Consider the following 71,460-nt stretch of genomic DNA (forward strand, 5'->3'; position numbering starts at 1 on the left):
CTTTCACGATAGGGATACGACTGCGCTTGGTTTGCTTAACCTCGCGATCCATAATCTCAACAGGCTTCTCAACGAAATGCATAGATTCATCAACTTGAACTTCATCAAGTGGAACGTGAAGGTTCTCGTCGGCTAAACACTTCTTGAGATTGGATACATGGAACGTTGGATGCACATTACTGAGCGCGGGCGGCATGTCAAGTCTGTAGGCAACTTTTCCCACACGCGCGAGAATCTTGAATGGACCAACATAACGAGGAGCAAGCTTACCTTTCTTCCCAAAGCGGACAACACCCTTCCAAGGCGACACTTTGAGGAGAACAAGATCACCAACTTGAAATTCGAGAGGCTTCCGCCTACGATCTGCGTAACTCTTCTGTCGGCTTCTAGCAGTCAGCAGATGATCACGGATCTTGGCGATTTTATCGGTTGTCTCTTGAACAAGTTCGGGTCCTGTGATTTGAGTTTCACCCACTTCGCTCCAACAGATCGGGGAGCGGCACTTACGACCGTAGAGTGCTTCAAATGGGGCCATACCGATACTGGAATGATAGCTGTTATTATAAGAGAACTCGATCAAAGGTAGGTGCGAATCCCAATTACCTCCAAAATCAAGAACACAAGATCGGAGCATATCCTCAAGAGTTTGAATAGTTCGCTCAGACTGACCGTCAGTCTGAGGATGATATGCCGTACTCATGTCCAAGCGATTTCCTAGCGCAGATTGGAGAGATTTCCAAAAGCGAGATATAAAACGGCCATCGCGATCGGATATGATGCTCAAAGGAGTACCATGGCGGCAGACAATTTCCTTGACATAAAGCTGCGCGAGATGCTCAACACGGTAGTTTTCACGAATGGGCAGAAAGTGAGCAGATTTAGTCAAACGATCCACTATTACCCAAATGCTATCATGTTTGCTTGCTGTCAAAGGTAACTTGGTAATAAAGTCCATCGCTACACATTCCCATTTCCACGTAGGAATTTCTGGTTGTTCGAGCAAACCAGATGGGCGTTGGTGTTCAGCTTTCACTTTAGAACAAGTCAGGCATTTAGCTACGAACACAGCAATATCCTTTTTCATACCGGGCCACCAATAAGTTATGCGCAAATCCTTGTACATCTTATCAGCGCCAGGATGAATAGAATACCGAGATTTGTGCGCTTCACTCAGGATATCAGCGCGAAGATTCTCATCAAAGGGAATCCAGATGCGATTGAGATAGCAAAGAATTCCACCCAGATTAGGGACAAAGAGTGCTTCCGCGCCACACGCTAACTCGGCGCGAAGGTTACCATTACTGATGGATGCGCGCTGCGCGTCACGAATACGCGATTCAAGGTTGCTTTGAATCGGCGCGAAGTGAAGCTGGGTACGCGGCAAGATACAGTTAAGTTGGCAGGGTTTTCGGCTGAGCGCATCGGCTACCACATTAGCCTTACCAGGATGATACCGGATCTCACAATCGTAATCGCTGATGAGTTCGTTCCATCGGCGTTGCCTCATGTTAAGTTCCTTTTGATCAAAGATATGCTGAAGGCTTTTATGGTCAGTGTAAAGGATACACTTAGTACCATAAAGGTAGTGTCTCCAGATCTTCAAGGCAAAAACAACTGCACCAAGCTCGAGGTCGTGAGTTGTATAATTCTTTTCATGAACCTTAAGTTGCCTTGATGCGTAAGCGATAACCTTGCCTCGTTGCATAAGAACACAACCGAGACCTTGGTTGGAGGCATCGCAGTACACGACAAAATCATCATTACCCTCAGGTAGCGCAAGAACAGGAGCTTCACACAACAATCGCTTGAGCGTCAAAAAGGCTTCTTCTTGCTTCGAGCCCCAAATATACGGTTTACCTTTGTGCGTTAAAGCTGTTAAAGGCAAAGCGATCTTCGAGAAGTTTGAAATGAATCGCCGGTAGTAACCAGCTAAGCCCAGAAAGGAACGGATCTCAGAAGGAGAGGATGGCGTAATCCAGTTCTTGATTGCTTCAATTTTGGATGGGTCGACATGAATACCCATCTTGTTTACAACATGACCAAGAAACTGTACTTCATCCGACCAAAATTCACACTTGGAGAGCTTGGCAAAGAGCTGCTCAGCTTTAAGCTTTTGCAACACCAATCGGAGATGTTGCTCATGCTCGGCCTTGGTCTTAGATTACACCAGAACATCATCGATAAACACAATCACGAATTTATCCAAGAAAGGCCTACACACCCGATTCATTAGATCCATGAAAACGGCGGGTGCGTTGGTTAGACCGAAGGACATGACCAAGAATTCAAAGTGGCCATAACGAGTTCGAAAAGCAGTCTTCGGAACATCTTCATCGCGGATGCGCAACTGGTGATAACCAGAGCGGAGATCAATCTTTGAGAAACAAGAGGCACCTTGGAGTTGATCAAAGAGGTCGTCAATACGCGGTAAGGGATACCGGTTCTTAATGGTGAGTTTGTTCAACTCGCGGTAATCAATACACATGCGAAACGATCCATCTTTCTTTTTAACGAACAACACCGGAGCACCCCAGGGCGAAGAGCTAGGGCGAATGAATCCTTTAGCAGTCAACTCTTGAAGTTGGCTGGCCAATTCTTGCATCTCAGCGGGCGCAAGACGGTAAGGAGATTTAGCTACGGGGGAAGCACCAGGGACAAGATCAATACGAAACTCGACTTCACGAGCGGGAGGGATACCAGGAAGATCATCAGGAAAAACTTCAGGGAAATCACGCACGACGGGGATATCGCGAAGCTTCTTCTCTTCAGCAGGTTTAACCACATGGGCTAGAAATGCAATACACTTCTTCCGCATGAGTCTTTGGGCTTCGGCGCAAGACATGAGTTTAAGACCACTGGAGGGTTTTTCGCCGTAGATATGAAGATCACCATCTTCACGAGGAATGCGAATCATCTTCTTGGCGCAAATAACTTCGGCGCGATTATGCGAGAGCCAGTCCATACCAATGATAACATCAAAGCTTCCAAGAGGCATAGGGATGAGGTCGATCAGAAAATCGTTTTCGTTAAGGTTAAGCATACAATCCTTAATCACTGAGTTAATTAAAATAATTTCACCATTAGCCAATTCAACCGAAAAATCTTCTTTTAAGTTATCGCGCGGTCGCGCAAGCTTCTGCTCAAACGCGCGAGAGATAAAACTTCGATCGGCGCCAGTATCAAAAAGTATAGAAGCATAAAATCCGTTAAGTAAAAATGTACCATTAACTACGTCATTATTCGCTTGCGCTTGGTGCGCGGTTATGTTAAAAGCTCGTCCACGCGTCACTTGGTTCGAAATCTGGTTCACCGGATTCGCTTGCGTAATCTGAACTTGTAGCCTTGGGCATGCGTTCCGGAAATGACTGGGATCACCGCAGTTAAAGCACGATCTGGGTCGTGGGTTTTGGTAGATTGATTGTGGGTTCTGCGGGTAGACTGGTGGTGTTGGCGCAATTGGATTGGCGAGAAGGACTCTACAGTTTTCAGCAGTGTGACCAGTACGGCCACATCGGTTACAAAGTCGACACGGGGTTTGGGTTGGGTGGTGAAATCTACAGGTTGGGCAAAAGGGATGGTTTCCTGTGTATGGTTTCTTAGTTGGCGGGGCAGGGAGTGCTGGATTGGTTAAGGCATAGTTGTGGACTATAGGAGGTGTTGGGTAGGCTGACAGAGGGTTAGGCGCGTAAACTGGGGGTTGGTAGATGGGTTGCTGGACAATGGGCGTGTTGGTAAGCGCATAGGCCTTGCGCCTGCGCTTGAGGTTGTTACGGTTTGAGGGTTCTGGTTTGGTTTCTGTTGGTTCAGGGGCAGTTTTGGTAGGTTTGGTCTTCTCAGTTCCCCGCAGGAACAGGGTTCCTGCTCTGACATGGCTGTCGCTGAGCACAGCGGCCAACTCAATGGCGTCAGAGAGGGTAACTGGGTTTCTGGCCCATACAGAATTTTGAATTTCCATGGGGAGACCCCCAAGGAATTTCTCGATTGCTCGGCGTGAAGGGGTAACAAGGTGAGGGACCAGTAAGCTTAGCTCGTGGAAGCGCGTCGCGTACTCGCGCGCTTCTCCACTGTATTGCTTAAGATTCCAAAATTCCTCCTCCAGGCGCTTAACTTCGTTGGGAGGGCAGAATTCTCGCGTAAGAATTTCCTTGAATTCCTCCCATGTCATGCTAGAAGCAGCCTCTGCGCCACGCGCATGAGCTACTCCATTCCACCATGTAAGCGCTCTGGATTCCAGGACACTGGAAGCATATAGGGTTCGTCTGTCTGAGGGGCATTGGGTGTGAAGGAAAGTGTTTTCTATTTTCTCAAGCCACTGGAGCATCACGGTGGCTCCTTCAAGACCTGTGAACTTTGGAGGGTTACCCGCATTAAATGACTTAATGTTATAACTGGAGGTATTAGCATTGTTTTGGTTTAAGGCTTGGGCTATTGCGGCGGCCATTTCCTGGGAACGTTGCTGTCTACGCATGCGCGAGGCTTCCCTTCTCTGAAATCGGCGAGATAGCGGAGGCATTCTATAAAAATTTTAATTTTAGTTAATATCTTGGTTTTATCGCAAAGTTTTAATCTTATAAAGCTTGGTTTCGCAGAGTTAGATACTATCAAAAGTTAAAGTAGATTAAATGACCCTAAATGCAGACTTAATAAAGGTAACAAATTCGAATCAGAAATCGACAATTCATGTATCACCATGACTTTCCGAATTCTCAATTTAAAATATACGAGCAAACGAGTATTGGAGATTGACGATTCATGTATCACCATGACTTTTCAATCTTCAATATAAAACATACAAGAAAATGAGTATTGGAGGTTGACAATTCATGTATCACCATGACTTTTCAAGTCTCCAACCTCAGAACATAATCGTAAATGGAAATTGAAAATCAACTATTCATGTATCACCATGACTTTTCGGATTTTCAAATCCAACAAACGAATATGTAAGAAAAATCAATAAAAATCGAAATTCAACAAAAATCGAAATATCGCGAAATAAAACATAAAATCATATACTGCGTAAGCGCGAGCATATTCATAAATAACGAGTAATTAACAATAAGCGCGCAAACATGAGATTTCTCTCATGCGCGAGAGGGGACTCTTAGGTATTCTAGGCCGTTACGTCTAACCACCTATCCTAAAGTCAACGAGCTCTGATACCAATCTGTAACACCCCGACCAAAGGCGGATTATACATCGGGGCGCCACATATTGTTTCATTACTCGCGACACTATTGGTGTCAATATTTATTAATACACATTTTATCGCGCATGCGCAGCGGGGAAAATAAAGAACATAAATCAAACATAAATCAATATATTATAAATTATAACATTCAAACAACATTAACTTGTCTTGATACATTTTAATTCTAGGTCCAAAAGTAAAAACGTCCTACGTGTCCACAAGCTCCAAAACAGCTACTGCAAACCTGAACATGTGTTAAAATAAACGTCAAACACTTGCGTTTTGGTGAGAAATCAAGTTTAATACAATACATAGATAACAATAAAATCTGCGCGCAACATGTGTATGTCTGGTTTTCAACAAGGGTGTAATCTGATCGGGACCAACTCTAAGAGACAAGACTGCCAGTGCTCACAATTGAGCTCACAAACAAGACTAACTGTGCATGTGTATACAAAAGAGAAAATCATAAACGATAGTTCTCCCGTGTTCATCTAATGGTACCATGAAAACTGCGGAATAGACCGACAAGACGGTTAATGATCCACACATACAAATAAACAGCCAAGTCTACGTCCTCAACACATGGGATACTGCGCGACTAAAGTTCATAAACAAGTTTAAGACTCTAAGTTTGTATGAACACATGAACATCCCAAAACATTTAAAAGCAAAAAGGGATTAGGTACGAGATTACTCACTTGATAAACGATGCGGTGTAAGATAAAGCAAGAACCAACTTTAAACAAGCACAAGTTAACCTATAAATAAGATTATTGTTTTAATGATTTGTTTTAAGTCTTGATTATAAGTTAGCATAATTAATAAGTAAATTATTATATATAATATATATATATTACCGGAAAAGCAGGGCAGAACAGGGAGGAAGACGGAGGCAGAGAGGAAGACGGCAGAGAGAGCAAGGAGCAAGAGAACAGGAGAGATTAAGTGTTTGTGTGTGATGTGTTATGAAAATATTATTATTATTTATAGGAAAATCCTAGGAGACATAATCCCTAGAAGAGGGGAAAAGATCTCAAAAAGTAAAAGAAAAGATATCAACGGTAAAAAGTTCTGAAAAGTAAAGATATCAAAAGATATGACAGCTGCAGGGGGCAAGATAAAGCTGACAGGGAACAGTAAAAAGCATGGGCGGGTCAGATAAAGGTACTGGTCAAGCATGGCAAAAGCAGATCTCAAAAGATAATGTCAGTCACTTTTTCTGCCAACCAATGGGGTTGGTGCGCATGCTGCGCCGAAAGTAACTTTTCAGACAAAGCAGATTAGGTCAACAGCTCAAAAGATAAGACAACTCAAAAGCAAACGGCTAGATTAAACAGAAGAAAACTCAAGGGTTCAGCGCGAGAAGGCTGACACAGAAGGTCAAGAGAGCGCGAGCGCGAAGGCAGACAGAACTAACCTTAACGCGTCGCGGAAAGAACTACATTTCTAAGCGTGCCGCGGGAAGAATCACATTTCTTAGCGCGCCGCGGGAGGAACTAAAATTCCTAGCGCGCCGCGGGAAGAACTATAATTCTTCGCGCGTCGAGGGATGAACTACGATTCTTAGCGCGCTGCGAGAAGAACTACAAATCCTTAGCGCGTCGCGGGAAGAACTTCCGTCCTTCGCGCGCTGCGAGAAGAATTACAATTCTTAACGCGCTGCGAGAAGAGTTCGTCTCGCGTATCGCTGAAACAGGTGGTCTTTACGCAGGATTCCTTGTAAGGGAGTCTGGCGCGTGGAGCTGCGCAGACAACCTTAGGCGGGAAGGAACAAAGGACAAGCAAAGAGTTAGAAGAAAAGAGGGAAACAAGGCGTAAGGGCGGGACGGCGACAAGAGGGAAAAGAAGGCGGAAAGAGAGGAGGAGAGGGACGGGACGGCGGAAAGAAAGAGAGAGAAAGAGGCGGGAAGGAAAACATTATTATTATTAAAAGTAAAGTAAAATATAAGTATAAATAAATATTAAATCATAAAAGAAAGAGATCGGGTCAGAGAAACGGGTACCTGGGTCGGGTCGGATCGGGGCAGATGTCACAATAATCATCAAACCTTATTATTGAGTTAATTATCTTAGACATAGAATTGGTAATTGTGGTGTCCGGGTTGATTTGTGTCAACAATTCGATTAGGGTATCGTTTGTCATCATAAATCAAACCATAGGACTAGTAATTATTATAAAACCAAAGACTAAAGAATCTGTGATTGACGTATGGAACACATAACCCGAACCTAGAATGAATGCTTTTTAATTAATATTGTTTACAAAGCTTTTAAGTAATAATTAGTTTTAATTAATATTTTTTTAAAAACAAACCGCTTAACATCGTCTGTCCGCCTTAGTTAATTAATTAATTTAGTCATATTAAATTAGCACTTTCCTTGAGTCCGTGTGAAGACGACTTTACTTACCCGTACTTATTATAGGTATTTAAGTCTTAAAAATTGATTGTTTGAGTAGACCGCGACAGCCTACGTCACTATGCAAGAAATATTTTAGTACATTCATCTCAAAAAAAGGTTCACTCTTTATTTGAAATGTTCAAACAGTAATAGTTTTATCCCTCAATTTTCAATTTCTACAAATCATAGTTGAATACGAATAGTCGAATATGAACTTGATTTAACATAATCAATCTCGAAAATCAGAACCAGTCGAAATTGGTCAAAGTTGGTCAAATTTTGGTAAAAATAGTTAAAATCTTTGAAGTATTAATATCCGGTTTCGATTCGGTTAACCTGGTTACAATTTGCACCGCTAGTGCGATAATCGTTGGTCTATCTTAACTAAAAGGTAATTTAGTCATTTTTCACAAACTTAACAGACTTTTAATGAATTAGTGCTATAACCCAAACTTATTATAAAATGAAAACCAAATAACCCAAACATGCACGCAACATTTTAAGTTCGACTCTAACCGATAATTGTATTATTTGTGTTGTTAACTCTAAAAGATAGCGTCGATAACCTTGTCATAGGGGGCCATCAGCCGTGTAAAAACATGGCGTGCCGAATATATCAATATATGTCGTGAGCTAGGAAAAAAAGAGGGCTTATTAAGCACAACTATATAATATAGATGATAAATCATACAATGTATTCAACAGCGGAACCAAAGGAGGATCAAAAGGGTCCATTGATTCTCTCGTCACTGGAATTTATTAAAATTTTATACATGAAATTAAGATTTTTCTATACAAAAACATAATTAGACCCTCTAGATGTAGCCATTAAATAAAATATATAAAATGAATTAAACACCACGGAATGTTTTGATTGTGAAGGTTCTTAAATGGATAAGGTGGTCTCACTAAACATATCAAAGTTGAGTACTCTTTTGGTATATTTGATAACTAAACTAACCCAACAAGTAAAGGTAAAAGGAGAATAAACAAAAGCAAAAGGTATCCAAGCAAGCAAGAAACACGCACAACCATTTATTTAATAATTAATATCTAAACACACTCTATTAGTGTACTAACAGATTTATACCTATGACTAAACAAGCTTAATTAATACCATTAGTGAAAAGATATAATATCAAATACATCAAAGTGAATAATTTAATTCATGTTTTAATCAGGAACCACCTATTACTTCTTCGATGGTTCTTGTCATAGACTTGATGGTTATTATATCTATAATGCATGGATCACTTAGTGACACACTACTCCATGACATCGAAAGGTAACTACATCTAGTATAAATAGAGATGGCGGCGACGACGATGATTTAAGTTCATTTTTTCTTTCGCTATACTCACATTATTTCTGATAACAAATTATTAATCATTCTCACTCACATAATTATTCTCGTATCTGAAGTTGCCCACATCGAGGATAACAATGGTTTGATTTGCAGTGATTCAACTCGCTAGAGGTGTTAAGATCCATACACGTGAAATATCTATACAAAACTAATTTGTGATGGGAATTTGATTTTTTAACAATTAATATACAAAGGAAATTAATAAAAATAATGAAATGTAACTAAGCTAGAATAAATGATGGAAAAAGAGGAAAAGTAAAGTCTAATGGTTCCAAAAAACCAAAGTGAAGTTTAGATGAAGCTATACAAGCAAGGTACAAGATTCATTCTATCTTTATTCCAAAAATTGGTGTATATACATACCATCTTCTTATACTTCATAAAACCACAACTCAAAATCTCATTGTTCTAACAGCTAATTAATCATTGATCTCATTCAATGGCTGCCATGCGAACCCGCCCTACACGAGGTGAATGACACATGTTCTCCTCCTCGGACGACAATGCCATGATGAAAAACATACTTGCCACACACGCTCCCGATGGCACCTATTTTGATGTCAAACCACTTCTTCAAATCATCGAGGATATCACGCATAGAGCCAATCCAGACACAAGCCATCATGTAAGTAGACGTGGTTTGTACTTGACTTATTCATCTTATTATCGATCCTAACTTTTTGTTTGTAGGGTACTCAACCGGAAATAGACGCGATAGTTGAGAGTGTGATTTATAGCGACGTTAGTGAGATGCTTGAAGCCATGGCACTCACGATTAATAAGGTTTCATGCGAGGTAAACATTAAATATATTTACAAGATAAATGGTTATATAGGTATAATATACTGCCAATAATATGTTGAGAACTGCATGTAGATTTCTTGCAAATGCATTGGAGGTGGCGACGCACATGCGACCACCATGGGGATTTTCCACATGCTTTCCCACTACGGGTGGGATGTAAAAGCAATTATTACACTAGCGGCTTTTATGGTGAACTATGGTGAGTTTTGGTTGGTGGTTCAGCTTTGCGCTTCGAATCCACTGGCTAAGTCCCTAGCCCACCTCAAGCAAATGCATGATGTGCTCGAGCGGGGTGAGGCTCTTAAACCAAGGTTTGAGGCCGTCACTAACCTCATCAAAGCCATGCTTGAACTGACTCATTGCATTGTTCGATTTAAGGATAGTTGTTGGGGAAAACGTGATTTAAGGATCTCCCCGAGCAGTACATTAGCCCGGAGACTCCTGAACTCGTGACAGCCACCGCTCATATTCCTACTGCAGTTTACTGGATCATTCGAAGCATTGTCGCATGTGCTTCCATTCTCATTAACCTAATTGGAATGGGACATGAGTATGTTTTTCGATCTCATTTTGTTTCCTTTCTATAGAACTATACAACATCACTAGTAGAAAACTAGATAATTGCGACAAAAGTAACAACCAAAAAATAGTCGCAAAAATTAGTGACTAATTTCAACCAAAATCACAGTGGTAACAAAAATAAAGATTTAATGATACAGTCGCAAAACAGTCACAAATTTTGCGACATCCCATTCTCAGCCAAGTGATAATAAAAAAGTGAAAATTAACTTTAAAAATACCTATCACAACTATAAGTAGTCGCGACGCTGTCGAAAAATGAAAAGAATAAGTTAACATTAAAGACGACCACATAATGAAAAAATTTATGACATCTTTAACATAAGTATGTATCATGTCATATTGTTTCACTACTATATAAAACTGGTCATTTGCGACCAAATATTTTTGGCTATCATTTCGGTCGCAAAATAGTTACAAAACGCCAATTATACGATCAAAAGACAATACAAATGGCCAGTTTTGTAGCAGTTTCCCCTTTAAATTCTCAAGAACCAAACCATATACCTTTAAAATAGGCATATCACGACGACCACAGAAGCTTGGGAGCTATCAAGTTTGGCTCACAAGATCAGCAACATTCATGATCACCTTAAGCATCAGTTGGATCTATGCAATCACCATATTAGTAAGATCAAAAATGTTGCATTAGATGTCTGCTTCAGTTAATCACTATATTTTAAAACTAATATTAATGATTAGATGAGAAGAAGCAGATTGAAGCGTACCTAATGATTCTCCGCGTCATGGAGACTCCACATCTCAATTACACAAAGCCTCTCAAGCATTTGATTTACCTGAAAGATGATCAACTACCATTGTACGAAAGCAGTACAAAGAATCGGGTACGTGTTCATTATTCATTGTTCATACATCAGCTTTATTAAAGAAAATTAGTTTTAGAGACTAATAGTTTGATCAAAATTGAATCTTGCTGCGAGATTAAGTTAGCATCGATATACTAAAGAAGAAGATCGTACTGCTTCTCATATCGGACCTTGACTTGCCAGCAGATGAGCTATCAGTTCTTGACCAGATGTATCGGGAGGCAAAGTTACACCCGGAAAGAGCTGAGAGCCAGTATGAGGTGGTCTGGGTCCCAGTTGTGCCCAATCATAGGGCAACACCGTGGACCCAGGAAAACCAAAGCAAATTTGAGGCGTTAAGAAACATGATGCCATGGTATTCAGTGTTTCACCCCTCGTTACTTGATCCAGCGGCGATCAAGTACATTAAGGAGGTGTGGCACTTTAACCATAAACCGTTGCTCGTGGTGATGGATCCTCAGGGGAGGATCGTCAACACCAACGCACTACACATGATGTGGATATGGGGAAGCGTGGCTTTCCCCTTCACTAGCATGAGGGAAGAAGCCCTTTGGCGTGAGGAAACTTGGAGGATTGAGTTGCTTGCCGATTCCATCGAGCAAAATATTTTCACTTGGGTACGTTAGTGTAACTCGCATTTTATTTTGATCGTAACAACATAAATACTTTTGTTTTACGGGTTTAAAGTTATGCTCTACGTGAACCCACATTTTTATTTTGATCTTATCAACAGGAGTACGTACATTTTTATTTTATGAGTTTAGTGTTTAAGGTTCAGGATCTGCTTTTTATAAAGTAAAGTAATTTCTTTTTTGTGACAGGTTACTGAAGGAAAGTACATTTGTTTGTACGGAGGGGAGGATTTGGATTGGATACAAAGATTTACCACAACCGCACAAGAAGTGGCCCGTAGGGCTGGAATCAAGCTCGAGATGTTGTATGTGGGGAAAAGCAACCCGAGGGAGAAAGTGAGGAAAAACAACGATATAAACCGAGCTAACAATCTTAGCCATGTGCTCCCGGACCTAACTCTAATATGGTTCTTTTGGGTTCGACTCGAGAGCATGTTGCACTCAAAACTCCAACATGGGAAATCATTTGAGGAAGACCCAATTCTACGTGAAATTAACGTGATGCTTACATATGATGGAAACGATCAGGGTTGGGCCGTGATATGTCGTGGGTCGAATGATTGGATGAGAAGGTCGGATGGTATCACGGTTTTAACGAGTTTGACCAAGTATAGTGAGTGGCAGGACGAGGCACAAAACCAGGGTTTTCTACCGGCCTTAAACAAGCATCTTGAGGCAAATAGACCACCACATCATTGCAACCGTCTAATCCTGCCTGGAACCACTGGGAATGCGCCGGAGAGAGTTGTTTGCGCTGAATGCGGGCGGTCAATGGAGAGGTTTTTCTTGTACCGATGCTGCACTGACTAATTATAACTATATTATGCTTCTTGATTTACATATTAAAGAGACTGGGACATGTGAGTGTATTGTGTTATAATTTAGTCGTTTGCTGCTTATTTGTAATACATATTGTTATTAATGAAGTTGTGGTTGATTTTATAATAATATCATACCCTTTATTTCCAACAGCCCTTATAGATCAATAGTAAGTCGTAATTTTCACAATGATACTTCAATGTAGTAGTCCAATTAAGACGCTCTGCTATTCTGCCCCATCCTGACTGAGGAAGAGTAAAACTATATAACTAACAAGGACACGTTATTTCTTTCAAATGTATTCTATAAATTATCTGGAGTTTAGGCGTTTAACATATATATATATATATATATATATATTTACATTAGAATGGTGTAAATAGTAAATCATGTTTGATTGTGTTCTACACAAAAGCATTTTTCTGTAACAAGAACATTGTGAAGCTTAATTAGTTGTGCGAGAACAAGAACAATGGTTACTGTTGTAATGTACAAAAGAAACAAAAACATTGATCTATAGTTGTTTTCAAGAATATGTTTCTTTTGTCCAACAAACATAGTTACTTCTGCTCGATCAATCACTTCATTATTTAAAAACTAATATCTAAAAACACTATTATCGTATTTAGAGATTTATACCTACGACAAACAAAAACTTGATTATATTATTAAACTACTAATGAAGCGATAAGATACTTTGATTCATATTTTAGTCGGGGAGCGTCTATGACTGATTCCATGTTCATTGTCTTGACTCAATGCTTATACCTATAATCATGGACGACTTAGCGATCCACTACTCCATGACAACGAAAGGAAACTACATCTAGTATAAATAAGGGATAAGGATTTCAAGCCAACCAAGTTAACCCTTTTTTTTCAAATTGACCCGTTTCAACCCTAACATGTTCTTACTCATGACCTGACATGTCCAACCTGACCCGTTTGCCAGTCCTATTATCTAGTATTCACTATTAGTTTGTTATAAAGTACGTGCAAACCAATGTATTACAGCCAAAGCTAAAACATGTTTGCTTCGCTGTTTAACTCGACCTTGCGGATCTTTTGCACCATGAGACTTTAATATTTCTTCATTAGGCCAAATGTACGTTGTTGGTTTCCCGCTTTCAATGTCCCAATGAACAACATAACCAACCGTCTTTAGAAGCAGAAAATCCTCTAGATTCATCCTCTGATAAAATCACAGTCGTTACAGATTGTCGATGTTTTACTACAAGTTGAAATTCTTCTGTTGCTTTTGGTTTTTGAAGGCTAAAAGTATACAGATCCATAAAAACTTGTATGTGTGTGTATATAAATATATACATATATATATAATTTTGAAAAAAAACATACATATAAACAAGCCCCCACTCCTAAGCTACTCAAACTTTGATGAATAAAAAGCTCGAAGCAAGCAGAGCTTGTTTCTAAAATAAAGCCCGTTTACTTATCATGCCTGAGCTCAAAAATTGTATGAGAAGCTCATTTAGCCTCGTTGAGCCTTAATAAGCCTTGTGTATTTTTTAAGTTTAACCTCCTTTTTGCACTTTTATGTATTAATTTCACAGTGCACAGTTGACCTCGAGCCGAGCCAAGACAAGCTTTAGCTCATTTAAGGTACTACACGAGCTCCAGCCCATCTTAGTAAGATCATTGAAGTTTTTTCTCAAGAGATATAAATATAATTAAAATCGTACATAAATTATTTAATCATAATAAACAACCCCTGCCCAAGCTTTAAAGAAAGCTTGAGGTGAATGGCCGTCGGGTTTGAGCAGCTTGTTTTTGGATTTGAAGTTTTACGATTCATTGTCATTAACAGAAGGAGGTTGGATTGGAGTTAGCACATGCCAGTTGGTAGGTGTTGGGTTTCGCAGGTGAAGAAACACTAAGTGAACCCTGGGCAGATTATAGATAATCTGGGGGTTAAGTAATGTTTCCCACGAGGATGAGGTCCAGCAGAGAAGGTTGTTCTTCAGGGGACCTGCAAAACAGACACCGTAAGCTCGTCACTGAGAAGGGGGGGGGGTTCCTCCTTGTGACCACCCTCCGGCGTGAGAATCAGACTAGATTGCTCTGAATATAAGTGTATATTAAGAGATTGCTAGATAAGATTGAGATATCAGATGATGTCCTTACCATTCCAAGGTGTTGGAGTATTTATAGCCGAAGGTAGGTTTCCTAGAAGGTACAGCCGGCTGAATAGTATTCCTGTTCTACCAACAGTGGACTACGCGCAGGCCATGCTGGTTGGTGGATAGGCTACGGCCAACAGTAACAAGGTCGGCTGTACACTGTTCCTTTACTGCCGGCTACGCACTGTTCCACCAACTGTAGGCTGCGCACGTCCCATTGTAAGGGTTGGTGAGTAGGCAGCGGCTAATAGTGACAAACAGTACTAGAGGGTGCTCCTCCTCGTACTGTTGTCGGTGAGCTGTCACCCTGTGATTGGTTCACGGGCTGTTCTGGTCAAATCGTCTTCTGCCCATACCTTAGTAGGTATAGTACAAAAGATCTTCCAGAAGCATACGGACTGGCTCATTTAGGCGGGAGAATTCCCGCCTTGCTCATTCCTTCATGTGACTACTGAAGTAGCTAGTGCCTTGTGCGTGTAGCCTTGCTGTTAGTGCGGGTAGCCTTCCCTGATGGCTTGTATCCGCAACTGCGGGAACAGGCGGGGTACTTCACCATTGGGAGGCTTTCCCTGTGGGTACAGCTGGCGTACTGCGTGTAAGGTTCTTTGAGCATGGTGGGTCCTGCGGGAGCAGTTGGTTGTTGCGCAGACGTCCCTGTTCAAGGTGAGTCTTGCGGGTCCAACTGGGCTCTGCTGGGACCTACCTCTTCAAGTCCCCCCAGTCCAATGTTCTTCTCATGAATTATTAATAAGTGAGGTGAACTTTTGGACTTAGCAAGGGGTTTTGAAAAGGGTTTAGTTTTTAGGTTTTCCGTGGTGATTCTTCCCGCGGTTTTCCTGATGTCACGCAGAAATTCCCGACTTTTCTGCTTGATCTTTGGGTATGAAGCGGGTAGGTTTGTAACCTCCTCGCAAGTCAGGAGCGTTGAGTCCCACTTGTGTGGATTCTCCATGGGGTTTTGGTAGTTTTCAACATACTGATCAACTATGCTAAAACCACCAATTCCATCTTGGAGTTTCAAACAATATAGTTCTCGACGTTCCCGTTACGCGGGGATGTTATTCCCGTTTCCGCAGGCATGGCCCAGAAGATCCTTCTTGGTTTGAATTCCCTGTAGAGTGCTAAGTATGTGAAGGGTTTTGCCTTGATACTGTACCCGCACTCGTCTTATGGTTACTTTACTTCCAAGGTATTCCTGGCGTCAATTCCCTGCGGGTGCTAAGTATGTGAAGGGTTTTGCCTTGACACTGTACCCGCACCCGTCTTATGGTTACTTGTTTGCCAAGGTAAGGGGTATTTTCCCGCTTACTTTTGAATCTTTTTGAATTTTGAAATTCGAAGAGTTGGTGAAAGGATAAGAACAGTCCAAACCTCTGAAACGTCGTGCGACGGTTTCTTCTGACTGTGTCAGGACGTGCAGGAAGTTATGGTAACGTGACAGTACCTGGTCATTCCAGTCGCTTTTTCAGGCGCGTGGGCCCGTTTTTTCGGGCGCGTGGCCGCGAAATTAATGGTATGCGTCCTTTCAACAGCTGTTGCCAGCTTGCTTTTTGCCACGTGTCATAGTTTCATTGCACTTAGAGTATTTATAGCCGAAGGTAGGTTTCCTAGAAGGTACAGCCGGCTGAATAGTATTCCTGTTCTACCAACAGTGGACTACGCGCAGGCCATGCTGGTTGGTGGATAGGCTACGGCCAACAGTAACAAGGTCGGCTGTACACTGTTCCTTTACTGCCGGCTACGCACTGTTCCACCAACTGTAGGCTGCGCACGTCCCATTGTAAGGGTTGGTGAGTAGGCATCGGCTAATAGTGACAAACAGTACTAGAGGGTGCTCCTCCTCGTACTGTTGTGGAAAGGGATCTTCAGAATCAAGCTTCAGGACCACTTCCACTTGGACCCGCTCCATCAGTAGAGCGTGGTGGTTCAAGGAAGGCTTTAAGAATAGCTAGCCCATCATCAGCAGCAGCGACTTCGTTCACCTTCCCCACCACCGGATGCGGGAAGGCGGCATACTGGTTCACTGCTTGGTCGTAAATAGCTTCAGTATCCACATCATACAAAGGGAAGTTGGAAGGCGGGATGCCTTTCTCAACGAACCCTAGACCAAGCAGGAAGCCGGCCTTTTCCCCATCCTCATGAGAAGCGTTGAGGGCTGCGCTCATAGCATCGTCATAAGACGTCTCTGAGAAGACCCGATGCACAACCTACAAAGAAAAAATACAAGTATCAGAACCTTTTTTATTTACAAAGAAAAGCGTGAAGACATGAAGCTAAACATACATGAGACAACGCTTCTCGAAGAAGCCATTCCTTGGCAACCAGAGCTTCTTGGAGGGCTGCTTGAGCTTCGTTACGGGCGCGTTCGGCTTCACTCTTGTTGAGGTTGGCAAGCAACACATCTTTAGCCGCAGCCTCTTCGACGCCCTTTAGCTTACGCTCGGTATGGTCAAGCACCCCCCTCTGGTCCAGGATTTCTTGAAGCTTCTTAGCGTCCTCCATCGCCAAGGCATCATGAGCCTGCTGGAGAGCCTCTAATTTGGCTTTAAGCTCTTCATTCTCCAGGCGTAGAGGCTCAGCAACAGCTTCAGCCTTGGTGGCCCTTTCAGTCGCGTTCCTAGCAGTCTCATTGGCCAGCCGAAGCTGTTCATTAACAGCTTGGGCAGCCTTGGAGCGAGCCTCAAGACGGGCCTGAACCGCAACTTCAAGGGCCTTGAACGCCTTCTCCTTCTCCGCCGCCGCGGCGGAAAGCCTCCTATTCTCCTCCCGGACAGCCCGCGCCTGAGCTACTTCCTGAAGGCGAGCTGCCTTTAACTTGTCGTTTTCACGACAAAGCAGCTCGACGCGCGGCTGCATCCGGGCCAGGAGAACCCGAAGCTCATTGCTTAGCCTACCCTCCTGGTAGCTAGCCATGGCTTCCCTCAACGCACCACTGGGAGCAGCGTGACGAGCCCACTCCACGCACTCCACAGGTGTGCGAAGGGTTGTTCCTCGGCGAATGTTCCATCGTGGAACATACACTTCATTGGAATCCGACACTGCAAAAAACAAAGAGCAGTTAGGAAAAGAGGGTTTCTACGTCTGTTAGGATACGGCTGACATAATAGATTGGCATCTGGATGCCTTTTCGCTCTACTAGCAGGACTGCCCCGGTTGCTCTATCTGTTGTGGAAAGGTATAGGATTAACTCCTCTCCCGCTTTTGGTGCTGTGAGCGTTGGGAGTTCGATCAAGCGTGACCGAATCTCCTGAAAAGCTGCTTCCGCTTCTGGTGTCCAGCGGAAGTGCGTTTTCTTTAAACAGTTTCTCAACGTTGACACGAAGGGAAACGACTTATTCGCGTGGTTTGCCAAAAAGCGATTAAGTGCCACTAGTCGTCCATTCAGTGTCTGAGCCTGTTTGATGGTAGTAGGTGATTCCATTTTGATAATGGCTTCGACCTTTTCAGGGTTCGCTCTGAAGCCATCTTTAGTGACGATGACCCCCAAGAACTTCCCTTCTTCCATTCCAAAGGCACACTTGCTCGGGTTGAGCTTCATGTTTATCTTCCTGAGCGTGTTGAACGTCTCTTCGATGTCTTTCAACATCGCTTCTGGGTCAGGGCTTTTGATGACCAAGTCATCCATGTAGACTTCCAAGTTCCTCCCAATTTGGGCATGAAACTGGTTGTCCATCAGGCGTTGGTATGTGGACCCGGCATTCTTAAGTCCGAATGGCATCATTTGGTAACAAAATGTGCCATCGGGCGTCCGAAAAGCGGTTTTGTCCTGATCATCAACGGCCATGTGGATTTGATGGTACCCCTTATACGCGTCCAGGAAGCATTTAAGGCGGAACGGTGCCAACGAGTCCACCTTAAGATCAATTTCGGGTAACGGATAACAATCTTTGGGGCATGCTTTGTTCAAGTCTTTGAAATCTATGCACATGCGCCATTGTTTGTTATTCTTCAGTACCATAACGGGATTTGCAACCCAAGTTTGATATCTACTAACGCGTACGATGCCTGCGTCAAGGAGTTCCTTGACTTGGGTTCTACACGCGTTAATTTGTTCTGGCCCCATTACTCTGCGCTTTTGTACGATCGGCGTAACAGCCGGATCGCATTTGAGCTTATGCTCTGCCTTACTTCGGGGTACACCAGTCATGTCAGCTGGTGTCCACGCGAAGATGTCAGCGTTTTTTTGTAATAAGCGCTTGAGTAAGGTGCGTGTGGGATCAACAATTGTTGGGCCAATGGAGACGGCCTGGTCAGGGTACTTGCCGTTGAAGGCCCATCTTTCTGGTTCGGTGATGGTTGGTTTAGCCATCTTTGGTTTGGGTTTAGATGAGACAGATGCGATGCATACCTGGGGAATGCGGGTGATCATCGCTACACCCTCAGCTGTTGGCCATCCCATCATGCCGTGGACTGAGGATACCACGGCGTTGAATCTTGCCATCCCGTCTCTCCCGAAGAGAATGTCGTATGTGTGGTGTGGCTTCCTCATCACGACAAAGTCCACATCTTCTGTGCGGGAGTGTTTCCCATCCGTAAGAGTGACGGGGAAAGATAGGATACCCAGGGGGGTGTTTGTGCTGCCATCAAACCCTTCCATCGAGGCGCAGATCGTTTCCAGGCGTTCCTTGTCTTCGTCATCTAGCTTGTCGAAGAACTGCCTGTACATCACCGTTGACGAGGCGCCGTTGTCAGCAAGAGTGCGAGAAGTGATGTAGTGCCCTAGCTGGCTTTTGATGACGATAGGGCCTTCTTTGCTGGGTCCTCCTGGCACTCGCGGGAAGCGCACCTCAGCTTCCTTCCACGCACATGGTTCTGGCGTTCGCCTTTTTCTTCCTCTGATCTTACCATGGACCATGTTGATGCTGATGTCCACGGGCTTTCGTCCGTTGCCTCGGTACCGGTTGTCGTTCCTTCCTCCCTTCTTGATTGATGCCACCAGGTGTGCCAGTCTTCCATCCTTGACGAATGCTTCAACAATATCCTTCAAGGATGTACACTCTTCTGTACCATGACCTTTTGTCCCGTGGAAGTCACAGGATTTGCTCTGATCCGCATTAGGTCGCTGTCGGATCATTGGAGCTTTTGGCCATGGTAGCTTTTCAGTGGCAAATATCTCCGTGACGCTTTTGGTGAGTGGCGTCCACCGGTGCTTTTGGCTTGAAGGGTGTGTGTGATTTCTTCCGCCAACAAGAGGGTGAGAGCTGGATGAGGTGTCAAAGTTTACCCTTGACTGCCAGATACCTAGCTTCCTCTTTTTGTTCTGCCGGGCGATCCGAACATTGTTCTCTCTTGTCCTCTGCGTGTAGAGGTGTGTACTCTGGGGAAGATCCCTTCCCAGTTGCTTCTCCGTCTCGGCAAAGCGCTTGGCCGCCGTCATGATGGCATCCCATGTTGATGGCATGCCATCCTTACCCGTTAATGTGCGGATAAGCTCTGGGTATTCGGCGCCTTGGATGAAAGCGGCGCGAACAAGATCTTCACTTATGTTGCCGAGACTTAGCTTTTTGGAGTTGAAGGGGGTGATGAAGTCTAGTAAAGATTCATCCTCCTCTCTAACGCAGTTGAGGATCGTCCACTGTTCTTCAGTATATTTCCTCTGTTGGCTGAAGTGTTGGCTGAACTTGTTCTGAAAGTCCGCCCAGTCATATATGTGGTGGACCGGTAAACGATCGAACCATGCCCTGGCCGCTCCAACCAGAGTCATCTGGAACATATAACACCACGTGGGTTCCGTCCAGTTACTGACGGTTGCCCCCGCAATGAATCTGTTCAATTGGTCGTCTGGGTCGGATAGACCATCATAAGTGCCAATGTTGGACATTTGTTTGGCACTTCTCGGGGCGATTGCTTCCGCAATGTCCCTTGCGAACTTTGACTTTCCTGCATTTGTAGCAGTTGGCCTAAAGGTTTTGGAGAAGTCACGCGGGTTTCTCTCCGCATTCGTTGGTTTAAAAGCTTCCCCAAAATTCCTTTTCGGCTGGAAGTCCGTTTCCTTACGCTTCCCTTTCGCCTTATGGCGAGGGTTTGCGTCAGTATCGGATTCTTCCCTCTCGTCGTCTGAGTACTCGCACTCGCTGTTCATATTGAGATGTTGGCGAGTACTGCCGAATTCGTCAGCCTGTTGAACTGAACGCAAGCGTTCATCCAATTCAGCTTGGAACTCTCTCTGACGTGCTTCGGCCCACTCCTTCACTTGATCTAGTGTTTGGCGAGGGACCCTCGTTCGTTTTTCCAACTGGGCATCAGTGAACCCCAGTGGAATATTTACTGCACTTGCCCCGGCTTGGGTAGTCGGGGTAGTGTTCGTAAGATTTGTATAACCGCCGGTGTTCCCCCCAGTTGCTGGGGTTGTGGTTACCGGGGTTTCTTGGTCGGTTACTGGCCTTGGGACCGGAGTAACGTTAACCATTTCTTCAGAAATTTTGAAAAACCTAAATTAGTTCTAGCTTTTATGCACGGATGGCGCCAATGAAGAAACACTAAGTGAACCCTGGGCAGATTATAGATAATCTGGGGGTTAAGTAATGTTTCCCACGAGGATGAGGTCCAGCAGAGAAGGTTGTTCTTCAGGGGACCTGCAAAACAGACACCGTAAGCTCGTCACTGAGAAGGGGGGGGGTTCCTCCTTGTGACCACCCTCCGGCGTGAGAATCAGACTAGATTGCTCTGAATATAAGTGTATATTAAGAGATTGCTAGATAAGATTGAGATATCAGATGATGTCCTTACCATTCCAAGGTGTTGGAGTATTTATAGCCGAAGGTAGGTTTCCTAGAAGGTACAGCCGGCTGAATAGTATTCCTGTTCTACCAACAGTGGACTACGCGCAGGCCATGCTGGTTGGTGGATAGGCTACGGCCAACAGTAACAAGGTCGGCTGTACACTGTTCCTTTACTGCCGGCTACGCACTGTTCCACCAACTGTAGGCTGCGCACGTTCCATTGTAAGGGTTGGTGAGTAGGCATCGGCTAATAGTGACAAACAGTACTAGAGGGTGCTCCTCCTCGTACTGTTGTCGGTGAGCTGTCACCCTGTGATTGGTTCACGGGCTGTTCTGGTCAAATCGTCTTCTGCCCATACCTTAGTAGGTATAGTACAAAAGATCTTCCAGAAGCATACGGACTGGCTCATTTAGGCGGGAGAATTCCCGCCTTGCTCATTCCTTCATGTGACTACTGAAGTAGCTAGTGCCTTGTGCGTGTAGCCTTGCTGTTAGTGCGGGTAGCCTTCCCTGATGGCTTGTATCCGCAACTGCGGGAACAGGCGGGGTACTTCACCATTGGGAGGCTTTCCCTGTGGGTACAGCTGGCGTACTGCGCGTAAGGTTCTTTGAGCATGGTGGGTCCTGCGGGAGCAGTTGGTCGTTGCGCAGACGTCCCTGTTCAAGGTGAGTCTTGCGGGTCCAACTGGGCTCTGCTGGGACCTACCTCTTCAGCAGGCCTTTTGGTGTAGGCTTGGTTTATTATATGAAGTCAAAAGAAGAGACGGGTGCGGACGGCCGTGCCCAAGCCCAGCCCAGTTTTAGATTTCTTGCTTAATAATTTACTAACCCTAGTTCAATATCTATATAAACGACATCATATACTTGTAATCATTGTCACTCAAAAAAAATACCTAGTTGCCACCCGTGGACGTAGGTCGGTTTAGACCGAACCACGTTAAATCCTCGTGTTCGTTTATTGCTTTCGCGTGTGTGTTCAGTTTCGTGTGTGCGTTTAATCCAAAAAAGGTAACAATTGTTATTATTCTTACTCATACATACTTATTCTCAAATCATAAGTTGGTCACGTCGAGGATAAGAATGGTTTGATTTGCAGTGATTCAACTCGCTAGAAATATCAGGATCCATACCCGTGAAGTATCTATCCAGAACTGATCTGTGACGAGAATTTGATTTTTAATTTGACAGTTAATATAAAAAAGAAAATTAATAAAATGAAATTTGAATAAGCTAGAATAAATGATAGAAAAAGAGGAAAAGTAAAGTCTAATGGCTCAAAAAAAAAAAAAACAAAGTGAAGTTTAGATGAAGGTATACAAGCAAGGTACAAGATTCATTCCCTCTTTATTACAAAGATTGGTATATATATAGCATCTTCTTATACTTCATAAAACCACAACTCAAAATCTAATTGTTCTAACAGCTTATAAATCATTGATCTCAATCAATGGCTGCCATGCGAACCCGCCCTACACGAGGTGACCGACACATGTTCTCCTCCTTGGACGACAATGCCGTGATGAAAAACATACTTGCCACACACGCTCCCGATGGCGCCTATTTTGATGTCAAACCGCTTCTTCAAATCATCGAAGACATCACACATAGAGCCAATCTAGACAAAAGCCATCATGCATGCTTTTTTTTTTTTTGGTACTTGGTTTATTAAATCATCCTAACATAGAATATTATTTTTTTAATTTGTAGGGTACTCAAGCGGAAACGGATGCCATAGTTGAGAGTGTGTCTTATAACGACGTTAGGGAGATGCTTGAAGCCATGGCATTCACGACTAATAAGGTTTCAAGTGAGATAAATGTCAAATATATTTATAAGTTACATGGTTACAAACTTATAATATATTATACATATATAGAGCAAGTACGTGTTTTATAATCAATAATATGCTGAGAACCATGTGTAGGTTTCCTGCACGGGCATTGGAAGTGGATATGCGCATGCAACCACCACAGGGATATTCCTCATGCTTTGCCACTACGAGTGGGATGTAAAAGCAATTATTACACTAGCGTCTTTTAAGGAGAACTACGGTGAGTTATGGTTGGTGGTTCAGTTGTGTGTTTCGAATCCACTGACTAAGTCCGAAGCCCACCTCAAGCAAATCCATGATGTACTCGAGCAGGGTGAGGCTCTCAAACCAAGGTTTGAGACCGGCACTAACCTCTTCAAAGCCATGCTTGACTTGACTCATTGCATTATTCAATTTAAGGATCTCCCCAAGCAATATATTAGCCCGGATACTCCTGAACTCGATACGGCCACCACTCATATTCCTACCGCCGTTTACTGGATCATCCGAAGCATCGTCGCGTGTGCTTCCATTCTCATTAATCTAATCGGAACAGTACATGAGTATGTCTTCAACTCATTTTTCTTTTTTCTATTTTACATTCTCTAGAACTATACAATATCACTGGTAGAAAACTAGACATCTGCGATCAAAATTTACAAACATAAAAAGGGTCACAAAATTAGCTAGTGCTCGCAAAATTCAAGTTCAAGCACAATCAAGTTGCAAAACGATCACAAATTTTGCGATTACCCATTCTTGGTCAAGAGACCATAAGAAGTTAATCAAAATTTAACTTTTTTTAAAATCACCGCTCAAAAATGGGCTATAAAGACGGTTGCATCACTATTGAAGAAATGACGTGAATGATAAATTAAAATTAAAGCAAGATCACATACTGAAAAATAAATACATAATGACATTTGTTAACATGAGTAATTGAGTATGTATCATCTAACATTGTTTCACTATGATTAAACTGGTAATTTCCGACCAGATAGTTTTCAAGTGTTATTTCAGTCGCAAATCGGTCACAAAGGCTAATTTTACGATCAAAAGACGGTCACAAATGCCCATTTTTTAGTAATTTAATTTCCCTTACAAATTCTCAAGAACCATAAATACTGCTTTTTAACTTAGGCATGTCACGGCGACCACGGAAGCTTGGGAGCTGTCAAGTTTGGCTCTCAAGATCAGCAACATTCATGATCACCTCAAGCATCAATTGGATCTATGCAATCACCATATCAGTAAGATCAAAAAATGTTAAATTAATATGTTATGTAAGATAATCACAATGATTACAATGTATTTTTTATTAGGATTATCTCCATAACAATATAATAATCTATTTCTAAGACAATATAACAATATCAAAGAATATCATCATGTGATATTATTTCAATATCTATTATACCCTCGCAGTCGAAGAGGGAAGAGACCAGATGCTTTGACTGGCACAAAAGTCTTCAAAGAGTGTCCGCGGTAGACCTTTGGTGAAGATGTCGTCCACTTTATACCGTGAAGAAACATGCATTAGATGAACTTGTCCGCGTTGTACCTACTCACGAACAAAATGAATGTCCAGTTCAGTAAGTTTGGTTCTCTAGTGTTGAACTGGGTTGCTGGCAAGATAGATCGCACTCACGTTGTCAAAATAGACAAGAGTGGCACGTGAGAGAGGGATGTGAAGTTCAAGAAGAAGGATGCGGAGCTAACATATTTCGGCCACAATATTCGCAATGCCGCGATACTCAGCTTCTGCACTTGAACGGGAGAGAGTGTTCTGCCTCTTCAATGACCAAGAAATGAGTACACCAAAATAAACATAGTACCCGGAAGTGGAGTGTCGAGTGTCGGGACAACCCGCCCACTCATCATTTGTGTAAGCAAGTAAAGATGAAGAGGATGAGGGTCCGAGTGTAAGCCCATAGTCGTAGGTTCCCTGAAGGTATCTCAGTATACGCCTCAATGCATCCCAACGATCTGATCGTGGGGCGAGCATGTACATACAAACTTGTTGTACTGCGTAAGTAATATTGGGACGTGTGAATGTCAAATATTGTAACGCACCTGCCAGACTATGATATAGAGTTGAGTCCGTGAAGACAGAGCCTGAGGTTGCACTTAGGTAGTATTTGGTATGAAAGAATGGAGGGTGGAATGGAATGAATTATTCCAATTGAATGAATTAAAATATGTTTGGTTGTCATGTGGTAATAGAATGAGTTATTCTTCAAGGAATAGAACTCCTTCCAATTATAGGATTTCACTCCTTTAAGAATTTTAAGAACGAGGTAGCGTTTGGTGTGCATGAATGATAGGAGGAATGGAATGATTCATTACGTATGAATGAAAAAAGTGGTGTTTTGTTGCTCAATGGAATGAAATCATCCATTACACATGGAATCCTATTCCATCAAAAACATTCCTTGCTACTCCCCTTCTTTTTTTTTCATTCTATTCCTCCTTCACCTACTTTCTCAGCAATACCATCACCACCTAACAACAACTACCACTACCATCGCCATCACCGACACCTTCCCGCCACCATCGCCATCACCACCGCCTCCGCCACCACCACCTTACCATCAGCGCAACCACCGCCACCGCCATCGTCGTTGTAACCACCGAAAATATTGTCACTGCTGCCGCCTGACCATCACCGCCACCCTACCATCGCCATCACTACCAATGCTACCACCGCCACTCCCACCACCACCGTCGCCACTACCACCACCATTTTCGTTGCCGGAGCTAACACCACCACCATCGCCATTGCGATTTTTTTTTTTGTAAAAAAAATATTTTGAGATATGAGTGTTTTTATTATTTCTATTTCAATCATATAATTTTTTAGGATACCAAACAACATAAAGTAATAATTCATTTCATTATATGGGTTAACCACACAAGACAAATAAATGGAATGATCCATTTCATTCCTTCTTCCATTCCATTCCTTCTTCCATTCCATTCTCCCTTCATTCCATTACCTTCAACCAAACATATCCTGAGTATTTTTTTTTCATTCCTTCAAGGAATGAAAATGCCCCAATAATAATAATAATAATAATAATAACAATAATAATAATAGTAATAATAAATAAATAATAATTGTTATTATTATTATTGTTATATTGCCATTATTATTATAACAATAATAATAATAACAATAACAATAATAATAGTAATAATAAATATTATTGTTATTGTTATTATTATTATTATTATTGATTTGTATATAATAATATAATTATTATTATATTAGAATTATTATTATATTTAAATTTTGGTGAGTTAACATTTCCCACCGTGCATGCTTGGTTCAATGTTTTTATGATTATTTTTATTCGATTAATTAATCTCGTTGTAACGCGCGGGTTTTAAAAACTAGTTATTATGAATATTCATATTATTAATTATTATAATTATTATTTTCTGCTACTAATAATAATTAGTAAATAATAATAATAAATATTATTAGTTTATTATTATTAGTAAATAATAATATTATTATTAACAATAATAATATTTACTACTAATAATAATAAAGTGAAGAATCATTTCATTCCTATATGATAACCAAACATGACAATGGAATGTAATGATTCATTTTATTTCTTTGTTAATTCCATTACCACGTCCATTCCATTCTCTTATCCAATCTATTGCCCATACCAAACAGACTCTTAGTTTATTTGGAGTATCAACCTGAGTGGTGACCGGTTTACATGATCCCATACCCACGCGCTTTATTATGTCCTTGATATAGATCTTCTGGGAGAGAAACATGATGTTACCGATTCTTTTAACTGAGATGCCTAAGATCTTTCATGGCAAATTCGATAGCGAGACCTTGCATTAGAGTTCAACGAAGCCTCGCGGAGGAGGTAACCAGAAGTATGCCATTAACATAAAGTAAAAGGTAAGCGGTTTGATTGTCGTTGTGAAATGTGAAAAGAGATGTGTCACACCGGCTTTGTGTAAACCCCAAGGTGAGGTCGTAGTCAGTGAACCGTTGATACCATCTGCGTGGAGATTACTTGAGCCCGTAAAGGGAATTTTTAAGGGAGCATACATGATTCGGAAAGTGTTTATCTCAAAATCCCACTGGTTGATACGGACGGTTTCATTCAACTTGCCATGTAAGAATGCGTTAGATACATCTAGTTGATGTGCCAACTATGATTTAGAAAGAGCGATAGATAAGACCGTCCGAATGGTAGTTGGTTTTGCCATGGGACTAAATGTCTCCCCACAGTCCACACCCACCTGTTTTAACCGACCATCACAACGAGTCGTGCCTTGAACCTTTCTAAGCTGCCATCTGCATGTAATTTATGTTTAAAAGGCTACATGCTACGTAGTAGCCAGTAGGTGGCCCAAAGTTGGGAGTTAGTGGTGGGCCAGGGTGTTTAGGGATGGGGTCTGAGCTGATGGATTTTGATTAGGATCGGGATGGACATAAGACCATAGGTACGGGTGTGGTGGAGTGGACAAAAAATCATAGGAAGGAGCGGGGATGGTTTGATTGGCATAGGGAAAGATGGTCTCATAAAAAATGGCGTGACGGGAGATTATGAGTTGGTATGTTTTAAGGTTTAGACATTTATAGCCCTTGTGGTTGGTGGGGTAGCCAAGAAAGACACACGGAGTGGACCGGTTGTTGAGTTTGTTTATAGTGGTTGAAGGGACTAAAGGATAACATAGACAAATGAAGACACGTGAATGTTCGTGACATGGTGATCTATTGTAAAGAAGATGAGTTGGGTTTTTAAGATCCGGCATTTTACTAGGTAAAATGTTGAGTACGTATGCGGCCATGTCAAGGGCATGGTGTCAATAGGTGGGTGGTAGGGACACATGAGTTAAAACAGTACAAATAATATGTTGATAGAGCGAATTTTATGTTCTGCTTTGTCATTTTGTGATGAAGTGTATGGACACGAGAGGAGAGGCGAAAAATCATGCCATTGGTATCACAAGATTGATTAAATGAGTTGTTAACGTATTCGGTTCCATTATCACATTGTAAGGTTCTTATTTTACACTCGAATTGAGTTTCAGTTAATTTGTAAAAGTTACAAAATATTGAAAAAACTTGTGATTTTTTGGCTAATGGATATGTCGAAAAAAATTGGTGCGATCATCTACAAACAAGATATAGTAAAGATGCTTAACGATACTCTATACAGGAGAGGTTCATAGATCGCTATGTATTATATCGAAAGGAAAGGATGTATAATTACTAGACTCATGAAATGGTAATCTAGTACTTTTGCCAAACACAAATGAGGAACAAATGCTTTTATTAATAGGTTTATAATTAATATCACAATAACGTCTAAGAGAATTCAATAAATTGTTGCCCGGGTGACCAAGACGGTTATGCCAAAGTTCTTGTGAGACAGCAGCAAAAGTTGTTGGTGATTTTAGCCCAAAGATTATTGATGGTATGAGAGGATAGAGATCACCGTTGTTGCACCGGAGGATAGGGATCTGAATCTTGTAATCCTTGACAAGAAAACCAAATGGGTCAAACTCTATAGAAATCCAATTATCGATAACTAATCGACAGTCGGAAATAAGATTTTTTTATTAATTTTGGTGCATAAAGGACATTATTTAATTTAAGGGGAGGGAAGGGTGCGGGCAAGGTTTGATGGGCATAACCGGTTACCAGAATTGTCGTGCCATCACCAACAATAATATTTTGTAAAATGCAATTATTAAAAAAGACCGGGGAGAGTTGGTCATGTGCGAGGTTGCGCTAGTGCCCATATGCTGCATGATGAGCTTGCTCAGAGCAATGGGCCTCGGCCCAAGAATGCCATTACCCATTTGACTAGTGTTACCAGGCCTTAGATAAGTGGGATATGGAGATGGTGGGCTTGGTCATTGCTGATTATTGAACCATTGATGTTGTGGCAGGCCAGCCCATGGCAATTGAGAGTTGAAGAATTGGGCAAGGTATTCATTGGGGCAAGTACTTTCAATTCTTGAAAATATGCGCTGGGAAATTTTCAGGATGAATGTTTGAAAGCTTGTTGTTGAGGTGTATAGCCTGGACCACTTTATTATCTTGAAAGATATCGGCCAGCGCAGACCAGGAAGCAGTGGCAGTGGTGTCTTTCTTTAAGATTGTGTGAAGGAGATCGTGTGAGATGGTTCCATATATCTATTGCAGAACAATGGAATCGATCAGTTCCCATTGTTTATCAGTTTTGGAATCGGGTTGCGGGATAGTTTTGGGATCGTCTTCTTTGGGGGTTGAGGTGGGTGGCGGTGGGAGAGGTTAGAGATGGTCAAAGACTTGAAAGGCTTTGCAATGTATTTTGAAGAGTTCGGACCAAGACGAATACTAGGCAGACTCCATCTATAAAGTGACAGGGACGAAGTTCATGATGTTGGATACAGTGACAGCAGGATGGAGTTTTTGATCCATGAGGAAGGATAACGATGTAGATTTAGAGGGTGATGGGAAAGAAAGTATGATAGAGGAATCGGTAGTGGGAGACAGCCGTAGGGAGAAGGGCCGGCTGCTTGGGTTAAACCAGGACTCGTGATACCATGTAAGATAATCACAATTCCTTACTCTTTCATTCTAAGGAACCGACATAAATAGTTACAATGATTACAATATATTTTTAGTTAGGATTATCTCCATAACAGTAGAATAATCTATTTCTAAGACAATATAACAATATCAAAGAATATCATCATGTGATGTTATTTCTGTATATATTAATTATGGCCATTTACTGATAATCGCACTATATTTTGAACCTAATATTAATGATCAGATGAGAAGAAGCAGATTGAAGCTTACCTGATGATTCTCCGCGTCATGGAGACTCCACATCTTGATAACACAAAGCCTCTCAAGCAATTGATTTACCAGAAAGATGATCAACTACCATTGTACGAGTGCAGTACAAAGAATCGGGTGTGTGTTCATTATTCATTGTTTGTACGTACATTGGTTTTATTAAAGATCATTGGTTATAGGGACTAATAGTTTGTTCAAAGTTGAATATTGGTGTGGGATTAGGTTAGCATCGATATGCTAAAGAAGAAGATAGTGTTGCTTTTCATTTCCGACCTTGACTTGTCAGAATATGAGCTATCAATCCATGGCCAGATATACCGCGAGGCAAAGCTACGCCCGGAAAGAGCCGAGAGCCATTATGAGGTGGTCTGGCTCCCGGTGGTGACCAGTCATGGGGCAAAACCGTGGACCCAGAAAGACCAAAGAAAATTGGAGGAGTTAAGAAATACGATGCCATGGTATTCGGTGTTTCACCCATTGTTACTTCATCGAGCAGTGATCAACTACATTAAGGAGGTGTGGCACTTTAACCATAAACCGTTGATTGTGGTGATGGATCCTCAAGGGAGGATCATCAACACCAATGCGTTGCACATGATGTGGATATGGGGAAACATGGCTTTCCCGTTCACTATCATGAGGGAAGAAGTCCTTTGGCGCGAGGAAACTTGGAGGATTGAATTGCTTGCCTATTCCATAGAGCCAAATATTTTCAGTTGGGTAAGTTAGCGTCACTCACATTTTATCTTAATCTTAACAACATATATACATTTTTGTTTTATGGGTTTTTAGAGTTTAGAATCAGTATTTATGCAAAACCACATTTTTATTTTATGAGTTTACTATATAAGGTCCAAGGTTCTGCTTTATATAAAGTGTAGTAAATTTTTTTGACAGGTTGTTGAGGAAAAGTACATTTGTTTGTATGGAGGGAAGGATTTGGAATGGATTCGAAGATTTACTACAACCACACAAGCAGTGGCGCGTAAAGCTGGAATCCAGCTTGAGATGTTGTATGTTGGGACAAGCAACCCGAGGGAGAAAGTGAGGAAAAACAATGATATAATCCGCTCTGACAATCTTAGCCACGTGCTCCCGGACCTAACTCTAATATGGTTCTTTTGGGTTCGACTCGAGAGCATGTTGTACTCAAAACTCCAACACAGGAAATCATTTGATGAAGACCCGATTCTACGTGAAATTAATGTAATGCTTACATATGATGGAAATGGTCAGGTTTGGGCCGTGGTATGCCGTGAGAATGACTGGATGAGAAGGTCTGATGGTGTCACGGTGTTAACGAGTTTGACCAATTATAGTGAGTGGCAGGATGAGGCACAAAACAAGGGTTTTCTACCAGCCTTAAACGAGCATCTTGAGGCAAACCGGCCACAACATCACAACAACCGTTTAATATTACCGGGTACCTTTAGGAATGTGCCGGAGAGAGTTGTTTGCAGTGAATGCGGGCGGTCAATTTAGAGGTTTTTCATGTACCGATGTTGCATTGATTAATTATAACTATACTATGCTTCTTGATTTACATATTAAAGAGACTGGAACATATGAGTGTATTGTGTTGTAATTTAGTCGTTTGCTGCTTATTAGTAATACATATTTGATTAATGAAGTTGTGGTTGATTTTATAATAATAATCATACCCCTTATTTCCAACAGCCCCTGTAGATCAATGTTAGAAGCATCAATTAGAAAACATTTAATACACATAGTAAGTTGAAATATTTCTTACCTTAAAACAGACCATTTAAAACTCATCCCAATTAAATATTGCGACTTTTTCTTTAACAACCTTCAATACCTGAGTGAGTTGATGTTAAACATCCATACTGACTTTGACACTCTAGCATGACTCCCTTAGGATTAGCATCAAGGAGAAAACTCACAACTGTGAAAAAAAAACCTCGTTGATCGAGTCTGGTTTTGAACCTGTAGCTGAGATCATAAAGATCTCAAACGTTAATTAACCGTCACCCTATGTCGTTATACCAAAAGGCCAAATGTGATTAAATATTGCAACGAACCTTATTACGACTCGTGAAGTTGTATGTTTATCTATTATATTATTCTTTGTTAATTAGTTTATTTGTTTACAGAATGATAAATAGAAATACGTAGAAATGGTACAACTTATATCACACATGATTGGTGCAACATCCCCAAGCTACTTCAATAACAAGTATTGTTTAAAAAATATTATAAGTGCAAATGACCTGTATATGAAGGTGTAAGTAAGCACATGACCTGATGACCACTAGCTTGAAACTTGTGCTGAAGTTTAATTGTGTGCACCTTTTCTTAATTCTAAGTTTTGTGGGTTTACGTGACATTTTAATATCTTTATATGACGCTTCTTTTGTCACAATATTCTTTATGGGTATTTTGCTAAAAATGCTAAAATATTGTATCTATATACATATTTTATAGATTGACAAAATTAGCTTACAAAACGAGCTAGGTGATGCCAAATGTTGGATTTATTGTATACTTTGAATAGTAAGAGTCGTATTTTGACTATTAAAGTTATACAACTAATAAGAAGAGCGTATTATATCGTTCGAATCTATTCTATAAACCGTCTGGAGTTTAAATGTTTAATACGCTATTTTTTATACTAGAATGGTAGTAAATCAAGTTTGATTATGTTCTATACAAAAACATATCTACTGTAACAAGAACATTGTGAAGCTTAATTAGTTTGCTAGAACAAGAACAATGGTTATTGTAATGTACAAAAGAAAGAAAATCATTGATCGATAGTAGTACAGTCGCTAGTTAATTAATTGACTCACTTGGGTTCAAGACCAAGACAATCTACTTTAAGTGAGAACTTTAGACTTGTTATAAAACATAAACTAAGATTTCAACAAAAAGGGGAACCACCAAAACACATACAAAATAGTTCATAAAAGTATTACGCAATGATAATCCTTAATCCTAACCAAAGAAATTAAAACAGCTTTCATCAAGATGTTTGTGGGCGTACAACGGTTAATTTTGCAGAGCACGGAATTGATGATAGCAGCAGCATGTCTCTAAGTATCTCAAGTTCTTTATCAACAGAAACATCTTCATTAAGCTCAATTTGTACATTCTTTAGCACAGGTGACTTAGTCATGACGAGCTTCACAAATTCCATCTCAAAAGGTAAGCTACGAAAAAAACTTATCATTAACGTTTCAAGATGATCCAACTTCAAATCTGGGTGGTTTTCTGAATCGAGAAAGTTGGTGCGAGTTTGCTGAATATGCAACTTCTCATTATCATACATCTAATTAGAAATCGTGCTAAAAATGTCAATAAAAGTGTAAAAAGAAAAAAAAAGCACTACCATAAACAACAATAATAATAAAACCACTTACCTGAAAAGCAATATGCTCCAACATAGGGGAGCTCCTGATCACACAAAGGACAGAAGAAATATCGTTTTGTTTTGCCAAGCACACATCCATACTGAGAAATTTGAGATGGACTAGTGAAGTTGGAAGATTGTGTGGTGAGGCGTCTGCACACAAGTACTTTAACCGAATGCGAAAGTCAAAATTAAGTAGCACAATATTCTTATGTTATTGTGATTAATGTTTAACCTAAATTAATATTACCTTCATATAAGACTTTGATATACTCAAAGTCCTAATCAAAGGCACACAGAGTAAGAGCTTAGCAAGCGCAAGCTTGAATCCTCTTGCTACGAAGCCATCTGTATAAGGTCCCCTCTGCATTCATTAAAATACCTTTATAACAAGGGCAAATAATTAGTTGAAGGAACTTCATAAATGGTTGATTACAAGCAGCGGGCACTGGGAGAGGAACCGTTTAAGCGCTTGAGAAGTAACCCGAACACACCTAAATTCCATTCTTTTCAGCTTACTAAATACGTTAAATGTCTTTGGTGGTTCAAAAATACATAATTCAAGACGTATAAATTCTAGTCCTTGCATTTTAAAGAAAGCATGGGGAAGCTTGTAGAACCTATCATCATTAGCGAAAATCAGATCACTCACACAATTTCTCATAGCAAGAAGACTTATAATCTGATTCCAGATCTTTCACACACCGAGTCACAGCAAGATAACGTATCATCGGGGCAAGCTCAGGTTTCGTCATCTGAAGAGGAGCATATAGAAAATCGAACCCAACTATTTGCGGACCCTCGTGTAGTAACAAAACATGGAAGATGGCTTTGGCAAGCTTACACTTCCACTTGGTGCGACCAAAAACAATTGATGGTAATTTGACTAGATGCCTTGTAAATAAAACTTCGGGCATGCCCCGCCAGCTATACCGCCATTTCTTTGAAAGACCGCTCGTTCTCACTGCATCTCGAAGTGGCATAAGACTTAGAATACTCTCAATTATGTTTTGAGGAAGGTTGTTGATGATATCTGAATTTAGGCGTTGACCGCTTGCTGTGTTTTCATACTCCATACTGATACTCCTGCAAGGCGCAATGCAAAACAAAATCAAACAGTCTCCCCTTAAATTCATTCAAAATTTTCTACTTGACAATACCGGTTTTTGATGTCATGATTTAAGGCAATTATAATCTACCTATCTAAGTCTAGGGTTTAAGCAAATTAAATAAAATACAATTTTACGCCTGCCGTTAACAAACTGAATAATTCCCAAGTTTGGGCCAAACCCGTTTTGTGGCAAAAATCTCAAGAGATAATATATATTTAATATGAATTTTATATGGAATTCAACGAGAAGACAATAAATTTTAAAATATTCGTTAAAAGATAGATATCTTATAATAAATCTCGATATAGCCTAAAAGTAAATTGTATAAATTATAAGACAGATAATTTTGGGAGATTCAAGAGAAGAACAAATTACGATATAGTTTATGTTTAAGAGAATGGTAAACAATAAATAGATAGGTTAATATGAAAATACCTGGGTTGGTTCACGCATGCAAACGAGCACTCTAAAAGCAATGAATATGAGAGAGAGAGGTAGGGAGAATGATATATATTTAATTGAAAGTGTAATGTTTACAATGAATACATATATACATGAGAAGAAATCTTGAAGAACAAGATAAACCGTTTTAGTAGTTGATAATAATAATAATAATAATAATAATAGTAGTGGTAGTTGTAGGTCCTTAGAACGGATCAAACAACTAAGTTCTTGAATCAATCTCACTCGTGAGCTAGCGGAAATCACTTGCAAGAACCGAGATATCAGATATTGTTGATGCTCGGTTATTTCCCGAAAGGGTAAGAAAAAGAGAGAGTAGAGAGGCTTGGTGAGAAAGTAGAAGATAAGGTTTTCGAAAGGGATATATTATGCATGCACATGCCTCCCTATTTGTAGGAGAAGCATGCCATGCATTTCTTCATTATTTCCGGCCTGATGGGCTCCAAGTATATGGCCTCGGGCCCAAACATACACAAACGAAACCGAAAGCTAATAAGTTACATCGTGAATAATACAAAAGACTACAACACAAAACAGGGCCCTACAATCTCCCTCTAGTCTTTAGTATGATTTCTTCAGCTTCCGTCTTCAGTCGGTTTCGTATTCGAATGGAGAGTCATAATCAAATATTTGATTGTCAACAAGATAGCGGACAAACTTGTTGAACTTCTCAACTATCTTGTCAGTGTTGTCCCATTGAACGTCTTCAACTGTGGACAAAGGAGAATTGTGAAGCTTCAACAAATCCCTCCTTGCTTATGTAGGTCCTGAAACCAGATCTAACAAAAATTATTCTTGGATCAATCTCTCTATTGCTAGCGGAAATCACACTAGAAGAATCGAGATCTCGGATCTTGAGTTTAGTTATTTTGGACAAGAGAAGATAGTAGAGAGAAAGTGGGAGTAGTTGGAAAGATAAGGTTGATAGTTTTGCAAAAGGTTATGTTGTACATGATGAACTTGCATTATTTATAGTGCAAGTCTCATGCACGTATATTATTCACATTGGGCTCAAATGGGCTTACACTACAAGAGGCCTTAGGCCCACTTACATAAGTTAATACAAAGACGAGAACTTACAAATATAAACAACACAAAAGACTTAAATATACAAAATAGGGCCTTACACATTACACTACTCATGTCTGATGATTGGATACTAACTTATTTGTAAATCTATGCAAGCCAATGTATTTGTATCGAGTCGCTTCTAAATTGAGAAACTAACGAGAGTACACACTATACAATATATTCGAGATGACTGATAAACTATCAAAAACGACTCCCGATATGCAAATTGTCGTAGCCGCCGCATCGCGCGAGCTTATACTAGTATTAATACAAAATAAATGTATCATGAACAGGATTGTTCGTAGGTAGTGTGATATTTAAACTTGAAAATACACGAGCCAACTCACCTCAACTCAAAATCTCTATAAAAGCAAGCTCGCCTCGACTTAAAGTTTATTAGAGCCAATTTAATCGACCTAATTTCAAACAAGTTTCTTCAATTGAATTACAAGTTTACAACCCTAACTATGGAATCAAACCAAAACCATAACACAAATTAAACAATGTAATTGGTAAGATAAATAATAGTAGCTAATTATGAGAATTTTGTTACAAATTTCATTCTTCTAACTAAAACACATCACCATTAATCTTGAAACTTTTATTGTATTCATAGTTTCACTTTAATAAGAGGAGTTGACATGGGACTGCTTTTTTGTTTAGCTTTTAACTTAAAAAAAAAAGATTACTATTTTTGTTTAGCTTAATTTGTAATAAATATATAATATTATTTTTTTAAATTACCAGTTGCGGTACTGGTTTGGTTACAACCCGACCCATTAAGGTCAACTAAATAATATAGATGATAAATCATACAATGCATTTCTTGATTGTGAAGGTTCTTAAATGGATATATAAGGTGGTCTCACTAACGCATTCAAAATTTGATGAAAAATCATACAAAGCATTTCTTTTGGTATGTTTGATAACTAAACCAAGCACAACAAGTAAAGGTAAAGGAGAATAAACAAAAACAAAAGGCATACAAGCAAGAAACACGCACAACCATTTAATAATTAATATCTTATAAACACACTATATTAGTGTATTTAGAGATTTATACCTATGACTAACAAAAGCTTAATTATTAAACACCATTAGTGAAAAGATATGATGTCAAATACATCAAATTAGATCGTTTAATCCATATTTTAATCAGAGACCAGTTATTACTTTTTGAATGGTCTTTGTCATGACTCAATGGTTATACCTATAATCGTGGACCTTTTACTGACCCATACTCGACATTGGACAACGAAAGGTAACTATAAATAACATAAATAAGGGATCATGATAAGGATTCAGGATATGTCCCCTTTCCTTATACTTACATTGTGATAATAATTATTCTTACTCATACATCTTATTCTCACATCATAAGTTGGTCACGTCGAGGATAACAATGGTTTGATTTGCAGTGATTCAACTCGCTAGAAATTTCAGGACCCATACCCGTGAAGTATCTATCCAGAACTGATCTGTGACGGGAATTTGATTTTTAATTTAACAATTAATATATAAAAGAAAATTAATAAAATGAAGTATAAATAAGTTAGAATAATGATGGAAAAAGAGGAAAAGTAAAGTCTAATGGTTCAAAAAAACCAAAGTGAAGTTTAGATGAACCTATACAAGCAAGGTACAAGATTCATTCTATTTTTATTCCAAAAATTGGTGTATATGTATGACATCTTTCTGTACTTCATAAAACCACAACACAAAATCTCATTATTCTAACAACTTACTCCTTGATCTCCTCCCCGCCCTGCCCGACAAGATCAGCAACATTCATGATCATCTCAAGCATCAAGTGAACCAATGCAATCACAATATCAGTAAGAAAAAAAATAATATGATAATTTACTTATCAATATAGATGCATGTGTCAATCACTATATTTTGAAACTAATATTGATGATCAGACAAGAAGAAGCGATGGAAGCATACCTAATTATTATCCGCGTCATGGAGACTCCTCATCTCGATAACACGAAGCCTCTAAAGCATTTGATTTACCTGAAAGATGATCAACTACCATTGTACGCGTGCTTTACAAAGAATCGGGTGCGTGTTCATTATTCGTTGTTTATTGTTCATCCATTGGTTTATTAAAGAAAACTAGATATAGCGATTAATACTTTGATCAAAATTGAGTATTTGTGCGTGATTAGGTTAGCATTGATATACTAAAGAAGAAGACGGTGTTGCTTTTCATTTCGGACCTTGACTTGCAGGAAGATGAGCTGTTAGTTCTTGACCGTATATACCAAGAGGCAAGGCTAAACCCATCAAGAGCTGAGAGCCATTATGAGGTGGTCTGGCTCCCGGTTGTGCCCAATCACAGGACAACACCGTGGACCCAAGAAAACCAAAGCAAATTTGAGGCGTTAAGAAATATCATGCCATGGTATTCAGTGTTTCATCCCTCATTACTTGATCCAGCAGCGATCAAGTACATTAAGGAGGTGTGGCACTTTAACCATAAACCGTTGCTCGTGGTGATGGATCCTCATGGGAGGATTGTCAATACCAATGCGCTACACATGATGTGGATATGGGGAAGCGTGGCTTTCCCGTTCACTAGCATGAGGGAAGAAGCCCTTTGGCGTGAGGAAACTTGGAGGATTGAGTTGCTTGTCGATTCCATCGAGCCAAATATTTTCACTTGGGTATGTTAGCGTAACTCATATTTTATCTTAAACTTAACAACATAAATACATTTTTATTTTTATAGGTTTAGTGTTCTGAGTTTAGGGTTCTTCTTTACTTAAGCGCACACAATTTGTCTTAATGTTAATAACAAAAGTACATTTTTATTTTATGAGTTTGATGTTAAGGTTCATGGTTCTGCTTTATATAAAGTAATGTAATTTGTCGACAGGTTGCTGAAGAAAAATACATTTGTTTGTATGGAGGAGAGGATTTGGAGTGGATTCGAAGATTTACAGTAGCCGCTCGAGCAGTGGCGAGTAAGGCTAGAATCCCGCTTGAGATGTTATATGTCGGGAAAAGCGACCAAAGGGAGAAAGTGATGAGAAACAACGATATAATCCGAGTTGAGGAACTTAGCCACGTGCTCCCGCACCCAATTGTAATATGGTTCTTTTGGGTTCGACTCGAGAGCATGTTGCACTCAAAACTCCAACACAGGAAATCAATTGATGAAGACCCGATTCTACATGAAATTAATGTGATGCTTACATATGATGAAAATGATCAGGGTTGGGCGGTGATATGTCATGGGTCGAACGATTGGATGAGAAGGTCTGATGGTCGCTCGGTTTTAATGAGTTTGTACAAGTATAGTGAGTGGCAGGATGAGGCACAAAGTAGGGGTTTTCTACCGGCCTTAAATGAGCATCTTGAGGCAAACGGGCGCCCGATGGCACCTATTTTGAGGTTTCCTACACGAGGTGACCGACACATGTTCTCCTCCTTGGACGACAATGCCTTGATGAAAAACATACTTGCCACACACGCTCCCGATGGCACCTATTTTGATGTCAAACCACTTCTGCAAATCATTGAGGACATCACGCATAGAGCCAATCTAGACAAAATCCCTATTAATGTTTGTTCTTTCTTTCTTTATTGTACTTGGTTTAATAAATCATCTTAATATTGAATATTAATTCCTTTTTGTTTGTAGGGTACTCAACCGGAAATAGATGCCATAGTTGAGATTGAAATAGATGGTATAGTTGAGAGTGTGATTGATAACGACGTTAGTTAGATGCTTGAATCCATGGCACTCCCGACGTTAAGATCAATGGTCATAAACTTATAATGTATTATACGTATATAGAGCAGGTACTGTTTTATAATCAATAATATGCTGAGAACCGCGTGTAGGTTTCCTGCAAAGGCATTGGAAGTAGCGACGCACATGCAACCACTACAGGGATATCCACATATTAGTAATAATAATAATGTGTATTGGGTGTGTATGTTGAATCATAACACTTAAAAACACTCTATACTCTCTTAAACGCTTATTATTCTCTTAAAACTTCCAAAATTATTCTCGAATGGCTTCATCACGTGTGCAAATCTTCTGTTGGTTGTGGTTCCTCTTCAAGCAGATCGGTTGTTCAAACCATTCCTACCAATAGGAGCCCGGAAATTTGGTAAGTTTTTTCGCAAGAATACGCAAGCACAAGTTTGAAAAACCACATTGTTTTGAAACACTATACGAGTTTGAGTACTATTTTGGTATATTTGATAAATAAACTAACCCAACAAGTAAAGGTAAAAGGAGAATAAACAAAAGCAAAAGGCATATGTACAAGCAAGAAACACGTACAACCATTTAATAATTAACAAGTTTTTGTACCCGCGCGTTGCAACGCTGGGGTGCGTTTGTGTGTTTACACGTCGTGGATGTTCCGGATGTATTCTCGGTTGGTCAAAGGAAAAAGGAAGATAATACTTATACATAAATAACCTATACATAATAATAGCCTGCCTCTTTCCCTTCACGGGCTCAAAATTAAAAGTGAAAACTATCAATAACATAACTTCATTGCATTTAGATACACTTGCATAAGAAAAGATATGAAATGCTACCTTCTCTTTATACGTGACAAAGCAATGTCACAGTAATAATATTTTGTCAATAGTTGATCAATAACTCCATCCATATATGTCAAAGCTAAGTCTAATAACTCTTAAAAAAAGATGATAACAATACACATTTGTATACCAAGAGATATTCAATTAGACCACACATTCAAATGTACAACTATGGCTATGTTGACTTCAATTCAACTGCAATATTTCTGACTCTCACTAAACAAACACAAAACTAAAAGTATTATATATCATGAGGGCCCGTATTAATCTGTAATCATTTCCGGAAGGAAACTACATCGTATAAACATTGCCTCAACTACCCTTGCAATCATAATCTGCACATTGACTGGTAATGAGCAGTTAACAAAAACTCAGTAAACGAATTTGCAGAGAACTCGAAATTTGCATTAGACTTGATTAAAAAGTAACTGTTTTTATAAAAAGATCGTTACAAAACCGAACATGAAATAAAAAATGAACCAAGCTTTTGCGGGCAATAGAGGATCAAAGGATCAGTTATGTTGTCACTGATAAACCAAATTTGGATTTGTTGGACCGTAACTAAACAGCGGTTCATCCAAATCTGTTGCGACTGCAATTGCGGTTGCGATTATCAAAATCACCATCTGGATTGCCCAACAAAGATACATATAAGGTCTTGATAAACCGAGTTTGGTCAACACTCGCTCTATCATCATTGGCTCTTCAGATTATCGTCACAAAGTCCGACACGCATACACCAAAGCAAAAGGCCCCAACCAATTAATGGTTTTAAACACAACACATATAATGGATCAAAGTAATCAAACCAAACACTGTACATGGTTAACGTCACATCCTTCAATCACCACCGCTAACAAACTCAACCGATTACTTTAACACCGTCGAATAAATTATATGACGATTTGAAAGATGGAAGCGAAGAAGTGGAGTAGCCTCTGATAGACACAGCTCAAGTTTAGAAGGAAAACAGAGCCACACGTTGTTAACAAAGGGAGGTCAGATCAGAGGTGTAAAAGTAAGGCATAGGACTCAAATGAGAACCGAATTACTTGTGAGAAAGCTATTCGTTAGTTTCATGAACAGTGATACATGTGAGATAACGATCATCTGCTTTTTAATATATATATATACACACTATATTAATGTATTTAGAGATTTATACCTATGACTAACAAAAGCTTAATTATTAAATACCATTATTGAAATTTGAAAAGATATGATGTCAAATACTTCAAATTGAATCGTTTAATCCGTATATTTTAATCAGAGACCACGTATTACTTTTTGGATGGTCTTTGACATGACTCAATGGTTATACCTATAATCGTGGACCATTTACTGACCCATACTCGACATTCGACAACGAAAGGTAACAATGGTTATTATTCTTACTCATACATACTTATTCTCAAATCATAAGTTGGTCACGTCGAGGATAAGAATGGTTTGATTTGCAGTGATTCAACTCGCTAGAAATATCAGGATCCATACCCGTGAAGTATCTATCCAGAACTGATCTGTGACGAGAATTTGATTTTTAATTTGACAGTTAATATAAAAAAGAAAATTAATAAAATGAAATTTGAATAAGCTAGAATAAATGATAGAAAAAGAGGAAAAGTAAAGTCTAATGGCTCAAAAAAAAAAAAAACAAAGTGAAGTTTAGATGAAGGTATACAAGCAAGGTACAAGATTCATTCCCTCTTTATTACAAAGATTGGTATATATATAGCATCTTCTTATACTTCATAAAACCACAACTCAAAATCTAATTGTTCTAACAGCTTATAAATCATTGATCTCAATCAATGGCTGCCATGCGAACCCGCCCTACACGAGGTGACCGACACATGTTCTCCTCCTTGGACGACAATGCCGTGATGAAAAACATACTTGCCACACACGCTCCCGATGGCGCCTATTTTGATGTCAAACCGCTTCTTCAAATCATCGAAGACATCACACATAGAGCCAATCTAGACAAAAGCCATCATGCATGCTTTTTTTTTTTTTGGTACTTGGTTTATTAAATCATCCTAACATAGAATATTATTTTTTTAATTTGTAGGGTACTCAAGCGGAAACGGATGCCATAGTTGAGAGTGTGTCTTATAACGACGTTAGGGAGATGCTTGAAGCCATGGCATTCACGACTAATAAGGTTTCAAGTGAGATAAATGTCAAATATATTTATAAGTTACATGGTTACAAACTTATAATATATTATACATATATAGAGCAAGTACGTGTTTTATAATCAATAATATGCTGAGAACCATGTGTAGGTTTCCTGCACGGGCATTGGAAGTGGATATGCGCATGCAACCACCACAGGGATATTCCTCATGCTTTGCCACTACGAGTGGGATGTAAAAGCAATTATTACACTAGCGTCTTTTAAGGAGAACTACGGTGAGTTATGGTTGGTGGTTCAGTTGTGTGTTTCGAATCCACTGACTAAGTCCGAAGCCCACCTCAAGCAAATCCATGATGTACTCGAGCAGGGTGAGGCTCTCAAACCAAGGTTTGAGACCGGCACTAACCTCTTCAAAGCCATGCTTGACTTGACTCATTGCATTATTCAATTTAAGGATCTCCCCAAGCAATATATTAGCCCGGATACTCCTGAACTCGATACGGCCACCACTCATATTCCTACCGCCGTTTACTGGATCATCCGAAGCATCGTCGCGTGTGCTTCCATTCTCATTAATCTAATCGGAACAGTACATGAGTATGTCTTCAACTCATTTTTCTTTTTTCTATTTTACATTCTCTAGAACTATACAATATCACTGGTAGAAAACTAGACAGCTGCGATCAAAATTTACAAACATAAAAAGGGTCACAAAATTAGCTAGTGCTCGCAAAATTCAAGTTCAAGCACAATCAAGTTGCAAAACGATCACAAATTTTGCGATTACCCATTCTTGGTCAAGAGACCATAAGAAGTTAATCAAAATTTAACTTTTTTTAAAATCACCGCTCAAAAATGGGCTATAAAGACGGTTGCATCACTATTGAAGAAATGACGTGAATGATAAATTAAAATTAAAGCAAGATCACATACTGAAAAATAAATACATAATGACATTTGTTAACATGAGTAATTGAGTATGTATCATCTAACATTGTTTCACTATGAGTAAACTGGTAATTTCCGACCAGATAGTTTTCAAGTGTTATTTCAGTCGCAAATCGGTCACAAAGGCTAATTTTACGATCAAAAGACGGTCACAAATGCCCATTTTTTAGTAATTTAATTTCCCTTACAAATTCTCAAGAACCATAAATACTGCTTTTTAACTTAGGCATGTCACGGCGACCACGGAAGCTTGGGAGCTGTCAAGTTTGGCTCTCAAGATCAGCAACATTCATGATCACCTCAAGCATCAATTGGATCTATGCAATCACCATATCAGTAAGATCAAAAAATGTTAAATTAATATGTTATGTAAGATAATCACAATGATTACAATGTATTTTTTATTAGGATTATCTCCATAACAATATAATAATCTATTTCTAAGACAATATAACAATATCAAAGAATATCATCATGTGATATTATTTCAATATCTATTATACCCTCGCAGTCGAAGAGGGAAGAGACCAGATGCTTTGACTGGCACAAAAGTCTTCAAAGAGTGTCCGCGGTAGACCTTTGGTGAAGATGTCGTCCACTTTATACCGTGAAGAAACATGCATTAGATGAACTTGTCCGCGTTGTACCTACTCACGAACAAAATGAATGTCCAGTTCAGTAAGTTTGGTTCTCTAGTGTTGAACTGGGTTGCTGGCAAGATAGATCGCACTCACGTTGTCAAAATAGACAAGAGTGGCACGTGAGAGAGGGATGTGAAGTTCAAGAAGAAGGATGCGGAGCTAACATATTTCGGCCACAATATTCGCAATGCCGCGATACTCAGCTTCTGCACTTGAACGGGAGAGAGTGTTCTGCCTCTTCAATGACCAAGAAATGAGTACACCAAAATAAACATAGTACCCGGAAGTGGAGTGTCGAGTGTCGGGACAACCCGCCCACTCATCATTTGTGTAAGCAAGTAAAGATGAAGAGGATGAGGGTCCGAGTGTAAGCCCATAGTCGTAGGTTCCCTGAAGGTATCTCAGTATACGCCTCAATGCATCCCAACGATCTGATCATGGGGCGAGCATGTACATACAAACTTGTTGTACTGCGTAAGTAATATTGGGACGTGTGAATGTCAAATATTGTAACGCACCTGCCAGACTATGATATAGAGTTGAGTCCGTGAAGACAGAGCCTGAGGTTGCACTTAGGTAGTATTTGGTATGAAAGAATGGAGGGTGGAATGGAATGAATTATCCCAATTGAATGAATTAAAATATGTTTGGTTGTCATGTGGTAATAGAATGAGTTATTCTTTAAGGAATAGAACTCCTTCCAATTATAGGATTTCACTCCTTTAAGAATTTTAAGAACGAGGTAGCGTTTGGTGTGCATGAATGATAGGAGGAATGGAATGATTCATTACGTATGAATGAAAAAAGTGGTGTTTGGTTGCTCAATGGAATGAAATCATCCATTACACATGGAATCCTATTCCATCAAAAACATTCCTTGCTACTCCCATTCTTTTTTTTTCATTCCATTCCTCCTTCACCTACTTTCTCAGCAATACCATCACCACCTAACAACAACTACCACTACCATCGCCATCACCGACACCTTCCCGCCACCATCGCCATCACCACCGCCTCCGCCACCACCACCTTACCATCAGCGCAACCACCGCCACCGCCATCGTCGTTGTAACCACCGAAAATATTGTCACTGCTGCCGCCAAACCATCACCGCCACCCTACCATCGCCATCACTACCAATGCTACCACCGCCACTCCCACCACCACCGTCGCCACTACCACCACCATTTTCGTTGCCGGAGCTAACACCACCACCATCGCCATTGCGATTTTTTTTTTTTTTGTAAAAAAAATATTTTGAGATATGAGTGTTTTTATTATTTCTATTTCAATCATATAATTTTTTAGGATACCAAACAACATAAAGTAATAATTCATTTAATTCTATGGGTTAACCACACAAGACAAATGAATGGAATGATCCATTTCATTCCCTTGTCCATTCCATTCCTTCTTCCATTCCATTCCCCCATCATTCCATTACCTTCAACCAAACATATCCTGAGTATTTTTTTTTTCATTCCTTCAAGGAATGAAAATGCCCCAATAATAATAATAATAATAATAATAACAATAATAATAATAGTAATAATAAATAAATAATAATTGTTATTATTATTATTGTTATATTGCCATTATTATTATAACAATAATAACAATAACAATAATAATAGTAATAATAAATATTATTGTTATTGTTATTATTATTATTATTGATTTGTATATAATAATATAATTATTATTATATTAGAATTATTATTATATTTAAATTTTGGTGAGTTAACATTTCCCACCGTGCATGCTTGGTTCAATGTTTTTATGATTATTTTTATTCGATTAATTAATCTCGTTGTAACGCGCGGGTTTTAAAAACTAGTTATTATGAATATTCATATTATTAATTATTATAATTATTATTTTCTGCTACTAATAATAATTAGTAAATAATAATAATAAATATTATTAGTTTATTATTATTAGTAAATAATATTATTATTATTAACAATAATAATATTTACTACTAATAATAATAAAATGAAGAATCATTTCATTCCTATATGATAACCAAACATGACAATGGAATGTAATGATCCATTTTATTTCTTTGTTAATTCCATTACCACGTCCATTCCATTCTCTTATCCAATCTATTGCCCATACCAAACAGACTCTTAGTTTATTTGGAGTATCAACCGGAGTGGTGACCGGTTTACATGATCCCATACCCACGCGCTTTATTATGTCCTTGATATAGATCTTCTGGGAGAGAAACATGATGTTACCGATTCTTTTAACTGAGATGCCTAAGATCTTTCATGGCAAATTCGATAGCGAGACCTTGCATTAGAGTTCAACGAAGCCTCGCGGAGGAGGTAACCAGAAGTATGCCATTAACATAAAGTAAAAGGTAAGCGGTTTGATTGTCGTTGTGAAATGTGAAAAGAGATGTGTCACACCGGCTTTGTGTAAACCCCAAGGTGAGGTCGTAGTCAGTGAACCGTTGATACCATCTGCGTGGAGATTACTTGAGCCCGTAAAGGGAATTTTTAAGGGAGCATACATGATTCGGAAAGTGTTTATCTCAAAATCCCACTGGTTGATACGGACGGTTTCATTCAACTTGCCATGTAAGAATGCGTTAGATACATCTAGTTGATGTGCCAACTATGATTTAGAAAGAGCGATAGATAAGACCGTCCGAATGGTAGTTGGTTTTGCCATGGGACTAAATGTCTCCCCACAGTCCACACCCACCTGTTTTAACCGACCATCACAACGAGTCGTGCCTTGAACCTTTCTAAGCTGCCATCTGCATGTAATTTATGTTTAAAAGGCTACATGCTACGTAGTAGCCAGTAGGTGGCCCAAAGTTGGGAGTTAGTGGTGGGCCAGGGTGTTTAGGGATGGGGTCTGAGCTGATGGATTTTGATTAGGATCGGGATGGACATAAGACCATAGGTACGGGTGTGGTGGAGTGGACAAAAAATCATAGGAAGGAGCGGGGATGGTTTGATTGGCATAGGGAAAGATGGTCTCATAAAAAATGGCGTGACGGGAGATTATGAGTTGGTATGTTTTAAGGTTTAGACATTTATAGCCCTTGTGGTTGGTGGGGTAGCCAAGAAAGACACACGGAGTGGACCGGTTGTTGAGTTTGTTTATAGTGGTTGAAGGGACTAAAGGATAACATAGACAAATGAAGACACGTGAATGTTCGTGACATGGTGATCTATTGTAAAGAAGATGAGTTGGGTTTTTAAGATCCGGCATTTTACTAGGTAAAATATTGAGTACGTATGCGGCCATGTCAAGGGCATGGTGTCAATAGGTGGGTGGTAGGGACACAGGAGTTAAAACAGTACAAATAATATGTTGATAGAGCGAATTTTATGTTCTGCTTTGTCATTTTGTGATGAAGTGTATGGACACGAGAGGAGAGGCGAAAAATCATGCCATTGGTATCACAAGATTGATTAAATGAGTTGTTAACGTATTCGGTTCCATTATCACATTGTAAGGTTCTTATTTTACACTCGAATTGAGTTTCAGTTAATTTGTAAAAGTTACAAAATATTGAAAAAACTTGTGATTTTTTGGCTAATGGATATGTCGAAAAAAATTGGTGCGATCATCTACAAACAAGATATAGTAAAGATGCTTAACGATACTCTATACAGGAGAGGTTCATAGATCGCTATGTATTATATCGAAAGGAAAGGATGTATAATTACTAGACTCATGAAATGGTAATCTAGTACTTTTGCCAAACACAAATGAGGAACAAATGCTTTTATTAATAGGTTTATAATTAATATCACAATAACGTCTAAGAGAATTCAATAAATTGTTGCCCGGGCGACCAAGACGGTTATGCCAAAGTTCTTGTGAGAGAGCAGCAAAAGTTGTTGGTGATTTTAGCCCAAAGATTATTGATGGTATGAGAGGATAGAGATCACCGTTGTTGCACCGGAGGATAGGGATCTGAATCTTGTAATCCTTGACAAGAAAACCAAATGGGTCAAACTCTATAGAAATCCAATTATCGATAACTAATCGACAGTCGGAAATAAGATTTTTTTATTAATTTTGGTGCATAAAGGACATTATTTAATTTAAGGGGAGGGAAGGGTGCGGGCAAGGTTTGATGGGCATAACCGGTTACCAGAATTGTCGTGCCATCACCAACAATAATATTTTGTAAAATGCTATTATTAAAAAAGACCGGGGAGAGTTGGTCATGTGCGAGGTTGCGCTAGTGCCCATATGCAGCATGATGAGCTTGCTCAGAGCAATGGGCCTCGGCCCAAGAATGCCATTACCCATTTGACTAGTGTTACCAGGCCTTAGATAAGTGGGATATGGAGATGGTGGGCTTGGTCATTGCTGATTATTGAACCATTGATGTTGTGGCAGGCCAGCCCATGGCAATTGAGAGTTGAAGAATTGGGCAAGGTATTCATTGGGGCAAGTACTTTCAATTCTTGAAAATATGCGCTGGGAAATTTTCAGGATGAATGTTTGAAAGCTTGTTGTTGAGGTGTATAGCCTGGACCACTTTATTATCTTGAAAGATATCGGCCAGCGCAGACCAGGAAGCAGTGGCAGTGGTGTCTTTCTTTAAGATTGTGTGAAGGAGATCGTGTGAGATGGTTCCATATATCTATTGCAGAACAATGGAATCGATCAGTTCCCATTGTTTATCAGTTTTGGAATCGGGTTGCGGGATAGTTTTGGGATCGTCTTCTTTGGGGGTTGAGGTGGGTGGTGGTGGGAGAGGTTAGAGATGGTCAAAGACTTGAAAGGCTTTGCAATGTATTTTGAAGAGTTCGGACCAAGACGAATACTAGGCAGACTCCATCTATAAAGTGACAGGGACGAAGTTCATGATGTTGGATACAGTGACAGCAGGATGGAGTTTTTGATCCATGAGGAAGGATAACGATGTAGATTTAGAGGGTGATGGGAAAGAAAGTATGATAGAGGAATCGGTAGTGGGAGACAGCCGTAGGGAGAAGGGCCGGCTGCTTGGGTTAAACCAGGACTCGTGATACCATGTAAGATAATCACAATTCCTTACTCTTTCATTCTAAGGAACCGACATAAATAGTTACAATGATTACAATATATTTTTAGTTAGGATTATCTCCATAACAGTAGAATAATCTATTTCTAAGACAATATAACAATATCAAAGAATATCATCATGTGATGTTATTTCTGTATATATTAATTATGGCCATTTACTGATAATCGCACTATATTTTGAACCTAATATTAATGATCAGATGAGAAGAAGCAGATTGAAGCTTACCTGATGATTCTCCGCGTCATGGAGACTCCACATCTTGATAACACAAAGCCTCTCAAGCAATTGATTTACCAGAAAGATGATCAACTACCATTGTACGAGTGCAGTACAAAGAATCGGGTGTGTGTTCATTATTCATTGTTTGTACGTACATTGGTTTTATTAAAGATCATTGGTTATAGGGACTAATAGTTTGTTCAAAGTTGAATATTGGTGTGGGATTAGGTTAGCATCGATATGCTAAAGAAGAAGATAGTGTTGCTTTTCATTTCCGACCTTGACTTGTCAGAATATGAGCTATCAATCCATGGCCAGATATACCGCGAGGCAAAGCTACGCCCGGAAAGAGCCGAGAGCCATTATGAGGTGGTCTGGCTCCCGGTGGTGACCAGTCATGGGGCAAAACCGTGGACCCAGAAAGACCAAAGAAAATTGGAGGAGTTAAGAAATACGATGCCATGGTATTCGGTGTTTCACCCATTGTTACTTCATCGAGCAGTGATCAACTACATTAAGGAGGTGTGGCACTTTAACCATAAACCGTTGATTGTGGTGATGGATCCTCAAGGGAGGATCATCAACACCAATGCGTTGCACATGATGTGGATATGGGGAAACATGGCTTTCCCGTTCACTATCATGAGGGAAGAAGTCCTTTGGCGCGAGGAAACTTGGAGGATTGAATTGCTTGCCTATTCCATAGAGCCAAATATTTTCAGTTGGGTAAGTTAGCGTCACTCACATTTTATCTTAATCTTAACAACATATATACATTTTTGTTTTATGGGTTTTTAGAGTTTAGAATCAGTATTTATGCAAAACCACATTTTTATCATAATCTTACCGAGAGAAGTACTTTTTTTATTTTATGAGTTTACTATATAAGGTCCAAGGTTCTGCTTTATATAAAGTGTAGTAAATTTTTTTGACAGGTTGTTGAGGAAAAGTACATTTGTTTGTATGGAGGGGAGGATTTGGAATGGATTCGAAGATTTACTACAACCACACAAGCAGTGGCGCGTAAAGCTGGAATCCAGCTTGAGATGTTGTATGTTGGGACAAGCAACCCGAGGGAGAAAGTGAGGAAAAACAATGATATAATCCGCTCTGACAATCTTAGCCACGTGCTCCCGGACCTAACTCTAATATGGTTCTTTTGGGTTCGACTCGAGAGCATGTTGTACTCAAAACTCCAACACAGGAAATCATTTGATGAAGACCCGATTCTACGTGAAATTAATGTAATGCTTACATATGATGGAAATGGTCAGGTTTGGGCCGTGGTATGCCGTGAGAATGACTGGATGAGAAGGTCTGATGGTGTCACGGTGTTAACGAGTTTGACCAATTATAGTGAGTGGCAGGATGAGGCACAAAACAAGGGTTTTCTACCAGCCTTAAACGAGCATCTTGAGGCAAACCGGCCACAACATCACAACAACCGTTTAATATTACCGGGTACCTTTAGGAATGTGCCGGAGAGAGTTGTTTGCAGTGAATGCGGGCGGTCAATTTAGAGGTTTTTCATGTACCGATGTTGCATTGATTAATTATAACTATACTATGCTTCTTGATTTACATATTAAAGAGACTGGAACATATGAGTGTATTGTGTTGTAATTTAGTCGTTTGCTGCTTATTCGTAATACATATTTGATTAATGAAGTTGTGGTTGATTTTATAATAATAATCATACCCCTTATTTCCAACAGCCCCTGTAGATCAATGTTAGAAGCATCAATTAGAAAACATTTAATACACATAGTAAGTTGAAATATTTCTTACCTTAAAACAGACCATTTAAAACTCATCCCAATTAAATATTGCGACTTTTTCTTTAACAACCTTCAATACCTGAGTGAGTTGATGTTAAACATCCATACTGACTTTTACACTCTAGCAAGACTCCCTTAAGATTAGCAAAAAGAAGAAAACTCACAACTGTGAAAAAAAAAACCTCGTTGATCGAGTCTGGTTTTGAACCTGTAGCTGAGATCATAAAGATCTCAAACGTTAATTAACCGTCACCCTATGTCGTTATACCAAAAGGCCAAATGTGATTAAATATTGCAACGAACCTTATTACGACTCGTGAAGTTGTATGTTTATCTATTATATTATTCTTTGTTAATTAGTTTATTTGTTTACAGAATGATAAATAGAAATACGTAGAAATGGTACAACTTATATCACACATGATTGGTGCAACATCCCCAAGCTACTTCAATAACAAGTATTGTTTAAAAAATATTATAAGTGCAAATGACCTGTATATGAAGGTGTAAGTAAGCACATGACCTGATGACCACTAGCTTGAAACTTGTGCTGAAGTTTAATTGTGTGCACCTTTTCTTAATTCTAATTTTTGTGGGTTTACGTGACATTTTAATATCTTTATATGACGCTTCTTTTGTCACAATATTCTTTATGGGTATTTTGCTAAAAATGCTAAAATATTGTATCTATATACATATTTTATAGATTGACAAAATTAGCTTACAAAACGAGCTAGATGATGCCAAATGTTGGATTTATTGTATACTTTGAATAGTAAGAGTCGTATTTTGACTATTAAAGTTATACAACTAATAAGAAGAGCGTATTATATCGTTCGAATCTATTCTATAAACCGTCTGGAGTTTAAATGTTTAATACACTATTTTTTATGCTAGAATGGTAGTAAATCAAGTTTGATTATGTTCTATACAAAAACATATCTACTGTAACAAGAACATTGTGAAGCTTAATTAGTTTGCTAGAACAAGAACAATGGTTATTTGAAGAGGTAGGTCCCAGCAGAGCCCAGTTGGTCCCGCAAGACTCACCTTGAACAGGGACGTCTGCGCAAAGGCCATCTGCTTCCGCAGGACCCACCATGCTCAGATAACCTTACGCGCAGTACGCAAGCTGTACACGCAGGGAAAGCCTCCCAATGGTGAAGTACCCCGCCTGTTCCCGCAGTTGCGGATACAAGCCATCAGGGAAGGCTACCCGCAGACAGCAGGGCTACACGCACAAGACAATAGATACTTCAGTAGTCACATGAAGGAATGAGCAAGACGGGAACAATCCCGCCAAAATGAGCCAGTCCGTATGATTCTGAAAGATCTGTACTATACCTACCAAGGTATGGATAAGACAGACAATCTGACCAGAACAGCCCATGAGCCAATCACAGGGTGACAGCTCACCGACAACAGTACGAGGAGGAGCACCCTCTAGTACTGTTTGTCACTATTAGCCGCTGCCTACTCACCAACCCTTACTGCAGGGCATGCGCAGCCTACAGTTGGTGAAATAGTGTTACTGTGGGCCGTAACCTATTCACCAACCAGCATGGCCTGCGTATAATCCACAGTAGGTAGGACGTGCATAATCTACAGTTGGAGGAATAGTGCAGCCGACATAGTTACTGTTGGCCGTAACCTATCCACCAACCAGTATGGCCTGTGCATAGTCCACTGTTGGTAGAACAGGAATACTATTCAGCCGGCTATACCTTCTAACCTACCTTCGGCTATAAATACTCCAACATCTTGGAATGGTAAGATCATCTGCTACCCAGTTATCTAGCAATCTCTTAATATACACTTATATTCAGAGCAACCTAGTCTGATTCTCACGCCGGAGGGTGGTCACAAGGAGGAACCCCCCCCCTTCTCAGTGACGAGCTTACGGTGTTTGTTTTGCAGGTCTCCTGAAGAACAGCCTTCTCAGTTAGACCTCATCCGTGGGAAACATTACTTAACCCCCAGATTATCTATAATCTGTCCAGATTATCTATAATCTGTCCAGGGTTCACTTAGTGTTTCTTCATTGGCGCCATCCGTGCATAAAAGCTAGAACTATTTTAGTTTTTTCACAATTTCTGAAGAAATGGTTAACGTTAATCCGGTCCAAAGGCCAGTAACCGACCAAGAAACCCCGGTAACAACCCCAGCAACTGGGAGGAACACCGGCGGTTATACAATCCTTACGAACACTACTCCGACCACCAAGGCCGGAGCAAGTGCAGTAAATATTCCACTGGGGTTCACCGACACCCAGTTGGAAAAACGAACAAGGGCCCCTCGCCAAACACTAGATCAAGTGAAGGCGTGGGCCGAAGCACGGCAAAGAGAATTCCAAGCCGAATTGGATGAACGCTTGCGTTCAGCTCAACAGGCTGACGAATTCGGCAGTACTCGCCAACACCTCAATATGAGCAGTGACTGCGAGTACTCAGACGAGTTGGAGTCCGATACCGACGCGAACCCTCGCCATAAGGCGAAAGGGAAGCGTAAGGAAACGGAAGCCCAACCAAAAAGGAATTTTGGGGAAGCTTTTCAACCAATCGCGGAGAGAAACCCGCGTGACTTCTCCAAAACCTTTAGACCAACTGCTACAAATGCAGGAAAGTCGAAATTTGCAAGGGACATTGCGGAAGCAATCGCCCCGAGAAGTGCCAAACAGATGTCCAACATTGGCACTTATGATGGTCTATCCGACCCAGACGACCATTTGAACAGGTTCATTGCGGGGGCTACCGTCAGCAACTGGACGGAACCCACGTGGTGCTACATGTTCCAGATGACTCTGGTCGGAGCGGCCAGGGCATGGTTCGATCGTTTACCGATCCACCACATATATGACTGGGCGGACTTTCAGAACAAGTTCAGCCAGCACTTTAGCCAACAGAGGAAGTACACTGAAGAGCAGTGGACGATCCTCAACTGCGTGAGAGAGGAGGATGAATCTTTACTAGACTTCATCACCCGCTTCAACTCCAAAAAGCTAAGTCTCGGCAACATAAGTGAGGATCTGGTTCGCGCCGCCTTCATCCAAGGCGCCGAATACCCAGAACTTATCCGCACATTGACGGGTAAGGATGGCATGCCATCAACTTGGGATGCCATCATGACAGTGGCAAAGCGCTTTGCCGAGACGGAAAAGCAACTGGGAAGGGATCTTCCCCAGAGTACACACCTCTACACGCAGAGGACAAGGGAGAACAACGTTAGGACCGCCCGGCATAACAAAAAGAGGCGGCTAGGTATTTGGCAGTCAAGGGTAAACTTTGACACCTCATCCAGCTCTCGCCCTCTTGTTGGCGGAAGGGACAACACACACCCTTCAAACCGAAAAAACCGGTGGACGCCACTCACCAAGAGCGTCACGGAGATATTTGCCACGGAAAAATTGCCATGGCCAAAAGCCCCATTGATCCGGCAGAAACCTAATGCGGATCAAAGCAAGTCCTGTGATTTCCACGGGACAAAGGGTCATGGTACTGAAGAGTGCACATCCTTGAAAGACATCGTTGAAGCATTTGTCAAGGATGGAAGACTGGCACATCTCGTGGCATCAATCAGGAAGGGAGGAAGGAGTGACAACCGGTACAGAGGTAACGGACGAAAGCCCGTCGACATCAGCATCAACATGGTTCATGGCAAAGTCGCAGGAAGAAAAAGACGAGCGACAGAACCATGCGCGTGGAAGGAAGCTGAGGTGCGCTTCCCGCGAGTGCCAGGAGGCCCCAGCAAAGAAGGCCCCATCGTCATCAAAAGCCAGCTGGGGCATTACATCACTTCCCGCACTCTTGTTGACAACAGCGCTTCGTCAACAGTGATGTACAGGCAGTTCTTTGACAAGCTGGATGATGAAGACAAAGAACGCCTGGAAACGGTCTACGCTTCAATGGAAGGGTTTGACGGCAGCACAGAAACCCCCCTGGGTATCCTATCTTTCCCCGTCACTCTTACAGATGGAAAACACTCCCGCACAGAGGATGTGGACTTCGTCGTGATGAGGAAGCCACACCACACATACGACATCCTCTTCGGGAGAGACGGGATGGCAAGATTCAACGCCGTGGTATCTTCAGTCCACGGCATGATGGGATGGCCAACAGCTGAGGGTGTGGCGATGATCACTGGCATTCCCCAGGTATGCATCGCATCTGTCTCATCTAAACCCAAACCAAAGATGGCTAAACCAACCATCACTGAACCGGAAAAATGGGCCTTCAATGGCAAATACCCCGACCAGGCCGTTACCATTGGACCAACAATCGTTGATCCCACCCGCACCTTACTCAAACGCCTACTGCAGAAAAACGCTGACATCTTTGCGTGGACACCAGCTGATATGACTGGTGTACCCCGAAGTAAGGCGGAGCATAAGCTCAAGTGCGATCAGGCTGTTACGCCAGTCGTACAAAAGCGCAGAGTAATGGGGCCTGAACAAACTAACGCGTGTAGAACCCAAGTCAAGGAACTCCTTGACGCAGGCATCATACGCGTTAGTAGATATCAAACATGGGTTGCAAATCCCGTAATGGTACCGAAGAATGACAAACAATGGCGCATGTGCATAGATTTCAAAGATTTGAACAAAGCATGCCCCAAAGATTGTTATCCGTTACCAGAAATTGATCTTAAGGTGGATTCGTTGGCACCATTTCGCCTTAAATGCTTCTTGGATGCGTATAAGGGGTACCATCAAATCCACATGGCCGTAGATGACCAGGACAAAACCGCGTTTCGGACGCCCGATGGTACATTTTGTTATAAAATGATGCCCTTCGGACTTAAGAATGCAGGGTCCACGTACCAACGCCTGATGGACAAAGAGTTTCATGCCCAAATCGGGAGAAACTTGGAAGTCTATATGGATGATTTGGTCATCAAAAGCCCCGAGCCAGAAGCGATGTTGAAAGACATTGAAGAAACCTTCAACACGCTCAGAAAGATAAACATGAAGCTCAACCCGAGCAAGTGTTCATTTGGGATGGAAGAAGGGAAGTTCTTGGGAGTCATTGTTACTAAAGATGGCTTCAGAGCGAACCCTGAAAAGGTCGAAGCCATTGTTAAAATGGAATCACCTACCACCATCAAACAGGCTCAGACACTGAATGGACGACTAGTCGCACTTAATCGCTTTTTGGCAAACCATGCAGATAAGTCGTTTCCTTTCGTGTCAACATTAAGAAACTGCTTAAAGAAAACGCACTTCCGCTGGACACCAGAAGCGGAAGCAGCTTTTCAGGAGATTCGGTCACGCCTGATCGAACTCCCAACACTTACAGCACCACAAGCGGGAGAGGAGTTAATCCTATACCTTTCCGCAACAGATAGAGCAACCGGGGCAGTACTGCTAACAGAACGAAAAGGCATCCAGATGCCAATCTATTATGTTAGCCGTGTACTAACAGACGTAGAAACCCGGTACTCTACCCTCGAAAAATTAGTCTTGGCACTTATACACGCTTCACGCAGGTTAAGACGATATTTCCAGGGCCACCCAATCACCATTCTCACCAACTTCAAACTCTCAAACGTTCTAGGCAAACCCGAATTATCGGGACGTCTAGCCAAATGGGCAATTGAATTGGGAGAATATGCAATTAAGTACAAGCCAAGACCAGCCATAAAAGGCCAGGTCCTGGCCGATTTTATTGCAGAAGTCCCCGCTACGCGGGAGAAAGAGTGCCAGGAGGAGGCTCAACCCTCCCCAGCACAGGACATCAACGATATCTGGCGACTCTATACTGATGGAGCAGCCAACAACGAGGGTTCAGGCGCAGGGTTAAAACTAACCAACCCAGCGGGCCATGAATATACTTACGCTATTCGGTTGGATTTCCCAAGTACGAATAACGAAGCCGAATACGAAGCATTCTTGGCCGGATTGAGAATTGCGCGTAAAATGGGAGTGAAAAACTTGGAAGCCCACGTGGATTCCATGCTGGTGGCCAACCAAATAAATGGGACGTACACGGCTGTGAACGACATAATGGCCCTGTACCTCGCCCAGGCAAAAACCCTTATGCGTGATTTTAATGATTGTAAAGTCATACACGTTAAGCGCAGCGAAAACAAATCTGCGGATGCGTTAAGCAAGCTTGCATCACTGGCCTTCACCCACTTGGGAAAGGACATCCGCATTGAACTCCTCGAAGCACCATCAGTCCCGCACAAGGAAATTTGTGTCATCCAAACCGGTACAGAAACGTGGATGACACCAATAATAAATTACCTTGCAGCAGGAACACTACCAGAATCAAAAACACAGGCAAGAAAACTAAGCTGTAAAGCACTAAATTATCAACTCATCAATGACAAGCTTTACAGACGTAACTTTCTTGGCCCACTTTTAAGATGCGTGGACAACCAAGATGCTGACTACCTCTTAAGGGAAGTACACGAGGGCATCTGTGGAGTTCACGCAGGTCCCCGCGCTGTTGTGGCTAAGCTGAACAATGCGGGATACTTTTGGCCGGGGATGCATATGGATGCACAGGCATACACTAGAAAATGCAGGTCTTGCCAGCTTTACGCACCCAACACGCATCGCCCGAAGAACGAACTTGTTCCAGTCACTTCTTCGTGGCCATTTCAGAAGTGGGCCATCGATGTGACAGGCCCATTTCCCACAGCAGCAGGAAATGTTCAGTTCCTAGTGGTAGCCATCGATTACTTCACCAAGTGGATAGAAGCAAAACCTTTAGCCCAAACAACCGCAAAACATATTAAAAAATTTATTTGGGAATTTATTATCTGTCGTTTTGAACTTCCACAGAATCTGGTGAGCGATAACGGCACCAACTTTGCTGACAAGAAGCTACAGCAGTGGCTGAAAGAACTTCAAATCACCCACACCTTTACCTCAGTGGCACACCCGCAAGGTAATGGTGAGGTGGAAAGAGCAAACAAGAGCATCGTCGATGGCATAAAGAAAAGACTCTTGAAACACAGATCCGGCTGGGTGGACGAGCTCCCGCACGTCCTTTGGGCAAACAGAACGCTGAAAAAGGCCAGTACGGGGGAAACCCCGTTCAGTCTCACTTATGGCACTGAAGCCATGATCCCAGTCGAAATTGGTTTACCCTCACCAAGGGTATTGATCCAGCCAGAGGACAATGATGCGGAAAGACGGTTAGACCTTATGCTAACCGAGGAACGCAGAGACTTAGCCGCAGTGCGTGAAGAAAATTACAAACGACAAATGCAAAAGTACTACAACACGCGGGTAAAACTCTGCAACTTCAATGAAGGAGACTACATACTGCGTAACAACGAGGCTTCAAACCAAGAGCGCCCAGGAAAGCTGGCCCCAGTCTGGGAAGGGCCATACATTATCAAAGAAGTCCTGGGAAAAGGCGCATACCGGCTTGAAAGGCTCGATGGCACTCCTATCCCAAGAACATGGAATGGAGCTCAATTACGCAAATGTTATATGAAGATCAATTCCCAACCTGTAAAGAAAAGGCCTAGAGCCACTTCTAATGGAAATGATTCTCCTTATACACAATGTATTGATAGCCTAACCTTTAACTTATGAACTTCCCATGTGCCGGTATTCACCGCACCAATGCGTGAAGAAGTAAGTAATTGCGTGTGGAAGGCGGCAAAACCCGCATAAACACAACGCTAAAAATGTTAAAAAGTTCTAAGGAAAACCTACACGCAGGTCAGATGTAAGTAAAGTTTAGCCATCCTTGTAAGTGCAAGTGACGGTCTTACCCGCACAATCACAAACAAGGAAGCAAAACTTCAACCTATCATCTACCACGTTCAAAGGTTAACTTATTCTGAACACTTAGAAAATTTCAAGGGAAAGATAAGGAAAACCTACACGCAGTTCAGATATAAGTAAAGTTTAGCCATCCTTGTAAGTGCAAGTGACGGTCTTACCCGCACAATCACAAACAAGGAAGCAAAACTTCAACCTATCATCTACCACGTTCAAAGGTTAACTTATTCTGAACACTTAGAAAATTTCAAGGGAAAGATAAGGAAAACCTACACGCAGGTCAGATATAAGTAAAGATTAGCCATCCTTGTAAGTGCAAGTGACGGTCTTACCCGCACAATCACAAACAAGGAAGCAAAACTTCAACCTATCATCTACCACGTTCAAAGGTTAACTTATTCTGAACACTTAGAAAATTTCAAGGAAAAGATAAGGAAAACTTCCACGCAGGATAAATGTAAGTTTAGCCATCCTACTAAGTGCAAGTGACGGTCCCACCCGCACAATCATGAAAGAGGAAGCAAAAATAAACTTATAATTTACCATGTCAAAAAGTTAACTTATCTAAGTACTAAAGAAATTGCTAAGTGTAAACATGCGTAAAATAAACAAAGAAAAGGACATTCTTTATTTCATCAACTTGAATATTACAAACATTGCTGGGTATATACCCGCATACAAAAGAAGTACAAGAGCAAATATCTACGCTAGTGGCGGAAAGGGATCTTTTGGATCATGCTTCAGGACCACTCCCACTTGGACCCGCACCATCAGCAGAGGGTGACGGTTCAAGGAAAGCTCTAAGGACAGCAAGCCCATCATCAGCAGCAGCAATTTCATTTACCTTCTCCACCACCGGATGCGGGAAGGCAGCATACTGGTTCACTGCTTGGTCATAAATAGTTTCGGTATCCGCGTTATACAAAGGGAAGTTGGAAGGCGGGACGCCTTTCTCAGCAAACCCTAGACCAAGCAGGAAGCCGGTCCGTTCCCCATCCTCATGAGAAGCGTTGAGGGCTGCGCTCATAGCATCGTCGTAAGATGTCTCTGAAAAGACCCGATGCACAACCTACAAAAAATGTACAAGTATAAGAACTTCTATTCTACAAAGGAAAGCGTGACGACATAAAGCTAAAATACCTGAGGCAACGCTTCTCGAAGAAGCCATTCCTTGGCAACCAGAGCTTGGGTGCAGGCGCGTTCAGCTTCGTTCTTATTAAGGTTGGCGAGAAGCACATCCCTTGCAGCGGCCTCTTCAACGCCCTTAAGCTTCCGCTCGGTGTGCGCAAGCACACCCCTCTGGTCCAGGATCTCTTGAAGCTTCTTCGCATCCTCCATAGCCAAGGCATCATGAGCCTGTTGAAGAGCCTCTAACTTAGCTTTAAGTTCTTCATTCTCCAGGCGGAGAGGCTCAGCAACAGCTTCAGCCTTGGTGGCCCTCTCGGTCGCGTTCCTCGCAGTCTCCTTAGCTAGCCGAAGCTGTTCGTTAACAGCTTGGGCAGCCTTGGAGCGGGCCTCGAGTCGCGCTTGAACCTCAACCTCGAGGGCCTTGAAGGCCTTCTCCTTCTCCGCAGATACTGCGGTCAGTTTTTGGTTCTCCTCCCGGAGAGCACGCGCCTGAGATACTTCTTTAACGCGAGCTGCTTTCAACTTGTCGTTTTCACGACAAAGCAGCTCGACGCGTGGCTGCATCCGGGCCAGGAGAACCCGAAGCTCGTTGGTTAGCCTACCCTCCTGGTAGCTAACCATGGCTTCCCCCAACGCACCATGGGGAGCAGCGTGGCGAGCCCAGTCCACGCACTCCACAGGTGTGCGAAGGGTTGTTCCTCGGCGTATGTTCCATCTTGGAACATACACTTCATTGGAATCCGACACTGCAAAAGAAACAAAGCAGTTAGGAAAAGATGATAAAAATTACATAAAAGGACAAAAGAGCCCTACGCACCTGTAGGGTCGATCACAGGCCGATAGCCACCGAACCCATCACCTGAACCTAAGGGAAATCCATCCAAAAGGTCAGGCAGATGGGAAGGTAACAAATATCGGCGAGAAGCCCCGCGCGTACCTGAAGGTCCAGCCGTCGAGGCCGATGGCGGAGGCGGCATAGTTTCCGCCGCAGTCGATGGCGGAGGCATGGTGTCCGCCGCGGACGCCGCCGAAGAGTCAGCAGCAACAGTAACCGCCGGCTCGGTGAACGATGCTGTAAAAATTGCACTCACCGCCGGCGGTGACGTCATCTCGGCTGGAACAGTTGGCTCAAAGGATTGAGCAACTGGACCAGCGGAAGCAGGCGAAGGTGCCTGGGTCGACGCCTCAGGTAGGCTGACCGAGCCTACCGTCATTGGCGGAGAAGTACTCCCCTGCGCTCCACCCTGGAATGCGTCAACATCCACGCCTGCACAAGAAGATAAGTGTTAACAAATTTATAAAGTGATAAATCTACAAGAAGAATGTTTGTACTTACGGGTTTTCTTGAGCCTGAACGTACGGAGGGGCGGGGACAAGCCCGATGGGGCCGGTCTCTTGATGCCGGTCACCGTCGTCGTCGGTTCTCCGGAGGTAACAGTCGTAGCCTCCGGAGCAGTGGTCTTCTCACCACCGGGGTTCCCCGCCACCTCTTCATTATCTGACTCGGTGTCAGATAGAAGCACCGGATCAGCTGTGGAGGCCACCTTCTCCTTCCCTTTCCCGCCGGCAGCCTTCCTCTTCCGCACTAGCAAAGGACCATCTGCGGATTCCTCAGAAGAAGAAAGGACGTAAGGAATTCCAGCAGCAGGTACAGCATTGAGGGGTTGAGGATAGAATATCGCCTTACCTGGCCGCCGGTGGCTCAGGATCTCTTGGCCCGGCGGATAGACCTCCACAAACCGATCCGCCATTTGTTCTAGGATGGGCAACTCGTTCTCGTCTAGAGCACGAGTACCCATCCGCGCGGGACCGTCAGCTTCCCGCGGGTACAGGAGCGACTCCAAGTTGTTCCCCTCTGAAAGAAAATAAACAGTTAGAAAATAAACTCGTATAAGCAAAGAGAAACGGAGCATACCGTAAGGGATAGAGTTCGAACCGTATTCGAGGACGATTGGAACCTTTTGCGCGTCAGCCTCCTTCCACACTCGGCTCATCCCCAACATCACCATCCCGGACTCCGGAAACCGGAAAACCGGAGATTGGACCAGGGATATCTTTGCAAACCATTCCGCCTCCTGGTAGTTTGTGGCGTGGTGGCTCGGAATGGCTTGGCCATTTTTAAACTTCATGGCAATGGGGACGGCGCGAGCAGAAATGTAGAAGAACTCCCGCTTCCACGACCGGAGACTGCGCTCTGTCGCGCAAATCTTCAAACCCTTGATTCGGGTTGTCAGGGTGTACCAGCCCTGGATGCACCTCCAAGTATAGAAGGTCATCAGGCGGTCCACGTAGGGCTCAACACCCAATATCCGGCACACCCACTCGAAGTGGCGAATCTTCGCGATCGCCATTGGGTGCAGCTCGGTCAGATGAACACCGTGCCTTTCGAGGACACGGTAAACAAACTTTGTCAATGGGAACCTAAGGTTCCCATAAACAAAGAATGCAGTATATACCCCGATCTTGCCACTGGGGGCATCGTACACGGTCTGATGGGGTTCAGGAAACTCAGGCTCGAGAGGATCGAGCATGAACTTCCTAACAACATACCGGTACTGATCGCCGGGCAGAGCACACTGGCACTCACCAGCAGTACTCTTGTCATCGGCCGAAGACTCAAGATCACGAGAAGACATTGTGCAGAAAAAAGAAAGCGATTTCGGGAAAATGCTAGCCTGAAAAGGGGAGTATTTGCCGGAAATCGCTAAAGAAGAAGAAGAGAAGGGTGAAAGTGTGGATTGCAAACAGCCCTCTCCCCCTTTATATACTAATCGCAATTAATGCGATGAATTTAATGCGGAGGAGAGAGAAATCGAAGGTGCAATGAAACTATGACACGTGGCATAAAGCAGGCTGGCAACAGCTGTTGACAGGACGTGTGCCAGCAATTTCGCGGCCACGCGCCCGAAAAATCGCGCCCACGCGCCTGAAAAAGAGACTGGAATGACCATATAATGTCACGTCACCATAACTTCCTGCACGACCTGACACAGTCAGAAGAAACCGTCGCACGACGTTTCAGACGTTTGGACTGTTCCTATCTTTCTACCAACTCTTCGAATTTTGAAATTCAAAATTCAAAAAAGATTCAAAAGTAAGCGGGAAAACACCCCTTACCTTGGCAAACAAGTAACCATAAGCCGGGTGCGGGTACAGTGTTAAGGCAAAACCCTTCACATACCTAGCACCCGCAGGGAATTGAAGCCAAGAATACCTTGGCAACCAAGTAACTATAAGACGGGTGCGGGTACAGTGTTAAGGCAAAACCCTTCACATACCTAGCACCCGCAGGGAATTGAAGCCAAGAATACCTTGGCAACCAAGTAACTATAAGACAGGTGCGGGTACAGTGTTAAGGCAAAACCCTTCACATACCTAGCACCCGCAGAGAATTGAAACCAAGAAGGATCTTCTAGGCAATGCTTGCGGATAGAGGAATAACATCCCCGCATAACGGGAACGTCGAGAATTATATTGTTTGAAACTCCGTAATGGAATTGGTGGTCTTAGCATAATTGATCACTATGTTGAAAACCACCAGAACCTCATGGAGACTATATACAAGTAAACCTCAACGCTCCTGCCTTGCGAGAAGGTTACATACCTACCCGCATCATACCCAAAGATCAAGCAAAAAAAAAATCGGGAATTTTTGCAAGTGACACTAGGAAACCCGCGGGAAGAATCCCCACGGAGAACCTTAAAACTAAAAAGCCTTTTCAAAACCCTTTGCTCAAAGTCCAAAAGTTCACCTCACTTTATTAAACATTCATGAGAAGAACATTGGACTGGGGGACTTGAAGAGGTAGGTCCCAGCAGAGCCCAGTTGGTCCCGCAAGACTCACCTTGAACAGGGACGTCTGCGCAAAGGCCATCTGCTTCCGCAGGACCCACCATGCTCAGATAACCTTACGCGCAGTACGCAAGCTGTACACGCAGGGAAAGCCTCCCAATGGTGAAGTACCCCGCCTGTTCCCGCAGTTGCGGATACAAGCCATCAGGGAAGGCTACCCGCAGACAGCAGGGCTACACGCACAAGACAATAGATACTTCAGTAGTCACATGAAGGAATGAGCAAGACGGGAACAATCCCGCCAAAATGAGCCAGTCCGTATGATTCTGAAAGATCTGTACTATACCTACCAAGGTATGGATAGGACAGACAATCTGACCAGAACAGCCCATGAGCCAATCACAGGGTGACAGCTCACCGACAACAGTACGAGGAGGAGCACCCTCTAGTACTGTTTGTCACTATTAGCCGCTGCCTACTCACCAACCCTTACTGCAGGGCATGCGCAGCCTACAGTTGGTGAAATAGTGTTACTGTGGGCCGTAACCTATTCACCAACCAGCATGGCCTGCGTATAATCCACAGTAGGTAGGACGTGCATAATCTACAGTTGGAGGAATAGTGCAGCCGACATAGTTACTGTTGGCCGTAACCTATCCACCAACCAGTATGGCCTGTGCATAGTCCACTGTTGGTAGAACAGGAATACTATTCAGCCGGCTATACCTTCTAACCTACCTTCGGCTATAAATACTCCAACATCTTGGAATGGTAAGATCATCTGCTACCCAGTTATCTAGCAATCTCTTAATATACACTTATATTCAGAGCAACCTAGTCTGATTCTCACGCCGGAGGGTGGTCACAAGGAGGAACCCCCCCCCCTTCTCAGTGACGAGCTTACGGTGTTTGTTTTGCAGGTCTCCTGAAGAACAGCCTTCTCAGTTAGACCTCATCCGTGGGAAACATTACTTAACCCCCAGATTATCTATAATCTGTCCAGATTATCTATAATCTGTCCAGGGTTCACTTAGTGTTTCTTCATTATTGTAATGTACAAAAGAAAGAAAATCATTGATCGATAGTAGTACAGTCGCTAGTTAATTAATTGACTCACTTGGGTTCAAGACCAAGACAATCTACTTTAAGTGAGAACTTTAGACTTGTTATAAACCATAAACTAAGATTTCAACAAAAAGGGGAACCACCAAAACACATACAAAATAGTTCATAAAAGTATTACGCAATGATAATCCTTAATCCTAACCAAAGAAATTAAAACAGCTTTCATCAAGATGTTTGTGGGCGTATAACGGTTAATTTTGCAGAGCACGGAATTGATGATAGCAGCAGCATGTCTCTAAGTATCTCAAGTTCTTTATCAACAGAAACATCTTCATTAAGCTCAATTTGTACATTCTTTAGCACAGGTGACTTAGTCATGACGAGCTTCACAAATTCCATCTCAAAAGGTAAGCTACGAAAAAAACTTATCATTAACGTTTCAAGATGATCCAACTTCAAATCTGGGTGGTTTTCTGAATCGAGAAAGTTGGTGCGAGTTTGCTGAATATGCAACTTCTCATTATCATACATCTAATTAGAAATCGTGCTAAAAATGTCAATAAAAGTGTAAAAAGAAAAAAAAAAGCACTACCATAAACAACAATAATAATAAAACCATTTACCTGAAAAGCAATATGCTCCAACATAGGGGAGCTCCTGATCACACAAAGGACAGAAGAAATATGGTTTTGTTTTGCCAAGCACACATCCATACTGAGAAATTTGAGATGGACTAGTGAAGTTGGAAGATTGTGTGGTGAGGCGTCTGCACACAAGTACTTTAACCGAATGCGAAAGTCAAAATTAAGTAGCACAATATTCTTATGTTATTGTGATTAATGTTTAACCTAAATTAATATTACCTTCATATAAGACTTTGATATACTCAAAGTCCTAATCAAAGGCACACAGAGTAAGAGCTTAGCAAGCGCAAGCTTGAATCCTCTTGCTACGAAGCCATCTGTATAAGGTCCCCTCTGCATTCATTAAAATACCTTTATAACAAGGGCAAATAATTAGTTGAAGGAACTTCATAAATGGTTGATTACAAGCAGCGGGCACTGGGAGAGGAACCGTTTAAGCGCTTGAGAAGTAACCCGAACACACCTAAATTCCATTCTTTTAAGCTTACTAAATACGTTAAATGTCTTTGGTGGTTCAAAAATACATAATTCAAGACGTATAAATTCTAGTCCTTGCATTTTAAAGAAAGCATGGGGAAGCTTGTAGAACCTATCATCATTAGCGAAAATCAGATCACTCACACAATTTCTCATAGCAAGAAGACTTATAATCTGATTCCAGATCTTTCACACACCGAGTCACAGCAAGATAACGTATCATCGGGGCAAGCTCAGGTTTCGTCATCTGAAGAGGAGCATATAGAAAATCGAACCCAACTATTTGCGGACCCTCGTGTAGTAACAAAACATGGAAGATGGCTTTGGCAAGCTTACACTTCCACTTGGTGCGACCAAAAACAATTGATGGTAATTTGACTAGATGCCTTGTAAATAAAACTTCGGGCATGCCCCGCCAGCTATACCGCCATTTCTTTGAAAGACCGCTCGTTCTCACTGCATCTCGAAGTGGCATAAGACTTAGAATACTCTCAATTATGTTTTGAGGAAGGTTGTTGATGATATCTGAATTTAGGCGTTGACCGCTTGCTGTGTTTTCATACTCCATACTGATACTCCTGCAAGGCGCAATGCAAAACAAAATCAAACAGTCTCCCCTTAAATTCATTCAAAATTTTCTACTTGACAATACCGGTTTTTGATGTCATGATTTAAGGCAATTATAATCTACCTATCTAAGTCTAGGGTTTAAGCAAATTAAATAAAATACAATTTTACGCCTGCCGTTAACAAACTGAATAATTCCCAAGTTTGGGCCAAACCCGTTTTGTGGCAAAAATCTCAAGAGATAATATATATTTAATATGAATTTTATATGGAATTCAACGAGAAGACAATAAATTTTAAAATATTCGTTAAAAGATAGATATCTTATAATAAATCTCGATATAGCCTAAAAGTAAATTGTATAAATTATAAGACAGATAATTTTGGGAGATTCAAGAGAAGAACAAATTACGATATAGTTTATGTTTAAGAGAATGGTAAACAATAAATAGATAGGTTAATATGAAAATACCTGGGTTGGTTCACGCATGCAAACGAGCACTCTAAAAGCAATGAATATGAGAGAGAGAGGTAGGGAGAATGATATATATTTAATTGAAAGTGTAATGTTTACAATGAATACATATATACATGAGAAGAAATCTTGAAGAACAAGATAAACTGTTTTAGTAGTTGATAATAATAATAATAATAATAATAATAATAATAATAATAATAGTAGTAGTAGTTGTAGGTCCTTAGAACGGATCAAACAACTAAGTTCTTGAATCAATCTCACTCGTGAGCTAGCGGAAATCACTTGCAAGAACCGAGATATCAGATATTGTTGATGCTCGGTTATTTCCCGAAAGGGTAAGAAAAAGAGAGAGTAGAGAGGCTTGGTGAGAAAGTAGAAGATAAGGTTTTCGAAAGGGATATATTATGCATGCACATGCCTCCCTATTTGTAGGAGAAGCATGCCATGCATTTCTTCATTATTTCCGGCCTGATGGGCTCCAAGTATATGGCCTCGGGCCCAAACATACACAAACGAAACCGAAAGCTAATAAGTTACATCGTGAATAATACAAAAGACTACAACACAAAACAGGGCCCTACAATCTCCCTCTAGTCTTTAGTATGATTTCTTCAGCTTCCGTCTTCAGTCGGTTTCGTATTCGAATGGAGAGTCATAATCAAATATTTGATTGTCAACAAGATAGCGGACGAACTTGTTGAACTTCTCAACTATCTTGTCAGTGTTGTCCCATTGAACGTCTTCAACTGTGGACAAAGGAGAATTGTGAAGCTTCAACAAATCCCTCCTTGCTTATGTAGGTCCTGAAACCAGATCTAACAAAAATTATTCTTGGATCAATCTCTCTAGTGCTAGCGGAAATCACACTAGAAGAATCGAGATCTCGGATCTTGAGTTTAGTTATTTTGGACAAGAGAAGATAGTAGAGAGAAAGTGGGAGTAGTTGGAAAGATATTAAGATTATTCATTGTTCATACATTGGTTTTATTGAAGAAAATTAGATATAGCGATTAATACTTTAATCAAAATTGAATATTGGTCCGTGATTAGGTTAGCATTGATATACTAAAGATGAAGACGGTGTTGCTTTTTATTTCGGACCTTGACTTGCTGGAAGATGAGCTGTCAGTTCTTGACCAGATGTACCGAGAGGGAAGGCTAAACCCGGCAAGAGCTGAGAGCCATTATGAGGTGGTCTGGCTCCCAGTTGCGCCCAATCATAGGGCAACACCGTGGACCCAAGAAAAGCAAAGCAAATTTGAGGCGTTAAGAGATATCATGCCATGGTATTCAGTTTTTCATCCCTCGTTACTTGATCCAGCAGCGATCAAGTACATTAAGGAGGTGTGGCACTTTAACCATAAACCGTTGCTCGTGGTGATGGATCCTCATGGGAGGATTGTCAATACCAATGCGCTACACATGATGTGGATATGGGGAAGCGTGGCTTTCCCGTTCACTAGCATGAGGGAAGAAGCCCTTTGGCATGAGGAAACTTGGAGGATTGAGTTGCTTGTCGACGGAATCGAGCCAAATATTTCCACTTGGGTATGTTAGCGTAACTCATATTTTATCTTAAACTTAACAAAATAAGTACATTTTTATTTTTATAGGTTTAGTGTTCTGAGTTTAGGGTTCTTCTTTACTTAAGCGCACACAATTTGTCTTAATGTTAATAACAAAAGTACATTTTTATTTTATGAGTTTGATGTTAAGGTTCATGGTTCTGCTTTATATAAAGTAATGTAATTTGTCGACAGGTTGCTGAAGAAAAATACATTTGTTTGTATGGAGGAGAGGATTTGGAGTGGATTCGAAGATTTACAGTAGCCGCTCGAGCAGTGGCGAGTAAGGCTGGAATCCCGCTTGAGATGTTATATGTCGGGAAAAGCGACCAAAGGGAGAAAGTGATGAGAAACAACGATATAATCCGAGTTGAGGAACTTAGCCACGTGCTCCCGCACCGAATTGTAATATGGTTCTTTTGGGTTCGACTCGAGAGCATGTTGCACTCAAAACTCCAACACAGGAAATCAATTGATGAAGACCCGATTCTACATGAAATTAATGTGATGCTTACATATGATGAAAATGATCAGGGTTGGGCGGTGATATGTCATGGGTCGAACGATTGGATGAGAAGGTCTGATGGTCGCTCGGTTTTAATGAGTTTGTACAAGTATAGTGAGTGGCAGGATGAGGCACAAAGTAGGGGTTTTCTACCGGCCTTAAATGAGCATCTTGAGGCAAACGGGCGCCCGATGGCACCTATTTTGAGGTTTCCTACACGAGGTGACCGACACATGTTCTCCTCCTTGGACGACAATGCCTTGATGAAAAACATACTTGCCACACACGCTCCCGATGGCACCTATTTTGATGTCAAACCACTTCTGCAAATCATTGAGGACATCACGCATAGAGCCAATCTAGACAAAATCCCTATTAATGTTTGTTCTTTCTTTCTTTATTGTACTTGGTTTAATAAATCATCTTAATATTGAATATTAATTCCTTTTTGTTTGTAGGGTACTCAACCGGAAATAGATGCCATAGTTGAGATTGAAATAGATGGCATAGTTGAGAGTGTGATTGATAACGACGTTAGTTAGATGCTTGAATCCATGGCACTCCCGACGTTAAGATCAATGGTCATAAACTTATAATGTATTATACGTATATAGAGTAGGTACTGTTTTATAATCAATAATATGCTGAGAACCGCGTGTAGGTTTCCTGCAAAGGCATTGGAAGTAGCGACGCACATGCAACCACTACAGGGATATCCACATGATTTTAGCTGTTATTAAACCATTTTCAACCCAACCTGATTTTAGCTGTTATTATACCGGCTACTTCCGTTCGAGAGCTGTTTTATTTTACCATTAGGGTCGATTTTTTACTGTCTTTTTCACATTTTTTTTACCTTTTTGCCCTATATATATATGTATATATTAGTAATAACAATAATGTGTATTGGGTGTGTATGTTGAATCATAACACTTAAAACACTCTATACTCTCTTAAACGCTTATTATTCTCTTAAACCTTCCAAAATTATTCTCGAATGGCTTCATCACGTGTGCAAATCTTCTGTTGGTTGTGGTTCCTCTTCAAGCAGATCGGTTGTTCAAACCATTCCTACCAATAGGAGCCCGGAAATTTGGTAAGTTTTTTCGCATAAAGACGCAAGCACAAGTTTGAAAAACCACATTGTTTTGAAACACTATACGAGTTTGAGTACTATTTTGGTATATTTGATAACTAAACTAACCCAACAAGTAAAGGTAAAAGGAGAATAAACAAAAGCAAAAGGCATATGTACAAGCAAGAAACACGTACAACCATTTAATAATTAACAAGTTTTTGTACCCGCGCGTTGCAACGCTGGGGTGCGTTTGTGTGTTTACACGTCGTGGATGTTCCGGATGTATTCTCGGTTGGACAAAATCCCTAATGTTTTATTGAGAATACATCCGGACAAAATCCCTAATGTTTGTTCTTTATTTCTTTCTTTCTTTTTTGTATTTGGTTTATTAAATCATCTTAATATTATTTCCTTTTTATTTGTAGGGTACTCAACCGGAAATAGATGCCATAGTAGAGAGTGTGATTGATAATGATAACGACGTTAGTGAGATGCTTGAAGCCATGACACTCCCCACGTTACGATCAATGGTTATAAACTTATAATATATTATACATATATAGAGAAAGTACGTGTTTTATAATCAATAATATGCAGAGAACCACATGTAGGTTTCCCGCAAAGGCATTGGAAGTGGTGACGCACATGCAACCACTACAAGGATATTCCACATGCTTTCCCATTATGAGTGGGATGTAAAAGCAATTATTACCCTAGCGTCTTTTATGGAGAACTATGGCGAGTTTTGGTTGAGGGTTCAGCAGTGCGTTTCGGATCCACCGGCTAAGTCCCAAGCCCACCTCAAGCAAATGCATGATGTGCTCGAGCGGGATGAGGCTCTCAAACCAAGGTTTGAGGCCGGCACTAACCTCCTCAAAGCCATGCTTGACTTGACCCATTGTGTTGTTCGATTTAGGGATCTTCCCAAGCAATACATTA

General features: G+C 41.2%; 6 protein-coding genes and 1 pseudogene across 7 annotated transcripts in view; 5 read left to right on the plus strand and 2 right to left on the minus strand.

The window, feature by feature from the left end:
* The first annotated feature begins 9,399 nt into the window (after positions 1-9,399).
* On the plus strand, positions 9,400-12,716 carry LOC143566117 (protein SIEVE ELEMENT OCCLUSION B-like; annotated as a pseudogene). Its single transcript, XR_013141183.1, has 7 exons — positions 9,400-9,585; positions 9,651-9,755; positions 9,837-10,314; positions 10,862-10,971; positions 11,046-11,192; positions 11,291-11,787; positions 11,992-12,716. The product of XR_013141183.1 is annotated as a protein SIEVE ELEMENT OCCLUSION B-like (transcript).
* Positions 12,717-22,928: 10,212 nt separating this feature from the next.
* On the plus strand, positions 22,929-31,605 carry LOC143566101 (protein SIEVE ELEMENT OCCLUSION B-like). The gene is made up of 7 exons (XM_077052885.1): positions 22,929-23,114; positions 23,189-23,299; positions 23,406-23,854; positions 24,432-24,541; positions 30,098-30,240; positions 30,346-30,843; positions 31,021-31,605. The coding sequence occupies exons 1-7, from the start codon at positions 22,929-22,931 to the stop codon at positions 31,603-31,605; spliced, it is 2,082 nt and encodes a 693-aa protein (XP_076909000.1).
* Positions 31,606-33,106: 1,501 nt separating this feature from the next.
* LOC143566124 (F-box/FBD/LRR-repeat protein At1g13570-like) lies at positions 33,107-33,998 on the minus strand. The gene is made up of 4 exons (XM_077052903.1): positions 33,930-33,998; positions 33,744-33,857; positions 33,504-33,659; positions 33,107-33,412 (listed from the first exon to the last, which is right to left on the minus strand). The coding sequence occupies exons 1-4, from the start codon at positions 33,996-33,998 to the stop codon at positions 33,107-33,109; spliced, it is 645 nt and encodes a 214-aa protein (XP_076909018.1).
* A 96-nt stretch (positions 33,999-34,094) lies between these two features.
* Positions 34,095-39,871, plus strand: LOC143566125 (protein SIEVE ELEMENT OCCLUSION B-like). Its single transcript, XM_077052904.1, has 6 exons — positions 34,095-34,370; positions 37,916-37,985; positions 38,063-38,202; positions 38,310-38,807; positions 39,020-39,709; positions 39,788-39,871. Exons 1-6 carry the CDS (start codon positions 34,095-34,097, stop codon positions 39,869-39,871), a joined length of 1,758 nt encoding a protein of 585 aa, XP_076909019.1.
* Positions 39,872-42,521: 2,650 nt separating this feature from the next.
* On the plus strand, positions 42,522-51,225 carry LOC143566116 (protein SIEVE ELEMENT OCCLUSION B-like). Its single transcript, XM_077052897.1, has 7 exons — positions 42,522-42,707; positions 42,782-42,892; positions 42,999-43,447; positions 44,025-44,134; positions 49,686-49,828; positions 49,934-50,431; positions 50,641-51,225. The coding sequence occupies exons 1-7, from the start codon at positions 42,522-42,524 to the stop codon at positions 51,223-51,225; spliced, it is 2,082 nt and encodes a 693-aa protein (XP_076909012.1).
* A 14,207-nt stretch (positions 51,226-65,432) lies between these two features.
* Positions 65,433-66,325, minus strand: LOC143566126 (F-box/FBD/LRR-repeat protein At1g13570-like). Its single transcript, XM_077052905.1, has 4 exons — positions 66,257-66,325; positions 66,071-66,184; positions 65,831-65,986; positions 65,433-65,738 (listed from the first exon to the last, which is right to left on the minus strand). The coding sequence occupies exons 1-4, from the start codon at positions 66,323-66,325 to the stop codon at positions 65,433-65,435; spliced, it is 645 nt and encodes a 214-aa protein (XP_076909020.1).
* A 3,032-nt stretch (positions 66,326-69,357) lies between these two features.
* The window catches only part of LOC143566102 (protein SIEVE ELEMENT OCCLUSION B-like), a 10,211-nt gene continuing 8,108 nt past the window's right edge, over positions 69,358-71,460 (plus strand). The window contains exons 1-3 of the mRNA XM_077052886.1: positions 69,358-69,823; positions 70,947-71,051; positions 71,133-71,460. The exon at positions 71,133-71,460 is cut by the window's right edge and continues 121 nt beyond it. Coding sequence (XP_076909001.1) covers positions 69,377-69,823; positions 70,947-71,051; positions 71,133-71,460 — 880 coding nt within the window. The 5' untranslated portion in view covers positions 69,358-69,376. The remainder of the gene's footprint in view (positions 69,824-70,946; positions 71,052-71,132) is intronic.

The sequence above is a fragment of the Bidens hawaiensis genome, unplaced genomic scaffold, assembly GCF_021521415.1.
Source record: "Bidens hawaiensis isolate Kalapana, Puna unplaced genomic scaffold, B.hawaiensis_p1.1 tig00022693_1, whole genome shotgun sequence".
Taxonomy (NCBI): Eukaryota; Viridiplantae; Streptophyta; class Magnoliopsida; order Asterales; family Asteraceae; genus Bidens; species Bidens hawaiensis.

Coding starts and splice junctions, on each gene's coding strand:
- LOC143566124 (XM_077052903.1), bottom strand. CDS start 33,998: ATGGAATTTAGGTGTGTTCGGGTTACTTCTCAAGCGCTTAAACGGTTC. Junction 33,660..33,743: donor TATCAAAGTCTTATATGAAG/GTAATATTAATT, acceptor ATTCGGTTAAAG/TACTTGTGTGCAGACGCCTC. Junction 33,413..33,503: donor TGGAGCATATTGCTTTTCAG/GTAAGTGGTTTT, acceptor ATTTCTAATTAG/ATGTATGATAATGAGAAGTT.
- LOC143566126 (XM_077052905.1), bottom strand. CDS start 66,325: ATGGAATTTAGGTGTGTTCGGGTTACTTCTCAAGCGCTTAAACGGTTC. Junction 66,185..66,256: donor TCTCCCAGTGCCCGCTGCTT/GTAATCAACCAT, acceptor TAATGAATGCAG/AGGGGACCTTATACAGATGG. Junction 65,987..66,070: donor TATCAAAGTCTTATATGAAG/GTAATATTAATT, acceptor ATTCGGTTAAAG/TACTTGTGTGCAGACGCCTC.
- LOC143566101 (XM_077052885.1), top strand. CDS start 22,929: ATGGCTGCCATGCGAACCCGCCCTACACGAGGTGACCGACACATGTTC. Junction 23,115..23,188: donor ATCTAGACAAAAGCCATCAT/GCATGCTTTTTT, acceptor TTTAATTTGTAG/GGTACTCAAGCGGAAACGGA. Junction 24,542..30,097: donor TCTATGCAATCACCATATCA/GTAAGATCAAAA, acceptor ATTAATGATCAG/ATGAGAAGAAGCAGATTGAA.
- LOC143566116 (XM_077052897.1), top strand. CDS start 42,522: ATGGCTGCCATGCGAACCCGCCCTACACGAGGTGACCGACACATGTTC. Junction 49,829..49,933: donor AGTGCAGTACAAAGAATCGG/GTGTGTGTTCAT, acceptor GTGTGGGATTAG/GTTAGCATCGATATGCTAAA. Junction 50,432..50,640: donor AGCCAAATATTTTCAGTTGG/GTAAGTTAGCGT, acceptor TTTTTTTGACAG/GTTGTTGAGGAAAAGTACAT.
- LOC143566125 (XM_077052904.1), top strand. CDS start 34,095: ATGGGGAAGCTTGTAGAACCTATCATCATTAGCGAAAATCAGATCACT. Junction 34,371..37,915: donor GCGACCAAAAACAATTGATG/GTAATTTGACTA, acceptor CTGCCCGACAAG/ATCAGCAACATTCATGATCA. Junction 38,808..39,019: donor AGCCAAATATTTTCACTTGG/GTATGTTAGCGT, acceptor ATTTGTCGACAG/GTTGCTGAAGAAAAATACAT.